Below are 59,624 nucleotides of genomic sequence, written 5' to 3' on the forward strand. Positions count from 1 at the left end.
AATACATTCTTTTATGAAAAACCGGATGCCTGAAATGAAAACAATATTTAAATTGAGTTCATGTGATTTTGTGGAAAAAAGTACCATGAATTTGCCTACCTTTGTTTCTGCTAAATCTAACCACTTAGAAAGCTATAAAATCTGTATGCTCAAAGAGCCTCACTGTGTGCGTTTATGAGAACCTAGTCATTAAACCCGCAGAATAGTGAATCATCCAATAATGTTTGCAATCCTTCAGTACTTTTATAATTGGTTCTTTGGCTAAGATTCTTCTATTTACAAGCAAAAGAAACTGACTCTAGCTCATCCCAGTGAAATAGGGGACTGTGTGAAAAGGGCTGCTCACAGAATCAAAGGAAAAGCAGGGTACATAGTCCTTGAAGAGGATAAAAATGGGAGCAGATCCAGGGAAATCATCAGGGTTGGTTGCCCATGAATCCTCTCTGTAGGACTCACATCGGATGACTCAGCTCTCAGAAACTTCCATTTCTGCAAACCTCAAGTTATTTTCAAATGCCTGGGGAGGGAGTATCCTGTTGGCCCAGCTGGACTTAGAATTTCTGCTTTTGGATTAATAGCCAATGCAAAGGATATGGAGTGAGCATAAAAGGAAGCTTGATACTGACAGGGTCACTCAGAGAATCCTGTACTGAGTAGCAACCCGATTTGGGAATGCTGTTATTGGTGAGCTCATAATCAGGTTCGAGATGAACGTAGTAACAAATAGAACTTTGGTTTTTCCCATATTTCCTTTGATATATTAATAATTTCAATACTTTATTAAATATCTACAAGGTACCAGGAAGAAGATGACTCTCCAAGTATAAAAAAAATAAGCTGTTGCTCAAGTCAAAAATTCAGATATGTGACTAAAGTGATTAGCATCGTAGCAGATGTAATGCAGGCTAGCACCTATTTAGGTAGTTGTTAGAAGCATTGAAGAAAAGCATCAATCTACATAGACCTGATGATGTCAGGGAAAACTTTACAGAGGAAAGAATGTTTGGGTTGAGTTTCAGAGGATAAGTGGGAATTTGCTATGAAATGGGAAGAGAGAAAAACTATAGAAAAACTGCATTTCAAAGCATGCCATATCTACAAAGAGCATGGCTAATGTGGGAGCTGCTAATGGTTCAGTATTGTTGGAGGTTTGGAATCTGAAGAGGTTACTGAAAATGAGTCTGAAGAGAGAAGCAGCCCCTGAAATTTCTATTATGCAATATTAAGGTGAATGAACTTGATGCTTTGGACAATGAAGGGTCATTAAGATTTTTTATTTGGGAAAGTATCATGATTGGGGTTGGTTTTAGAAAGACAACTTTGGCCAGGCAAAGTGGTTCATGTCTGTAATCCAGCATTTTGGGAGGCTGAAGCACATGGATCTCTTGAGCCCAGGAGTTTAAGACCAGCCTAGGCAAGTTGGCAAAACCTTGTCTCTATAAAGTACAAAAATTATCCATGCATTGTGGTGCATCCCTGTAGTCCCAGATACTCTGGTGGCTTAAGTGGGAAGATCACCTGAGCCCAAGGGGTTGAATCTGAAGTGAGCCATGATCTCGCTACTGCACTCAAGTCTGGACAACTGAGTGAGACACTGCCTCAAAAAAAAAAAAAAAAAAAAAGACAACTTTGGCAGCAATGTGGAAGAGAATTTAAATAGAGAAGACCAGTTATAAGACTGCTACCACAGACCATTTAGGGAGGACCAGAGAAATTCAGTCTTCTTTCTCAAGCAGCAGTTCAGATAGGGCGAGTCATTAACTGACACAAGAAACCTAAGAGAATGTTAAAACGTTAAAAATCATTTGGCGGCTAAGTGCACACGAGGGTCTGCAGTCAGGAGAAGAGGGAAAGACTAGAAACTTGTATTTCTGAGTCAATAACATAATATAGCAATTCAAAATGTGAGAAGTGATGAGGTTTCACATGTTTCACATGTTTCACATGTATAATACTTAGAATATTCACAGATCACCAGATAGAACGCTGGAGACAAGGGATGGATCAAGGAAAAGATGTCTGAGTTAGAAAATCTGGAATAGAAGGAAGAAGACTGGGAGGGAGCAGAGTTACAGAGAGTAAGCAGAGGGAAGGGAAGGGAGTTTCAAAAAAAAGTATGTATCTGTTAGGATTGTACTTAGCTACAGGTTACGGTTCTTTCTCACATAGACTATACAGTTAGGCAGCACATACTAGTATGGGGCCTTCATTATCATCCAGTTATTTATACATTCTGCTCTGCATCTTGATTGTTCAAGATTCATCTCAGAAGGAAGAAAGACAGCCTGAAGAAGAGCACACTACTCCCTTGAAAGACACTCTGCATTTTACACAAGACTTCTAATTCTAACCCGTTGGCAGAATTCAGCCACATCGCCACATTTGACTTCAAAGGAGGCTGGGAAATGTAAATCTTATTCTAGACAGCCATAATTCCAGGTGAAAATAGGTTACATTTTACTAAGAAAAATGGGGAAAATGGATTCTGGGCAGCAATTGGAAGTCTTTGTCACATAGGAGTTAGTGAACAATGACATAAATTGAAGAGAGCTGTTGTAAGATAAAGACTGCAGAGTGTTTATTGAACTAACTAGTGACAATCTTGGCAAAAGTAGTTTCTTGTAGTAGTGAGAATGTAAGTCAAATTACAATAGATGAAGGATGCACTTTAAGATAAAGAAAATGAATATGAGTTGAAAATAAGCTGGGTTGTGAAAAGGAAGATGAGAAGGAAGACTGCAGTTAGCTCAGCACCTTCATGAGAACAGAGCTCATGGAGTCAGGGCTAAGACTTTGATGGACCATGCGCAAACTGAAGCAGAGGAAACCAGCCATCAGGAAGATGAGGATGAGCAACCTGCTTCTCCTGGAAACTTCTTCCAATGTCCTCCAAAGCAGTTCCACCTACATGGTATAGAAGGATGAGAGATATCATGTTTCTTGTTTTGTTTTTGTTTTTGTTTTTGTTTTGAAATGGAGTCTTACTCTGTCGCCCAGGCTCGAGTGCAGTACAATCTCAGCTCACTGCAACCTCCACCTCCCAGGTTGAAGCAATTCTCCTACCTCAGCCTTCTGAGTAGCTGGGACTACAGGTGCCTGCCATCACACTAGGCTAATTTTTGTAGTTTTCGTAGAGATTGGGGTTTCACCGTCTTGGCCAGGCTGTTCTCAAGCTCCTGACCTCAAGCAATCTTCCCACCTCAGCCTCCCAAAGTGCTGGGATTACAGGCGTGAGCCACAGAGTCCGGTCAAGAGATACCATGTTTCTTATATGATCCACTTCCTTGTCAGAATTAATTCGTAGTTAATCTAATCCAAATTGGTCCAAAGAATCTATTCCAATGAACCAGCTGAATGAATGAGGATTGGCTAATTTACTCAAATGAGCCAGTTTCCTCACTATGGGATTTTTAGATTTTATACTGGAGAAATACTAAATCAATTTCATTTCGGTAATTGAAACTATAAGCTATAAAATTGGCTGGCAGCCATGTTTTCCTTCATGTTTTGAAAAGCAACCTGCAATGAGAAAGACAAATAAAAATGCAGAGAAATGCTAAGATGAAAGACTAAGACAAATAAAAATGTGGAGAAATGCAAAGATGAAAGACTAACAGGGGTGGGGAGAAAAAAAGAAAGAAAGACTAACAGAGAGAAAGAAAGATAAGAGTACTAGCAATATTTAGATCCTTGCTTCTGGTTGTTCCTGAGACCCAGAAATATTCTCTCAAGATCTGAGATCGTAAGTATTTCTATAATAAAATTTCTATTTCTGCTTAAATAAATTGTAGCTGAGTTTCTGTCATTTACCATCAAAAATATCCGATTAAAACTGACAGGAACATGTTTATATGTTTAGGAAAAAGTCAGAAGAAAGGTTGAAAATACAAAAAAGACTGAGAATTTGAGAGTATATGTATCCAGGACGGCAATCCTGTTTCTGCTTCCTTCTGAGGTAACAGTGCCTGCCCCAAATCACTACTCTCTTTAGAACCTCAATCCCTAGACATAGCTGCTTGAATCATGAGAGGATACCTGCCTTCCTCCTACAACCTACATGAACTGATCTGAACATGTTCCTCTGTGAGGTTTAGAATTGAGTTGTGTGGAGACTGAGCTCATAAAAAATCAGGGCTAAGACTATAAGGGACCGTATGCAAGCTGATGCTGAGAAAGCGAGCCGTAAGAATGGAGAATGGAGCATTCTGCAGAGAGCAGAGGTGACTGGCCCTCTGAGAGGGAGGGTGATAGAGGAAGTAGACACTTCTTTTATTAAAGCGACAGGGTCTCACTCCGTCACCAGGTTGGAGTGCAGTGGTATGATCATAGCTCACTGCAGCCTTGACCTCCTAGGATCAAGTGATCCCCCGATCTGAGCCTCCCAAGTAGCTAGGACCACAGGCATGTGCCCCCATGCCCAGATAACTTATTTCATTTTATTTTTGTTTTAGAGACAGGGTTTTGCTATGTTGCCCAGGCTGGTCTCAAACTTTTGGCCTTAAGTGATCCTCCTGCCTTGGTCTCCAAAAACACTAGGATTACAGGTGTCAGGCCACCATGTCTGGACACTGGGAGTAGATGGCTTGATTCATGCCAATCTGTATATTGTTCAAAAGTATGAGCTTTGGAATCACTTAAACCTAGCTCTGTGCCTTGGTTCCCCTATCAACTTGTGTGACCTTGAACAAGTTACTTAACCTCTTTAAAATTCCTTTTTCTCCTCTGTAAAATAAAGCTAATAGTAGTATCGTTCTCACAGGATTGTTAGCATCAAAAGAAAGATGCATGTGAAGTGCAGAGCAGTGTCTAACAGTAAACTTACAGTTAATGATAATAACATAGCATAATTATACACAATGCTATATATATTAATTATAATCAAATACAACAATAAAAGGTAAGTTCTTTCCAGTTCCAATTCTCATTAATCTCAGATACTGTCTTCATTTTTCAATGAAATCTGTGTATCCTTGAAGTATCTTTTCTTTCTGTTTGCTCTGGTTAGACTAAGAATTTGTTCTTGACAAACACAGTGAGAATGCTTGCATCCCAATCCCCAGGGTGAGCTTGCACAAGTTACTTCCTTACCCGACATTCAGCAACATTGCCCCCCTCCATCCATCCTGAGCACTCTCTTCTCTTGGCTCCCATGACCAAAGGAAAACAAGGCGCCTCCTGGCTTTCCTCCTACCCCACTGGCCATGGTGTCCCTCTTTTCCTGGCTCAGCCTCTTCTGCTTGTCTTTAAATGCTGCAAATTCTCAAGAATTGTTCCTGACTGTCCTCATTTTTCTCACTCTGTATTTTCTCCCTAGGCTATAATATTAGTGCATGGTATCAATTGTCATCTAATTGAAACTTTGACTCCCAATAGGTTATCTTCAGCCCAAACCTCTCCTAATCTCCAAATCTGCATATCTCAGTGCCCACTCAACATTTTACCTGGAGATCTAAAAGAAAGACTCATCAAAATCCACAAATTCAAAACTGATCTCATGATCTTTTTCCCTAAAACCTGTTTATCCCCGACAGAATGGTTTTCTATCTTGATACCACCACCATCTACCCTTCCAGTTTTGCAAGCCAGAGATCGTAGACATCATCCTCTGCCTTGTGTCTTAGTCCATCACTAAGACCTGTAGATTTTACCATCAAATTTTTTCTTGAGTTTGTCAGCTGCTTGCTCTCTATTGCCATCATCTTATTCTAGCCATCATTGTCTTTCTCTTGGATCCTCACACTATCCTCAGAAATTGTCTCATTGCATCCTATTTTAATCCATGTTATAGTCAAAGTTACATTTTAAAAATAAAAATGTGTTCAATGCAAATTTCTCTTGCACTTTAAGATAATAATCCAACTCTTTATGAGATATAAGGCCCTCCATGATCTAGCCTCTGGGGAAGAAAAGGAGTGTGTTGGACCTGGCTCATACTGGCTGGCGTCTGCATGCACATGGTTAAATATTCTGGAATTTTGCAAGCTGATTGATGGACCTGGCTCATACTGGCTGGCGTCTGCATGCACATGGTTAAATATTCTGGAATTTTGCAAGCTGATTGATGAATCATTGGATATGGAGAGAGTATGTACCCTGTGGAAACTGGTAAATGCTACAGAGGGTTTTCTCCACCCTTACTCTCTCTTCTCCACCCAGGAGAACCAGTTTAACAGCACTCATTTCTCTCTCCAGGCTTAACCATTCTTCAATTTTGTATTTTAACCACACTGACCGACTTTAAGTTTCTCTAACGTGTCATAGCTCCTTATATTTAAGAACTGTCAAATATATTGGCTATCTTTCCTATAAACTCCAAGAAGTCAGTGACTCTCTGCCCAACATTAAATCCTCAGTGCGTTTCAAAGCCTGGCACATCGTTGGTGCTCAGTCAGCACCTATTGAATAAGTGCCTGCTTTCACATGAATTTTACAGATCTCAAAACAATGTGATGTCTGCGATAATGCCCTGAAAATGATAAAATAATACATAGGGATGATTATGTCTATTAAAATGTTTCCTGAACAAATAGATTTTTTTCTATTTGTATTAGTTTTTTTTATTTTCCACTTAAGGTTGTATAACAATTTATTTTCAACATGATGAAATGTTTGTTTCTGTAAAGCAGTTGTAATTGAACCATGATATTAACACTTATTTAACTTGAATTAGATATGACTTTTATTATCATAATAAAATTATGTTCCCTAGCAAGAAGACTCAGGCAAAAAAATGTTTTTAATTATATCAGAATAAATGAGGGTGATATTTTCAATGGAGTCTTTGAAAGTTCTTCTTTTCTATTTTAAAAGTCAGCTTTCCAGAAACACACACTCTTCTTTACATGCTGACATAGCTAAAACATAATAGTAAACTATTTTCTCACAAAGAGATTTGTTTAAGTTATCAGAACTCTCTTGGAAAACACCTCCAGTAACTTATTTAACTTGAAATCTAATGAAGTGAAAATTGCATCATCATCTTAATTATTAAGATTATATCCACTGGCAAAATTTTCATTTATATGGAAAAAATATTTTCATTGCTATATTGATATTTTTAACCATTCATATACTTTTCATGCTGCTCTCTTCCCCTCCAATGAATATTTTTTTTTGGTCTTTATGGTACTAAAGACAAATCATGTTCTGTTTAGCATGTGAACTAATTAGTAAAGGCAATACTTTTTGCAAACATCATATTTTACTTGATATATCTATTTCTCCCACATTACTGCATCTTAATTTGGGGATACTAAAATTCTCCATCATGGGATAATGGGGTAAGAGTTTCTACTATTTTCCATAATAGTGGTTGTTGTTTTCTAAATTTTTATACAAGGTGTAATTTAGTAAATATGTTCTAGATTGACGTTGAAGATCTAGTCAATCTCCCATGGTTTCAAGTCCAAATTATGTCCATATTAGGCATAGCAGAAATAAAAATTCTACATAGAATAATCAGACTAAGTGGTCATTTCTCAGTTTATGAGTTGGCCTCTCCCACTGGTTTCCTTATTCTTGTATCTGGATATCATCCAGTGATGCAATGTCCCTTGGTTGTAAAATTGCACATTTATGCATCGCTTTATTAAATTTGCCTGTGCGTCTGTCATTCTGAAAGTGCTCCTTGTTCTTTAGTGAAGCATTGTTCTTGTTGTGTTTTGTCTTTTTCTGTCAGTTCACACTATTGGTTGTAATTAGTCTTTGGCTTCAAGTCTGCATAAAATGAACAGACATTTGCACAGTCTTTGAGTTGCATCTGATCATTGTGGACAATAAGCCAGCAATTTAGACAAAAAATAACTTCATTCTACTCCTTAATAAAAGAAATGGCTTGTGATTTTTGCTTGGATTTTATTCGTATTTCATCTGTCCTCATGTTTGTCTAGATGGATTTACCTTATATAAACATTTTTCTCTGCAATTTATTTATTTATTTATTTGAGACAGGGTCTCACTCTGTCACCCAGGCTGGAGTGCAGTGGCACGATCTCAGCTCACTGCAACTTCTGCCTCCTGGGTTCAAGCAATCCTCCTGCCTCAGCCTCCCAAGCAGCTGGGATTACTACCACCACACCTAGCTAATTTTTGTATTTTCAGTAGAGATGGGGTTTCACCACGTTGTCCAGGCTGGTGTCAAACTCCTGATCTTGAACTCCACTTGCCTCAGCCTCCCAAAGTGCTGGGATTACAGGTGTGAGCCACTGTGCCTGGCCTCTGCCTTTTATTGTTAAACCAAGCATTATAATACAAATACTAGTAATGTTGTTCTGTTCAGAATTTAGTATTTTTCCTTTTTTATATTACTTATGACTTGTACATCTTATTAGACACTACTATTCAATAATTTGCCCTAATTCAGCATTTTATAAGATGGTAAATATTTTTCATTTTATTGTATTATTTCTTGATTATTCTGTTTTGAGACATTTATAATTTCTCCCTCAAGCTCACAGACTACACCAGGCAGAGAAATTTATAAAAATAAAGATTTAGGTAATGACCCTCAAAAAACTGGCTTAATGTAAAATCATCGCTTTTTAAATTATCACTAGGTACATGGTTCACACTTTTAATCCCAGCACTTTGGGAAACTGAGGTAGAAGTATTACTCGAGCCCAGGATTTCAAGAATAGCCTGGAAAATATGACAAGACCTTGTCTTTAAAAAAAAATTAAAAAATTACCCTGGCATGATAGCACGCACCTGTAGTCCTAGCTACTCAGGTGGCTGAGGGGAGAGGATTGCTTGAGCCCAGGAGGCTGAGGCTTCAGTGAGCCATGACTGCACCACTGCACTCCAGCCTGGGTGATAAGGTGAGACCCCATCTCTAAAAATAAAAACAAAAACAAATAAACAAGTACTATATTTTCAAAGACTATGCCCAACACACCTGTAGTATTTTCTCCAATATTCCCCAAGCCCCTCAGACTAGGCCAAATCTCCTCATTAAATGCTCTTATAATACCATTTTCTTTTCTTCTTTTTTGAGATGGAGTCTCACCCTGTCATACAGGCTAGATTGCAGTGATGCAATCTTGACTCACTGCAACCTCCACCTCCCAGGTTCATGTGATTCTCCTGCCTTAGCCCCCTGAGTAGCTGGGATTACAGGTGTGCGCCACCATGCTCAGCTAAATTCTGTATTTTTAGTAGAGACAGGATTTCGCCATGTTGGCCAGGCTAGTCTCAAACTCCTGGCCTCAAGCAATCTGCCTGCCTTGGCCTCCAAAGTGTGGGAATTACAGGCATGAGCCACCGAGCCTGGCCCTTACATACAGAACTTTTAACTCAGTTTGTAATTATAAGTGTATTTTGAGATCAGTTGATTACTAAGTTTCCCTGTAGACTGTAGACTCAAGGAAGGCAAGGTTTGCATTAATTAAGGTACAGGTTAAAATGCTTTAACAAATAGAACTCCAAATAATTTCACTTATACAAGCTTCAAGTTTATTTCTTTTTCATGTAACCTTCTACTACTGGTGGGATGCTCTCCTGCCCTCAATACATAACTTTCATGTCTCAGTCAAAAGGGCTGCCAAGTTCTTGCTACCTCTTTATCAGTCAGAAGAGGAAAAGGATGAGAGGTACACACGTTGAATACTTTAAAAGCTGAGCTCTCTAAAGTAGCACACTGCTTCCACTCACATTACATTAGCCACAACTTTGTCACCTGAGTACACCTAATAGCAAAAGAACCTTCAAACTGTAGGCATAGCTGGCAACTATCAATACTAGGGAAGGAGAGGAGGTTAAATATAGGGAGTCAGGCCAGGTACGGTGGTTCACACCTGTAATTCCAGCATTTTGGGAGACTGAGGAGGGCAGATCACCTGAAGTCAGGAGTTCGAGACCAGTCTGGCCAACATGGTAGAGGTTGCACTCTGGCCTGGGTGACAGAGTAAGACCCTGACCCAAAAAACAAATATAGGGAGACATAAATATAGCTGTCTGCCACAGATCTATGTCTTATTCATGAACACAGTGCCTCTGGAGCCTACCACAGTGCCTGCTCCAGAGAACGTGCTCAACAAATATTCATAAGATAGATTGATGAATGGACCTCACATCTTCACACCATCTCTAACATCACCCATATCTTATTCTCACCCCTTCCCTCTCCTCTACCAGAGGCAGCTGTGGATCCAGGAGAGCAGGAGGCCCGGGAGATTTCCAGAAGCACGAGAGTAACTTTATGTACAAGTTAGGAAGTGGCTTTCTTGCAATGGTGAAGCTGGTGGGATTAACTGGTATCTGTGCTGTGAGAATCTTTAATTCCTAAGATGAAGTGAAGACTTTTCAGAAGATGTCCAGGTGGATGGGTCTTCCAGGTCCAGAGTCATCTTTACCATATCACCCACCACTCTAAGTTGAAAGTGTGGTAGTTTCTTCTTCCAGTTGAACAGAGAGGGTTGCTGAAGTGAATACATACACATACCACACACACCTCCAAAAACTCAAGATTAATTCTGAGTGATGATTCTATGCAAATCCAAAAAAAGAGCAAAAAAAATCCTTTTTCATAACTAATCTACTACTTCTCATTATCAATGAAAATGGATGGCAAGTAAGACCATGACTCTTCAAGGCAAACTTAGTTGCAACTGTCTCTGTGCCACCTAGCACTTTCCACAGCACTCTTCACATGGTATTATAGTTAATGACATTGTGAGATATTTGTGGACTAAAAGCATATCTTGTTTTTAATTATGTTTTCCCAAGCATTGAATAGCACATATTAGTACTCAACAAAAGTTTGTTGAATGAATCAGTGAATGAATGAAAAATTAGTGAATCTCCTGAGTTCTTGTGTTAAAAATGTAACTGCAAGAATAAGAGTAACTAGAAGAATAAAACTTCCTCCTCCCTCCTCTTGAGAGAAACTGATCTCAGCACCTCGGCAGGGCCTTTATGAAGAAAAGGGGTTGGCCATTGAAAGAAATATTTGGAAACAAGGGAAGAAGGCAAAACTATTTTTTGCTTAGCCTAAAAATTGTGAAATAATAATTCAGTTATGGATGAGAAAGATATCTCCCAACTGTCTTATAGAACTGGAATTTACTGTCTCTCAGGATTAACATATAGCTTTGGAGGCTGGTGATTTTGTCTGCATCTCCCTTCCTTTTACACCATGCCTTCTGCCAGAGCTTCCTCCAGTAAGCATCAACAATTGGTCTGAGGGCCCTGCCTGCCACTCCTCAGCTGCTATTGGGAGTGGAGGAGCCACCTACAGCAGTTGCTTCAGGCCTCCTCTTCCTCCCAACAGACCCTGCACAGGAGCACCTTGCCAACCTCCTCCAACATCCATGAGAAACAGCTTTCAAGACTTGCTGTGGAGGTGACATGTGACCCTAGCTCCTCAGAATGTTCTCTGGCTCCTGAAGTGATTAGGACAATAAATTAATGCAGTGCCAACATTGATTACCAATGAAAGGAATTGCAAACCAGGTTGCCCACGGGAATTGGCATTTTAATACCTGACCTGGTCTGCATGTCCATCAATCACTTGTGGCAAGAAGTCAGTTGTGAGAAGTTTCACAATCAAAATAACATCTTTTGGGAATTCCCAGAGCATAATTTATTTCATTCCCTAAAAATTGGTGTTAAGTTTTATTGATCATTAAAATTAAGTATATCTTGGGTAAACTAATTAAAACCAGGTAAGTTGGGTTTGCCTACTCTTGGGAACTAGACAAATTCCTAAATAGGACTACTAAAATTGTTCTAAAGTTGAAGAACTGACAAGCTAAGAATTCATTAAGTGGCCTAAAATGTAGTTGAAAATGTAACAAATGTTCTCGTAGGAGTTAACTAATTGTGGCTTTTTTCATATTTCTAGTTTGTTTTATATTTTCTAAATAACAGTAGTAGTACTTATTCAATGGTTTATTGTTTTCTAGTAAAGATTCACATTCTTGGCATTTTATGGTAAGTGAAGATGGGCAATATAAGGAAAATTGTTAAAAACTTGAGATAGCCAGCAGAGACTACTTACTGTCCTTTCAGTGAAATCCTGGGAGTTAGCAGAGAGACCCTCTGGAATTATGTGATTCTGTAGGGATGTGACCTCTGATTCTTTTAGGTTGGCTGCGCTTTTGGCAAATCTGGGAGGATAGAAGTTAAGTTGTAGAAAACTGATAACAATATAAATCATTTCTGTTCATCATGATGCATATTAATTTTGTCCCATGAGGAAAATAAATCTCTGTAAGTCAAATTCTCATTTCAACCAGTTTTAGCATCATACCAGTTCTCTCACTAATAAATGACATAGTCTTTGATACATATTTATTTTACATTTGTATGAGTCACGATTTTACCATTTTGAAGCTTACACCTTAGATAAAATATATTCCTGCCTCTTAGAAGTCTGTAATCTGAAATGAGGAAATACATATTCATCATTTCTATAATACATATTAGAATTTGCTAAATTCTCTGTAGGAACCTGAGAGTTCATTAGAGAGAAGATTCCTACTGCTTGGAGAACAGAGATTTCAAGGAAAGATTCAGGCTGGTGTCTTTTGATAACAAAGACAGACACAAAGGAAAGCATTCCAGGTGAGAATATTATACACAAATAGATTGAAAAGAAGTAAATTGAATGTTGAAGGAACAATTAATCAGTTTGGGTTAGTTTAGTCAGAATGTATAAGGGAAGTTGTAAAATTTAAGGCCAGAAATGAGGAGATGGTTCTTTATCAGAAGAAGAGATAGGAAAAGAAGGAGCAATTGTTTCCCTTGGGCACTTTCTCTATAGCCAATATTTTTGTTTTTAAAGTAACATGGCCACATGATGACTTTTAAGGCTATAATAAAAATATACTAGAGAAAAAAATATGAAGCAGCAGCTTGCGACACTTAAAAGTCAAAGATCTGTACCATTTTTATACACAACACACCCCTACCACCACTGTTGATTCCTCCCCACCAGCAACGCATGTCTCCCTCCATCTGGTTCAGGCTTTCTCTCCCTGATGGGAGACTTTGACTATCTCTAGGTAAAAGGTAATGTGATGGTGGAAATAGTATGAGTGTTGATCCAGACAGATTTAGGTTCAACTCTCAGCACTGCCACTTACTAACTTAGACTTGCCTAGGTGACGTTGCATGAGGTCTTAGAATAGGTATGTCTCAGCCGTGACTTACATGAAAGATTTGGGAAGTGTAAGTGCATAGTGGTGCCAAAACCACGAACAAAACTAGAATACTTAGAACAAGGGAAGTGATAGCTCTGCTCTGCCCTGCCATAGTCTGGAAAGACTGCATTGTTTATAACATTAAAAATTAAGAAACCTTTGCATTAAAATGGTCCTGGCAATGGGTGGAGGGTCTTCTTATGGAAAATAGTTGTATCTGGGTCTTATGGCCCTGACTTTTGGCTTTGGGGGTGGCAAGGTTTGGGTATAGGATGGCTGGGGAAGGAGAAGATGGGTAAGGAATTCAGTTCTTACAGAAAAAGTAAGAGTCTCAGGTACCTTTTATTGCATTGGCCCCTGGGGATGGTAAGGGGTTTCTATGAGCTCACAAGGGAAATTTCAAGCAAAGATTGAGAAGCCCTATCAAGATCTCAGTGATAATCCAAATAACACTGACTTAGGGAGAAGGGGAGCATTTTACCCTCTATTCTAGCTATATGAGAATATAGAGTTGGCCCAGTATTTGTCACAGATGAATGGATAAACAAAATGTGATATATGAACACAATGGAATATTATTCAGTCTTAAAAGGGAAAGAAATATAGACACAAGCTACAACATGGATGAACCTTGAAGACATTATGCTAAATAAAATAAGCCAGTCACAAAAAATACAAGTATTATGATCCCACTTATTTGAGGTACCTGGAAGAGTCAAATTCACAGAGACACAAATTAGAATGGTGGTTGCCAGGAAACAGCAGTGAGAGGGGATGGGAATTAAGTGTTTAAAGGGTACAGAGTTTCAGTGGGGGAAAATGAATAAATTCTGGAAATGGATAGAGGTGATGGTTGCACAAGAATGTGAAATATACTTAACGTAGCTGGGCACAGTTCCTGTAATCCCAGAACTTTGGGAGGCCAAAGTGGGCAGATCACTTGAAGTCAGGAGTTCAAGACCAGCCTGGCCAACATGGTGAAACCCCATCTCTACTAAAAATACAAAAATTAGCCAGGCGTGGTGGCATGCACCTGTAATACCAGCTACTCAGGAGGCTGAGGCAGGAGAATCTCTTGAACCCGAGAGGTGAAGGTTGCAGTGAGCCAAGATCACACCACTGCACTCCAGCCTGGGCAACAGAGTGAGACTCTGTCTTATGAAAAAAAAAAAGAAAGAAAAGAAAAAAATGAAATATACTCAGTGAGATGGAACTGTCTACTTAAAAATTGTTAAAATGGTAAATTTTATATTATGTGTATTTCATCACAATTAAAATTATATACATGCAATTGAACTACCCAAGTCTTCTGGGTATCCTCAAATGAATATTTCCTATGTCAACAGATTGTCCTGAATTGACACTCTCTATGTTCCTTATCCTCTTATCACATCTCCGCAAAGTTTCAACTTTCACCATCATGTTTTCCTTGTCCCTTCCCCACTCTGGATACTTCCATTCCCCCAGCAGCTAGAATTCTTCAGATTTCTTTAGTATCTGTGAAATATTGCTTGCTCCTAACATAAGGTTTGGTGTTTTGTTCCTAGCATTAAGTTTGGTGTATTTTTTCTTTTTTTTGATGGAGTCTCATTCTGTCACCCAGGCTGGAGTGCAAATGGTATGATCTCAGCTCACTGTACCCTCCACCTCCTGGGTTCAAATGATCACAGCCTTGGCCTCCTAAGTAGCTGGGATTACAGGCATACACTACCACACCCAGCTAATTGTTGTATTTTTAGTATAAACAGAGTTTCACCATGTTGACCAGGCTAGTCTCAAACTCCTGACCTCAAGGATTTGCCCACCTTGGCCTCCCAAAGCGTTGGGATTACAGGCGTGAGCCACCATGCCCCACCTCCCAGCATAAGTTTTGAATTACAGTCATTCTCCCCTTTCCCTGTATTCACTGCTGGGTGAGAAAGAAGAGGAAGATTCAAGTCTCAGGAAGGAGGAGAAGAGGAAAATCATTTTCCAATGCAGGTTGGAGTTCAGGTGTTTAGTTTGTTTTTCTTTGGTTATCCTTAAGAATATAAAACCAGTCCGATAGCCTCCCTCCATGAATCTACATAAGAGAGTCATATCTCCACTAGTAGCATAACTTCAGGTACTTATGTAAAATAACAGCTATCATCTTGTATTTCAAAACCCTCTTCCACTGAGTTAGCATGGGAGGGATCCTTGGTCACCAGCACCTTCTCAATAGCTAGAATGCACCCACCATCCACCCTGTCCCACCTTATTTCAAGGAGTGAAAAATAGGTGATAGAGTCTTACCACATTGGCCTAGCAATGAGAAATAAAGTTAATATGGGTGAAGTCTCTAACAGTTCCTGACACAGATGCCTAAAAAGTGATGGACATTTTAATTTTGTTTTAATAGAGACGGAGTCTCGCTCTGTTGCCCAGGTTGGTACAATCACAGTTCCCTGCAACCTTGACTGCCTGTACTCAAGCAATTCTGCCACTTCAACCTCCTGAGTAGCTGGGACCACAGGTGTGTGCCATTACCCGCGGCTAAAAATGATGGACATTTTGAAGATTAGAATGATATGTGAATATTGTGGAAGAACTTTAAATGCTACTCTAATCTTAGTGAGATAACACATTATAGGATTTTGAACAGGAGAATGACATGTTCATAGCTATGGTTCAGGAAGAAGAAACTAGCACCAATGAGAAAGATGGATTGGAAAAGAATGCAACTAAATGCAGGATGATTAATTAGGAAGAGATTGCAGTAATGCTAGAAAAACGTGTTAAGGACTTTTTCTAGAAAAGCAAATGTGGCAATAGAAAGAAGAGGAGCAGTGCAAGAAACCTGTCAAAGTAGAACAGATGGAATTTAGATCACCAACTGAATACGGGAGGTGGGAGAAGAGAGAGCTCAAAGATGACTGTTGCCTGAGTTTACATTGCTAGGAAGATATTGGCCACTGGCTGAGAGGTGAGAATAGGGGAGATTTGGGAAAAAGATGTTCAATTTTGTACATGCTGAGTTTGAAATTCCAGTGAAACATTCCAGCACACAGCTTGAGTAGGCAGATGAAAATGTCAGGGTTTGGTTCTCTAACAATTTTATACTGTATTGAAATAATTGCTTCTTGGGGATTAGATCAACCAACATAAAACTTAGGGACATGTTGACATTTTATTCTCTTCATCAGATAACTTTCAAAAGAAACTGAGACATTTGGAAATCATTTTCACTACCAAGAGACCAAGTTGAGAAAAACAGCTATTTCCAAGGTAAGAAGAAAATATAAATTATACATAAATCCCTGAAGGTCTTGCCTTTAGAAACTATATAGAAAATGTGCTATTATTGACCTCCAAGCCAGATAAAGCTTTTATCTATATAGTATGCTAATTAAATTTATGAGTCTGAAGATTGGTTTCTATTTCCTTTGCCACTTCATGTAGTTTTAAAAACCTTTCTTTTCTTTCTGATTTTTCTATATTCTAAAATGTATGCTTTCAAAATATGACAATAATACACAGCTTAGTAATTTCCTTTAATATGTATATTCAACTTTTTCACAAGTAGCTGACCATGTCTTATCCTTGTTTGAGATATTCAAAAGATGCAGTAGAAAATTGGCAAGAGGTAGTGAGAGAGGGAAGAGGTTATGAGGCAGGCAGGTTATTTCTGCGCTATCTTAGACACATAATTTGGCAAAAAGCTCTGATTCTGATAATCAGCATTATCATTTTCATTCAGCTTTACTGAACATTTTCCATTAATTTTTTGAAGAGCCTTGATACTTGTAGGATAAAAGATAATTCTCTCCTAAAATATCAGAAATTATTTCATCAATTCTATCTTGTTATACAAATAAGAATCAGTAAGGCATGGATGTCTCAGATTGAATGGCTGACTTGCTTATTTTGTGGTCACCTGATTTGGAGCAGCATCTGAGATCATCTATAGAGATATCATCTCTGTGCAATAGCTACCTTGTACAGCACATATAATGATACCCACTAACATTTGCTGAACCCTTACAATAGGCTAAATAATTGCTACATGTAATTTTATTTAAGCCTCATAACAATCCTAAGAGGATGACGTATTGTCATAGACAACGCCATCATCACTGGGAACCTGCAAACGAAAGCTCCATCTCCAGTGCAGAGAGTGGTGGTAATTGTCATTCCCAAACTTTTCATATACCCGAATTTAGAAATATTTTGGCTGGATATCCTCTCCAACTGGAATTTGAGCCTCCATTTTACTACTTTCACCAGAGCTGGAAATTTATTCAATGCAGTCAGGTTCTACCCAAACCAGCTACCCTTTCTCATCCATCATGATTGATTCATGAATTTGCAAATGAACGAGTGCCCGCATCAAACCACAAGCTAAGTCTTACACTGAACTTGAAGCCTACTCATCCCATGGGACTCAACAAGAGCCATTTTTTCAGCTCAGATCCAAGGTAAAGAAAGCATATGGTACTGTCTCATTAGTGGCTTTTTTCTCTCAACCACATGTGTGCCCATAATCTTTCAACAGCTTTTCAGAAGAACAACCAAAGAAGCTACAGCATTAATTCTTCAATGGCATTGGCTTTTTTAAACCATAGCTTTAAGATTCTGCCTTTGGGCTCATAAAATATTTAGAAATAAATCATTTACTTCTTTCCAGACGACTTTGCACAAATTTAATAATTGGTTTAAGTCACTTTCTTTATATTGACCTGAGGTCACTTGGATTCTGTTGAATCAGCATCAAAAACATCACAAAGTTTTGAGCTCTTGCTTTTTAAATGATGATTTCTACAGAACTTGGAATCAGGCTTTAAAAAGTTCCAAAACAAGAATGGGCTTTGAGTTCAGATGTGACGTCAAGAGGTATGTGAGCCAGAAATTTTCAATAACAAGCACAATGCATGTTTCCTGTGAGAAACAGAAAATAATATTATTTTTCAATGTTATGTATTTCTGTTAAAAATACAAACTGCCGTGATAAGATTGGGACCAACAGATGATGAAATTCTAGCTAGAATTCTGCATGGTGCCCAGAACGAGCCCAATAGTTCAGAAAAGAAAGAGAATTAGTCATAGAGGCCACAGGCTTTTATGAGGAACACCTTGTTCTGTAGAAACCTCTCCAGCACATTCCATTAGTCTGGTTGAGTCTTGTTTATGGCAAAATGCTATATGTGTATTGTATAAATTGAAACTTGATGCTACACAAACATATGAGATTCCCAGATAAAGTTCTAGATAGATAGAGTGAGAGACAAGGTCTGTCTTTAATACAGTTCAGAGCGATTTCCCATGAGGGGCTCCGGGATAATTTTCCATGGTACAATACACTACTTTATCTGTAGTAAGTGACATTGCACAATGCCCTATGCAGGGCTTATATTTTGCTATTTATCATGCTATCCTGTTTTCCAGAGGAACTATATCTATTATGTTTTCCACAGAATTTATTTGGACACCATGCTACTGTTTCTTCTAGCTATTTAAAGTAATCAAGTCACTAGAAACTGTTGACATTTATTAGTTCATTCACTTACCCACCTATTCTTTTATTTATTCACTTAGTAAAAACGTATTGCATAGCTACTATGTTTACTTGTTTTTAAAATTTTATGGAGTACTTACTGTGTGCCAGATATTGGACATGAAAAATAAGCTGTGTATGTATCTAATTTGCATACACTCATTAGGCCAAATCATGGGTGTTATTAAGACAGTTATTAAAATTAAAAAAAAAGATAGGAGTCTTAATTTAAAATAATTGTTAACTACCGTTTCTTTAGAGTGCCAGACACTGAGAAAACACTTCCTCTCTCTCTTTTTAAAATTTTTCCTTTTTTTAAGACAGAATCTCGCTTTGTCATCCAGACTGCAGTCACAGCTTACTGCAGCCTTGACCTCCCAGGCTCAAGTTATCCTCCTGCCTCAGCCTCCCCAGTAGCTAAGACTACAGTCACGTGCCACCATATCTGGCTAATTTTTGTATTTTTTGTAGAGATTGGGTTTCCCAAGTTGCCCAGGCTGGTCTTGAACTCCTGAGCTCAAACAATTTGCCCACCTCAGCCTTCCAAAGTGCTGGAATTACAGGTGTGAGCCACTGCACCCCACCCCTTTTCTCATTTTTAACATGTTATCTCATTTAGTTTTCATTTTTAAAAACCCTAAGTGCTAAATATTAACTCTAATTCGTAGAGGCTAAAACAGGTTTAAAGGCATTGACTAGCTAGGTGTGGTGTGCTTGCCTATAGTCCCAGTCACTCAGGAGGCTGAGGCCATCAGAGTTCAAGTCCAGCCTGGGCAACATAGCAAGATCCCATTGCAAAAACAAACAAATAAACAACACAAACTATTTTTGGCTTGAAGTAGAAAAAATGGGCAACAGTGTCTTAAACCATGGCCATGTTTAATTAAGTCACATAATAAAAAGTCTGGAAGCAGGCAGCTTCCGAGTTGTTTAAGTTTGCAGGTAAACAATATGAGGGCTTTCCTGTTTCTCCATGGTTCTCCTAAGGCGGCCAGCACAGCTTCAAGTATCACATTTTTACGTGACAAATTCCAAGAAAGGATAGAGAACTTTTTTGGGTTTTTGTCTTTTAATAGGGGAGGACAGTCTTTCTTATAAACTCTACATTAGACTCCTCCTTACATTTCATTGGCAAAAACTGGGTCCTGGGCCTACACCAAAGCCAGTCCCAGGCAAGGAGACTGGGCTTACAGTGACTGGCTAAGAACATTTATGGTACATCCCCTTAAGATAGGGGTGATTTTGCCTTTTATTTGTATAAAATCCATTTTCTCTTATTAAAGAAGAAAGAGGTAAACAATAAGGTCTCCCTCATCCACTAAAGGGCTCATAGATGCCATGTGGTAAAGGATTTTCTAGCTTGCTACAGACAGCCATCTTCCATAAGACTTTAACTCAGAAATTTTGAATGAGCCATTAACCTAAAAATCTGGGACCCACTAAAAGGGAAGAAAATATTGTACGATACCAGAAACCCCAATGGGGGAATGCATAATAATTATTATATTTTTGTTTTAGAACAATTTGGATCACTGAGACAGAGATTTACAAGTCAAATCTCTTTCAACATTTTTCCTTTAAACTTTATTGAGAGCAGTTAGTATTATCGATCCAGATTTCTTGACTGGCATTTTATTTGTTAAAAAACATATTTGCAGCCGGGCGCTGTGGCTCACGCCTATAACCCCAGCACTTTGGGAGGCCAAGGAGGGCAGATCACGAGGTCAGGAGTTCAAGACCAGCCTGACCAACATGGTGAAGCCCCATCTCTACTAAAAATACAAAAATTAGCTGGGCCTGATGGCACATGCCTTTAATCCCAGCTACTTGGGAGGCTGAGGCAGGGGAATCACTTGAACTGGGACTCAGGAGGCGGAGGTTGCACTGAGCCGAGATCTGCCACTGCACTCCAGCCGTGGCTACAGTCCATCTCAAAAAAAAAAAAAAAAAAAATTACAGCATTTTAAACTTTCTTAAATTTATTGAAACTTTTTAAGCATCTGCATTAAGACAGCAGACTGAAGAAACATCTGTTTTAGCCACCCTTCAAATTCCACAAAAATGGTAATGAAGAAACTTTTAAAATAAATAACCTCACAAAGAAGAGAACAAAGAAGAGAGCAAAAAAACATTGGAAACTAGAAAGTGAATGGATAAAGGTAACTGATTTAGCAGTCTCAAGACAGTGTGGATCCTTAAACTAAAAATAAAACAAGCTGAGAAACAAGCTGATTACACCACACAATTCTCAAATGCATTACGCACCTCGATATTAAGCATACCTGGGGAAGGCAGAGAGATTTCAGTTATTAAGAAGGATTGGGGCCAGGCACGATGGCTCACATGCCTATAATCCCACAATTTTGGGAGGCCAAGGCGACCAGATCACTTTGAGCTTAGGCTCAACACCAGCCTAGGCAACATAGTGAAAAAGGAAAGTAAATAATAGCAGTAATAGTAAAACAAAACCTTACAATTTGTAGTTGCTTTACAATAAAGTACATTTTGCTGTGTTGTATGCTGTTTAATATAATACTTCCCTAGCTCTGTTTAAGGCAGAATATTGAACTGTCTTCCTGCAAACCATTTAACACTTATCTAACCTCCCCACATTCTTAGCAAAGTTCTCAGTCATCTAGAAATTCCTGTTTTTCTTGCTGACCAGCTGCAAGGTCACAAAGCAGATAAAAAGTGTGGAATGTGTTTCTCAAGATGTTATTTTTCAAATGTAAAGTGCATCACAAGACATGTTACAAGTTAATTAACTGTTCCTTGTTCTGGCTTTTGTAAACCTGTTGTTGCTGCATCATCCTAGGTGCATAAAAGGTACTCCATTTTCTTTGTCCTTTGCTCAAAATTAGGAAGCGATTCCGCTGAGTCTGTGTCCACGTTAAATAAAATCCTCCTGCAACCCCATCGGTCTCTCCAGATCCCTAAATTCCAGCTACAAGAGCAAAACCCCATCTCTACAATGGTGGTTTGTGCCTGTAGCCCCAGCTGTTTGGGGGGCTTATGTGTACTGATTGCTAAATGCCAAGACTGCCCTCTCTAGCCCCATTCCTCAGCCCAGCTCCCAGCAGCCAGCAGTCAGAGCTTTGTCCTTCAGGGAGAAGATTGGAAAGCTTCTCTGGGCAGCATGACCAGGCAAGATAAAAGATTTACAGTTCCTGACTTTGAGGGTTTCTTAACAATCAATCCACCCAGATCACCCTAGAGTCCATTTTAAAGCCCATAAGCCTAATGCATATATTCAGAGTTTCTCATCAACTTTTTGGTCCCTTACTAGTACTCATGAGCAGATCATTAAGGATTATAAGACAACCGAGGAAAGCCTCTACTCCAACATGGAAAACAGAAACACAGCCGTTTAAAAGCACATTTGCATGCTATTAAACCACGCATTTTTAAAAATTGAAAAAAATTAATTTTATCCTCAAAGATAAGGGAAGATACTGCATCCAAGAGCCGAAAACAACATGCTGTTAAAAAGTAATACACACAAGACTTTGGAAATTAGAAGTATAATTAAAATGGGAGAGAAAGGAACCGTGAAGAAATATGAAGAGAGTAAGAAAAAAAGGGAGGAACAAAGGAAGGAAGGAAGAGAGGGAGGGAGGGAGGGAGATGGTTTGGGTGTTTTGTCCCCTCCAAGTCTCAGGCTAAAATGTGATTCACAATGTTGGAGGTCAGGGCCTGGTGGGAGATGTTAGGGTCAGGAGGGCAAATACCTCATGAATGCTTGATGGTGTCCTAGCAGTAATGAGTTCTCTCTGTGAGTTCACATGAGATATGTTTGTTTAAAAGAGGCTGGCACTTCTTCCTCACTCTTTTGCCATGTGATGCACTTATTTCCATTTCACCTTCTACCATGATTGGAAGCTTCCTGAAGCCATCACCAGAAGCAGATGCTGGCATCACACTTTCTGTACAGGCTGCTGCACCATAGTCAGAATACAACTCTTTTTCTTATAAATTATTCAGACTCAGGTATTCCTGGATTGCAATGCAAATTGACTAATATAGGAAGGAAGGAGGGGAGGGAAGGTAAAGGGATGAGGAGGGAAGGGGAGGGCAGGGGAGGGGAGGGAAAGGGAGAGGGGAGGAGGGGAAGGGGAAGGGAGGGGAGGGAGGAAGGAGGGGAGAAAGAGAGGGAGATTAAAAAGAAGAGAAGAAAGATAAGAATATCAGATCAGTCCAGGAGATCCAACATAAAAGTAATAAAAAATTAAGAAAAAGAGAGCAACACAAATAAGGAGGAGGAATTTATCAAGGAAATGACTCAAGAAAATTTTCCCAAACCAAAAGAGAATATTTTCCATTTTGAAAGGACCCACTGAAGGTCCAACACACTAGGTGAAAATAGAGTCACAGGAAGTTGCTATTAAATTTCAAAATACTGAAGACAAAAAAAGTTTTAATCCTGAGTTTTAAGAACAGGTGGAAAAAAGAAATTACAGGCCATCTACAAAAGAATAGGAATCAGAATGTACCAGAAGGTATAATTAGAGCAATTAGACAAGAAAAGTAAATTTAAAAATTAGAATAATTTTGATTTTCTCAAAAATTTAGATGTCAGTGGAGTAACGCCTTTAAAATTCTGAAGAAAAATTGTTTCCAAAGAATTCTATACATAGCTCAAGTGGCAAGATAAAATAGACACTTTTATATATGGACTATCTGATAAAATTTGCTTCTCATTACCCTTTTTTCATGATATTACAAAAGAATAAGCCCTTTCAAAACAAAAGAGTACAGCAAAAAAGAGAACTGCTTGGGACAAAGGAAATAAGAGAAGCAAAGGGAATTCCCAGAATCCTGGCAAAGGTAGAACCCAAGATAATTGCTGTGCTTGAAGCATTCAGAGTAATCAGTTCAGATGGTATTATGTTAGAAAAAAAAATTTATTTGTGAGACAGAGTCTCACTCTGTCACCCAGGCTGGAGTGCAGTGGCGTGATCACAACTTACCGCATCCTTAACCTCCCAGGTTCAGGTGATCTTCCAGCCTCAGCCTCCCAAGTAGCAGGATTACAGGTGTATGCCATCATGCCTGGCTAATTTTTCTATTTTTTGCTAAGATGGGGTTTCACCATATTGTCCAGAATGGTCTTGAACTTCTGACCTCAAGTGATCCACCTGCTTCAGCCTCCCAAAGTGCTAGGATTACAGGCATGAACACTGTAATCCTGGCCTGCCTTATTAAAATAATAATAATAATAAGATAACAATAAGATTGAGTGGTTCACCTCAGACCTATTAAATTATATTTTCCAGGGGCCTCAAATCTATGCTCTTCAAAGTCTTCCTTCATGATTCTAACAATAGGTTGGGTTCTGGAGTCACAAAGTTTGGAGACTGTTTCAGCAATATGGATGAGAAATGATGGTTGTCCAGTCAATACTATGTCAGTAAAAGTGGAAATAAATGAGGAGATTTAAAAAATTTTTATTTTACGAAAGTGGAAAGAAGTGCTTATTAACACATCCATTAAGTAAACACTAACTTAATATCTGGCATCAATAATGAATGGTATGAATGAGCATAATATCAGGCTCTTATATGGCCTATAAGAACTAAACTTTTTTGATATCACATTTAGCAATCCAGGTTCAGGAACACAGAATGCTTTATAACACCTACAATGCAGGCTCAAGAATGCTTATCTTCAAACCATACATCGGGCTATAGTAACCAAAACAGTACAGTACTAGTACAAAAGCAGGCACATAGTCCGACTGATGGAACAGAACAGAGAACCCAGAAATAACCCTGCACGTGTATAACTATCTGATGGTCTTCAACAATATTGACAAAAAAGCAATGGAGAAAAAACTCCCTATTCAATGAATGGTGCTGGGATAACTCACTAGCTGTATGCAGAAGAATAAAGTACACCCCTACCTCTCATCATATATAAAAATTAACATGAGATGAATTAAAGATTTAAATGTAAGTCCTCAAAGTCTAGAAATTTTAGTAGAAAACCTAGGAAATACCATTCACAGTATCAGCTTTGGGAAAAAAATTATGGCTGAATTCCCCAAAACAACTGCAACAAAAACAAAACAAAACAGCAAAAATGACAAGTGGGACCTAATTACACTAAAGAGCTTCTGCACAGCAAAAGAAACTATCAATATAGTGAACAGACAATCTACAGAATGGGAGAAAATATTGACAAACTATGCATCTGACAAATGTCTAATATCCAGAATCCACAAATAAACAAATGAACCAGAAACAAAAATCCAATTAAAAAAACAGGCAAAGGACACGAACAGACACCTCTCAAAGGAATAGGTCGAAGTGGCTCATGCCTGTAATCCCAGCGCTTTGAGAGGCTGAGGCGGATGGATCACCTGAGGTTGGGAGTTTGAGACCAGACCGACCAACATAGTGAAACACTGTCTCTACTAAAAATACAAAAATTAGCCAGGTGTGGTGGCACATGCCTATAATCCCAGCTACTTGGGAGGCTGATGCAGGAGAATTGCTTGAACCCAGCAGGTGGAGGTTGCAGTGAGCTGAAATCTGCCATTGTACTCCAGCCTGGGCAACGAGGGTGAAACTTCATCTCAAAAAAAAAAAAAAAGAAGAAGATGTACAAGCAGCCAAGGAACATGAAAAAAGTGCTCAACAACACGAATCATTAGAAAAATGCAAATCAAAACCGCAATGAGATACCATCTCACCCCAGTCAGAATGGTGGTTATTAACAGATGCTGGCAGGCCTGTGGAGAAAGGGGACCCGTTATACACTGTTGGTGGAAAGGCAAACTAGTTAAGCCATGGGGGAAAACAGTTTGGAGATTTCTCAAAGAACTTAAAAGAGAACTACTATTCAACTCAGCAATTTCACTACTTGGTATATAGCCAAAGTAAAATTACTCATTCTATCCAAAAGACACATGCATTTATGTGTTCTTCACAGCACTATTCACAATAACAAAGACATAGAATCAACCTAAATGCCCATCCATGGTGGACTAGATAAAGAAAATGTGGTACATATACATCATAGAATACTATGCAGTCCTAAAAAAGAACAAAATTACGTTCTTTGCAGCAACATGGATGAAGCTAGAAGTCATTATCCTAAGCAAATTTATGCAGGAAAGCAAAACCAAATGCCTTATGTTCTCACTTATAAGTGGGAGCTAAACAACTAGTACACATAGACTTAAAGAGAGGAACAAGAGACACTGGGAACTGCTAGATGAGAGGGAGAGAGGGGATCATGGACTGAAAAAGCACCTGCTGAATGCTACACTCACTACCAGCATGATAGGATCATTTGCAGCCTAAACCCCAGCATTATGCCATGTACCCATGTAACAAACCTACACATGTACCTCTTAATCTAAAATACAATTTGAAATTAAAAAAAAGAAGAAGAAGAATGCTTGTCATTTGTTACACCTGGGAAAGATCTGAGAAATAACCCACTTTTGCTTTACATCTAAATAAAGGGATGCTGATTTTTTCCTTCACCTTAAAGTAACAGAAGTCCATTACTTAGAATTACAATTCTGAAACTCTGTTCTCTATAAAGTTACGGTGAATTCTGTACATTTAGGTAGTTTGTTTCTCATGCTCGAAAATAAGCACATATGCTGTATTCTGGGAAGTCCTCCAGCATTCCTAACCCTCTGGCACAGAGCTGACACTTAAGCAAAGTGACTTTTTTTCTTCCTACCGGCTTCATATACAAGGTACTGAACAAGCAGCAACTCAGAGAGAAGTCATCTCAGAGAGGCCTAGGCCTAATGGAAAGATGTGAACAGATTCACTGAAGCACAATTATTTCCTTCTCAACCACATCATTAGTCAATATAACAGAACATGATGTAAATAGCAACATCCAGGTTCCTGATTGTCAAGAATTCCTAATAATCTTTGTCCACTGGGACGCCCTGGCATCAAGATCAGAATAATCCAGCCCTGGAGATTACCTGGCTATTTCTCAAGTCTAGTTTAAAGTTTCTTTTGAAATATTGATCCTGCCGTTTTTGGAGACATTGTTAATATGGAAGATCACAGTACTACTTTGGATGAAGTTTGAGGCTTTTCCAGATTTCATATTTTAGTTCCAACTCCAACATGCAGATGAGTTACAACCTACAGAGGGAAGCAAAATCAGGGTGGCCTTTTTGAACCAGCCTCTATGGCTGAATAAGGCCACCACATGATCTGGGAATGGAACTGGATAACTAGGAAGACCTAGTTTTGTGGGTTGAATAATGGCCTTCTTAAAAACAGATCTACAGGGAACATTAGAATATGACCTTACTTGGAATAAGGATCCTTGCAGATGTAAGTTCAAGACCTTGAGACAGGAACATCCTAGATTTGGAGTGGACCCTAAATCCTATGACTGGTATCCTTATGAGAGAAAGGAGAAGGAGATTTTTTTTTTTAATTTTATCTGTTTATTTTGCAACTTTTATTTTAGATTTAGGGGTACATGTGCAGGTTGGTTGCCTGGGTACATTGCATGGTGCTGAGGTTTAGGGTATAAATGACCCCATTGCCCAGGTACTGAGCATAGTACCCAGTAGTTAGTTTTTCAACCCTTGCCCTTCTCCCTGCTCCCCCTTCTAATAGTCCCCAGTGCCAATTGTTGCCATCTTTCTGTCCACAAGTACCCAATGTTTAGCTCCCATTTATAAGTGAGAACATACGGTATTTGGTTTTCTGTTCTTGCGTTAATTTGCTTAGGATGATTTTGGACTTCTGACCTTCTGCGAAAGAACAGATTTCTGCTATTTTAAGCCATTTGAACTTGTGATAATTTCTTATGGCAGCTCCAGGAAATTAATACAACCTCAAGAAGCTATTTAAACCTGTTCCGGGCTGGGCTCAATGGCTCATGCCTGTAATCCTAGCACTTTGGGAGGTGAAGGCAGGCTGATGGCTTGAGCTCAGGAATTCAAGATCAGCCTGGGCAACATGGCAAAACCCACTCTGTACCAAAAATACAAAAAAATTAGCCAGGTTTAGTGGCATCCATCTGTAGTCCCAGCTACTTGGGGGCTGAAGTCAGAGGATCACTTGAGCCTGGGAGGCAGAGGTTGCAGTGAGCAAAAATTGTGCCAATGGGCTCCAGCCTGGATGACAGAGTTAGGTTATGTCTCAATAAAAAAAATAGAATAATAAAAATAAACCTGTTCTGAATAGAGAGGAGGTAGAAGCTTTTCAGGTAGTGTCTGCTTTGCAAATTTCATGATACAAACAAGAGATAACACCTTGGAGGCCCTATCTATACAATAAGAAAGTGATTACTTTCAACTTCAAAGTATGTCACACACAAGTCACTAATCTTCACAGCCCACCTGTGTCAAATAGATAAGTACCATTAGCCTCAGTTCAGAGAGTGTAGCAAGTAAGTCCTTGCCTGACGTCATCAAAGAAATTATTGATGGATGCTACATTCTAGAAGGGAAAAGCCAACTGGAAAAAATTGAATTTTTCTGTTCATCTTCAAATCAGCATTTTCCCTGACCCCTGCCCACCGCAAAAAAAAAAAGGACGCAGGAAAGATGAAGAGAAGGAATGCTTTTAAAATTTTTCATCATTCACTTTTATTATAGGATCCCCACAAATTCAGTAGAAAAGGGATGGGATACAGAAAAAAAAAATGAGAGAATAGGAGATATATAATCCGTCTATCAAGCTATCCAAACCAGGACTTAGGTTTTTTGCCACACAAAGCAGAGCTTTAGTTATGCATAATTTCCTAGTGACTTTGAAGCCAGATACTGTCTTAGGCACTTTAATATATATTATTTATTTCATTTGAGAAAAAAGTAATTACCATAGGAATTTCATCATGTATGTTCTATCCTATGTTTAACCTTGATTTGGAATCTGATACATGTTTTTTAGAAGGCTATTTTTTTTAACAGTTTGCACTTCAGACATCTGTTCTTCAGATACATCAGGCAGGCAAATATTAAATAGTAATTGTAATCCCAACTTCTCAAACCAATCCAACCTTATTTTAAAGTGTATTAAATGTATGTAAAATAGTAATCCATTGAGAATTAACAGAAGCACATAGACATAATACACATTTGGAGACTTTACCAATGGTCTCACAACCAAACCCATGTCGATGACTATTGCTACCAATGGAAACGGCAAAAACACCTGAAAAGAGCAAAGTTAAAAAAAAAATAGATATAAAATTCTATGAATGATACCTGCATATTTATATAAATAAAAATGCAAAGATGCAAGCTAATGAAAGAAAACAGGCTAAATTAGCTGTAAAGTTGAAATAACCTGGCTTACAACTCAGATAAAAGCCTGAGTGAAGAGAGATGTTGAAGATTCTCATTGTCAGGTTGGAGAGAATGGGCATCCAGCATTTGACTGTTCATGAATGGAAATAACTAGAACCATTTGCTGTTAAGATCATTATTTGCTGATCTGGGTATCATGAATTTGTTAAGAGGTCATTTCTTTTCTTTTTTTTTTTCTTGAGACAGAGTTTTGCTCTTGTTGCCCAGGCTGAAATGCAATGGCACAATCTTGGCTCACTGCCACCTCCACCTCCCAGGTTCAAGCAATTCTTCTGCCTCAGCCTCCAAGTTGCTGAAATTACAGGCACCTGCCACTATGCCCAGCTAATTTTTGTATTTTTAGTAGAGATGAGGTTTCGTCATGTTTTCCAGGTTGGTCTCGAACTCCTGACCTCTTGATCCACCTGCCTTGGCCTCTCAAAGTGATAGGATTACAGGCTTGAGCTGCCACACCTGGCTTAAGAGGGAGTGTCTAAGGCCCAATGGAAGTAACAACAATCTTCTTTGGAAAATATCTCAAAGCAGTAAGAAATACATGACAGAACAGAAAGACTATCCTCAGATCCTCTGTTATGCAGGTAGATACTGACAGGTAAATATTATAAATTTATAGAACTCAGCATATTAACAAACAAAACAAATCAAGACAAAAATTTTAGCTAGAACAATTTCCCTGTTTTATGTTTCGTTTTTGTTTTGCCAAAAGCCTTAAAGACCAGTCCTCGGTACCTGCTTTGTGTTAGAATTGTATGAGTTCTCTACAATGTTACTCAACCTAGGGAGAAAATCAATATGAATCTATACCCCAAAGATATAACTGATATGAATCCATATTTTTCAAAGATATAACACAGCTTGTCACAATTTATGGAAAAAAAACCCTTTAATTAGAGGATCATTTGTTGGGGTTTAATCATTAAGAATCTCTTCTTGACTGGGCGCAGTGGTTCATGTCTGTAATTCTAGCACTTTGGGAGGCCGAGGCAGGCGGATCACATGGGGCCAGGAGTTCAAGACCAGCCTGGGCTACATGGTGAAACCCTATCTCTACTAAAAATACAAAAATTCGCTGGGTGTGGTTGTGGATGCCTATAATACCAACTACTTGGAAGGCTAAGGTAGGAGAATCTCTTGAACCCAGGAGGTGGAGGTCACAGTGAGCTGAGATCACTCCATTGCGTTCCAGCCTCTCCTGGCTGGGCAACAAGAGCAAGACTCCGTCTCCAAAAAGAAAAAAAAAAAAAAAAAGAATCTCTTCTTAGTTTATAAAGCATCCCTGAAAAAGATACTTTATTTTCTCCTGGCTCAGTATCAGTTATCAAATAATTGAGAGAGAAGAAAAAAGCATTCCTGTGGTCATTCAAGACAAATTTCAGCCGCTTATACTTAGGGCTGACCTTGCATTCCTTTCTGATGCAAACCTATGTTGAATAATAATATAAGCAATAATAGCCATCAATGTCAGACCCTGGATTGTTTGAGTGCCTTAGCTTATTTAGTACATCCAACATTAATAGGAGGCAGGTATTATTCATTCCCATTTTAGATATGGAGAAACTGAGGTTCAGAGGTTCAATAACAAGACTAAACTCAGCTGCTAGCCAAGTAACTGGACTTGAGCCCGAAGCTCTTAATGATTAGCTTATACTGTTATTTGTTTATAACAAATTTATCCTCCAGTTTATAACTTCTTTATAATTGTATCTATTAGGGTCAGCAATCTAACAAAAGCGTGGATTGAAAAACAGCAAAGACACATTTAAAAGATGCAGCATGTGAAACTGTACAGAGAGCAGACATTGGGGAGGCACCTCCAAAGGGGACCATGGCCATCAGCCCTGCTCTAGATTAGATCCCTCTTCCTTGTGTGTTCTCTGAGCATCCTCTGCAGACCACTAGGTAGCAATCATCACACCATGATTTTTGGTTTACATGACTGTCCAAATAGATTATAACCTGCCCAAAGGCAGGAGCCACTTCTTAATTCTTTTTCTACTCAGAGTACCCAGCAAGGTGCTTAAAATATAGTTGGTTCTTGACAACTAATACTCAAACACACAACAATTAAGAGATGACTGGATGGAAGAAGTTGAAAAGAAGACTGGAAAGAAAGGATGAACATAAATCAACCATAGTTGGTGATGGGAAGAACATTGCTTTCTTTCTCTCAGCAGTTCTTTTTTATATTTTGTTTTCTGCGAGAGTCAACCACTCCAAAGAGACTGCCTAAATTTGAATCTTGGCTCTAATTCATGCTGTGTGAATATGGGTAAGTGAGCTAACTTTCCTAAATCTGTAAAATTGGAATAACAATAGAATCCACCTTTTTTTAAAATCACTGAGCAGATTAAAGGTGATCATCCAAGCAAAGCTTTGAACATCCTACCTAGTCAGCCAAGATTATTTTATTATTCTGATAACCAGGGTATCATCTTTCTCCAATAACATTCTTATGCCACCAAGTTTTTGCTGCTTATTTCCTTTTCTACAATTAAGTGGTGGTCTCCTCTCCTGTGAAATTTTTTTTCATCCAGATTGAAAATCAGTTCAAAATAAGTAAAGTTGAAAAGATGAAATTTGCCAACCAAGTAAGTTGGTATTTCAGAATAGCAGATGTTTCCACTTGTGACCTCTCCTTGCCCCTTCTGTTTCCCATCGGCTAAATCTGACTCCGACTGTGGAGGACATTCATATGCATAACTAGTGACATAAGTAGACAAAATGATATCTGGTCAAAATACTCATAATGATCTGTCCAACCACCCAAAGAACTACTTTTCTCTCTAACAAATCATTAATTGGAATCTAAGAGAGTTTATATTGAGTCACCTAGCCAATAAAAATTAAAATTAAAACCAAGAGCAGATTATTCTTATATGTTTTACAATAACTGAGTATTCAAAAGATCTGCTTATAGATGTTCTGATTATAATCTTAAATACAGTTATGCACAATGTCTTTTATTTCTCACAGAAAAGAATTAGAAAATCCAATTTTACCTTTTAATATAGATAGGTTGGGTTCCTGGTATCTCCACTTTAGTGTTCCTATCATTACTAATAGAGACCAAAAAGAACTCATGAAAAAAAGGGAGTTTATCAAATCAATTAGACTTGTTAAGATAATTGCAAGGGATCCCAAAATGACAAGTAGTAGCACAGCTGTAAATGGAGAGGAGTGTCTGTTAAGTGTGTTAAATAGCAAAGGCAGCTGGCCCTCTTGGCTCGCAACATATATTGGTCTTGATGATTCAGATATAGAAATCAGAAGGCTGCTAAATAATGAAGTAGGAATAGCAAAAGGCAAAATCCATGGTAATGAGGGAAAAACTCGATCAGCCCATGAGATAGCTACAGCATCTGCAGAAAAACAAAAGTACACAAAAGAAAATGTGTTAAAAGAGAGATACTAATGATAAACTTTTAAATATTATTTCAAAATAAAAGCAGAAACAAGTAATTAAAACATTTAATTTTGCTTGTTTATTTCCTCCTTAGTTACACCTACATAACACCTTATAAAGGTGTCTATTTGACCCCTATCACACTGTATAATAAATGGTTATCATTTTATATGTCTTCCCCAGTAGACCAAGAACGTTTTTGAGGACAAGGATAATCCATTTCTTTTCTATAAAACTAGTGAATCACTCTGTGACAGACATATAGTAGGCTTTCAGAAAATACTCGTGAAATGAATTGATTTTGTTGAATAGATGATTGAATCCATGCTTATTTTCTAAAGCTAGTTTATTGAGTCTGGATAGTTAGATTCAGAGTCCAAAAAGCACAGTGCAACATTACTGACACCGGAATGAGCCTTTCCCACATCATGGTGCAATTTGAAATGCTTAACAGAAAAAGGAACCAGGTAGATGAAGAAAATAAATTACACACCATTAAAAATATGTATGACATTTGGGACTTGTCTACAGACCAGTAGTTCTCAATTGGAAGTGAATTTACTCCTCAGGGTCATTTGGCAATGTCTGGAGACTTTTTTGGCTGTCACAAGTGGGGAGGTAGGAGGTTGCTGCTGGTATCTAATGAGGAGAGGCCAAGGATGTTGCTAGACATCCTATAATGCATGGGACAGCTCTCTACAACAAAAAATTATATAGTATAAAATGTTAATGATACTGAAGAAGGATCAGGTGCAGTTCTGCCAGTGCTGGCTGGCAAGAACTATACCTCTTTCTACATAATCTTTAGCTCTATGCCACAGGTGACTTTTTTTCTTTGTTACTCTTTTCCACATGTTGTTTCTTTTCTTTTAAAAATGATCTCATGTATGTTTTGGGTGAAAAGTACAATAAATAGCACTGAAGCACATAAAGTGAAAAGTAAACGTCCCTCTCCTCACCAACCCTCCATTCACGCGCGGCAAATGTAATTACTATTAACAGCTGTTTGGATCCTCTTCCAGAAATGTTGTATAAATGTATAAGCATCTGTTAGGGTTGTATATGAGTGTACATGTATGTGACGCTCACTTAGGCATCTTGCTCTTATTAGTACATTTGCATGCATCTAATTATTTTAGCAAATTCTCAGTATTCCATTATATAACTGTCAATTAGTTTATCTACCCATTTCATGTTGTTTTATTTTGTTTGTTTTCAATTTTTTTTTTGCTAATATAAAATGTGTTTTAATGAAAACATGCATGCCTTCCATTCTTGATAGTTGGTCAAGTCTCCTTAGAGTAAATTTTTAGAAGTGAGACTAGCGAGTTCAAAGGTACATATATTTTTAAATAAGGGTGATATTACAAAATTGCCCTCTGAAAATAATTGCATCAATTTACCAATAAAAGATTCTAAAATTATCACTTTCTCTTCAAAATCCTTTTATCATTATTATTATTATTTTGTCTATCATTAGCTATCTTCAAAATTCTTAACCATACCTGGGTACTTGATACCAGCTACTTTTAGGCTGCATCTGGACAGGGAACCCTTCTCAGCTTCTGGTTCCATAAAAAGTATTTACTGTTTTAGATTATCTTGTCCTATGCCAACTTTCTCCAGTTTTAAGTATAGCATGGAACTCTCAAGAAATACAAATGGAAACACCCCTGTCAGCAGCGTGTGGCAGGACTTCAGGAACAACGTAGTCCTCGGTTTTCAAAGCTGGAACCAGGGTTTCTCACTAAGGCATTTCCACACACCTTGTTCTAGAGAACACCCTTCCCTTCTCAGTTGTGGAACTTATTCACAATAAAGGCTATTTTTTTTCCTAAGAGAAAAATAGGTGAAGAAACAAGTCAGAGCTCTGACACTGACACAGACAAAAACATTACATAATTAATACTACTGTTTCTTTTTCTATGTAAACCACAAATATTAGAATCTAAAATTTATCACAGCCTGGTGTAATTCTTTCAATATTTCTTAAATAAAATGTAGCATCCAATACATGCCACATACTAGATGCTCTATATTCGTCTGGAAACGTTTCACATTTTTGTAACATATACCTGTTTTATTTAAAAAATGCATTCCTTAATCTTTAAAATTTCTTAATTTAAGAACCTATATTTGGGCCTTGTGGCTCACACCTGTAATCCTAGCACCTTGAGAGGCCAGCAGGGAGAACCACTTGAGGTCAGGAGTTCAAGACCCGCTAGGCCAACATGACAAAACCATGTCTCTATTAAAAATAGAAAAACTAGCCAGGCGTGGTGGCCCATGCCTGTAATCCCAGCTACTTGAGAGGCTGAGGCACAAGAAACGCTTGAACCACGGAGGCGGAGATTGCAGTGAGAGAGATTGTGCCACTGCACTCCAGTCTGGGCAACAGAACAAGACTGTCTCAAAAAAAAAAAAAAAACTATTTCTTTTGCTTATAACTTTCCCCCTTATTTTACAAATTTTGCAATTCATTAAAGAAAATTTGGAAAAGTTAGTGCAAACAGTAAAGTAAAAATCACCTACAATATCATCCCCATTGATCACCATCGTTAACTACTTATTTATTGTTTTATATCATCATATACATCTTGACTTTTTCCTTGTTATTGAATTATAAACATTGTCCCTTTTCTTCAAGTATCTATCAACGATATCATCTTTTACAAATCACAGAAAGTTCTATCGTGTAGATTTCCCATACGTTTTTATGTGTTTCAAGCTTATTGGATATTTTTATGATTTTTAGTTTTTTGCTCTCATACATAATGCTATAATGACTGGCCATATACATACATTTTTTTCACATATGGCTCTGATTATTTTCTTAATTTAAATTTCTTGTACAATAAACATGCAGATATTTGGACTCAAAAATATTAATTCAGAATTCAAACAAAAACTCTAAAGACTATATATGCCTGAAATAGTAAGCATTGTAGCCAAATTGCAAGTGATGATGGTCAAAACACTTCATAAGTCTTCCACACATGGCAAAACTATTGTACCACCTACAAAACTGCTATAACCATTATGACACCAAAGGAGATATTCATGACTTTTTAACAACCTGTATGGCCGGAACACTGTCAGTCATAACAGATGCCAGCTTCAATGAACTATAACACTGTACTAGCTGACCAGCAGCCCGACCACACCCACAATTAACTTTGTAAATTTGTTCTTTACATAATCAAGGCAGTTAGTGAATCACTGCTTGTCCTGATCCGGTTTTGCATTTGGTTTGTTCCCACAGACACTCAGAAGCTTGACTACATGTAGTTCATAGGTCCCTAAGACACCTAGACCATTATGAATCAACACTAATGCCATATGGCAGCGTCCTGCAGGGCAGTAACATAAGAATTGAAGCAAAGTTTACCAGAAGTTTATAGCAAAGTCTCCCTTAGGTTTACTTCTGTGCCTCAAAGATTCACCAAAACAATAACAGCTGCTCAAAAGAGATTAGTCCTAAAGGTACTGGGTGATAGATTTACCTCACGAGGTGGTTTAATGCTGGCTTGAGAAAATTACTAGTCTTCAACTTTCCCTGTTTCTCATTTTTTTCCAAATTTTCTTTTATTCTTTGAATCCATTACTCATTTTTAAATATGTATTTCTTTAAGATTTTCTCATTCTTTTATTCTTTATTCTACAATTTGGTCTCTAAGATAGCTATTTTTTGTCAGATTTCCACTATGTTCAGGCCACTTTGCCACCATAAATTTTAGAGTTGTTCAAGGTAAACAACCATATTATTTTACACATCAGTATTAATCATATGCATCAGTTGAACATTAGCATCTACTCTTCTAACTGCCAATGTGCTACATTTCAAATTGATCATTCTTTGTGACACCTAGAAGAACACTGAGACTTAAACATTTTGAAAGTTTAAAAATAGATGTAAACACTGATTACACGGTATCACTCTGCTGAGATGAGATCATGAAAGGAATACTGATATTTTGAATCTGATCTATACCATGCATCAACATTATATACATCTTCCCATATTATCAGAAAAGGCATAACCATGCTTAAAGATGAATCTCCTTTCTAAGACAAATCATTCCCTTTGGCCCTCTGTTATTTTAGAAAATTATAAATTGGTTCTATATGTACAATAATGAACAGTAAAGAGTGGTTTTGGCTGTTGAAATGATAGTTAAGATATGTTGAAAGGACCAGCACTTTATTTATTGGTTTAGCCATTTGCATACAAATCTGAAGAGAGGATCTCCCAGGGTGTCAGAACAGTCAGGTAGGAAATGTTAACCAGTAAATAAACTACAGTCACCAGAGGTAACGCAGTAAATATGCATTTGGGAATTGTTGTTCTGGGTTTCTTCAGCTCCCCTATAACACATAAGAGGACAAAATCATAATTGGTAAACATTATTTCTAAAATTCATTATTTTTATATTAATATTTTTGTATTTGTATAAATTTATGCGGTACAAGCATGATTTTATTATATGCATAGATTGTATGGTGGTCAAGTCAGGGTTTTAGGTATCTGTCACCTGAATAATGTATATTGTACCCATTAAGTAATTTTCCATTGTCCACCTCCCCACTCCCTCTTCCTTCCAAGTCTCTATGGCTCATCATTTCACTCTCTACATTCATAAATACACATTTTGTAGTTAATTATGAGTGAGAAGGTATATTTGTCTTTCTATTTTTGAGTTATTTCACTTAGGATGGTGGTCTCCAGCTGCATTCATTTTGCCAAAAAAGACTTGATTTTATTCCTTTTTATGGCTGTGTAGTATTCTGTGGTATATATACTACATTTTCTTTATCCAATTATTTATTAATGGACACTTAAGTTGATTCCATATCTCTGCTACTGCAAATAGTGTTGTAATAAACATGAGTGCAGGTATCCTTTTGATATATTGATTTATTTTCCTTTAGGTAGATACTCAGTAGTGGAATTGCTGGATCAAATGGTAGTTCCATTTTCAGTTCTTTGAGAAATCTCCATACTGTTTTCCATAGACATTATACTAATTTACATTCCCACCAGCATTTCTTCATGTGTCAAGAATTGGGCTAGGCTCTTTGTATTCATTCAGCTGCCACCACTATGCATACCCTAACACACACACACACACACACACACACACACACTCTGTTTGGACTGCTGCACACCCACACTCCTAATACAGCTAAATGAAGAAAAAGATGAAATATGCTTCATTATCTCCATAGATGGTAACACTTCTGAATAAAGACTTAAGAATGAAAAATGAAATCTGAGCCCATAAGTCCTGTACCATTTGAAGCCTACTTACGTGTTTAGCCTCATCTATTAAGTCGTAGGCACTAAGTTTTGATAGTGGGAATACAATGGTGAGCAGAAACCACATGAAGTTTAACCTCAAGAACAAGAGCTACACATGAGTTAAATAATTGCATAAATAAAAGTTAAAATAATAGTAACTATGGTAAGTGTCTATATGAAAAGAAACAAGGTGCTAGGAGATATGTGACAATGTGATAGTTCCTCTTGCCATCTGTGTTTTATATACAGACAGACAGGCGTTTGCAGTTCCTCAACAATGTCATATCCCTTTTTGCGATAGGGTCTATTCTCTTAAGTGAAATGCTCTTTCTATTTGCCTAGTTGGCCCCTACCCTTCCTTCAGATCTCAGAAAAACAATTACTTCCTCTGGGAAAATAGGAAAGGAAACTCTCTTCCTGGCTAGCAAAATTTTCCTAGTTTACATTTCTCATACCATATATTGAAAGGAGTTAAAGAACCAGTCATAAATTTATCTCTCCCTGTAGACTCTTAACCATTCCTTTATGCCAATATTAAGTGCAAAAAAGGCCAAAACATTGTAATTTACCATCATATAGAGTGGATTTTCTGGGACAGTCTTATTTTCCAATATTGTCCTATTTGTCCCACCACTTCCCCAAATTTTGTCCTACTCTGAGAATTGCTCTGCGGAGCGAAGAAATTATCATCTATAACCATAATATACAATGACACCCTGTGCCCTGCCCAGTGGCAAGGAACAAAGAACAGACTCTGATCCACTGGAAGCCAATGATTTTCAGTATACAAGAAAATTTATCTCAAGAATTTGAATCAAAGGTCAAGAGAAAAGCAATGTAATGGTGTTAAAAAAGAAAGGAGGATAAGAAATTTTATTTTTTAACTTATAGAACTTCCCTATTTTCTTTCATATTTATGTTTTTTTTCAATAGAGATGGGGGTCTTGCTTTGTTGCCATGGATGGTCTTGAACTTCTGGCCTCAAGTGATCCTCCAGTCTAGGCCTCCCAAAGTGCAGATTAAAAATGTGAGCCACCACGCCCAGTCTGCTGCCCTATTTTTTGTTTCTCCTGAAGATTGGTTGCTCAAATCTTCCCTGAAATACAGCATTATTCTTCCAGTAAGTTCCCCTTTCATTGTTTAAGTTAATGTGTGTGGGTTTCTGCTACTTAAAACCAAATCCCCCTTACTAATAAATATCTATCATTTGACTACATCAAATTTCTTTCATCTCTGTCTGCCCAGGGGTTGGATCTAATGCCCATGGGGTATGCTAATCTGAGCTGATTAAGAACTTGAATACTAAAAAATTAGAAGGTTCTAATTTTAACCCTGCCTGCACCACTTACTAGTTGTGGGACTTCTAGACAAGGTATTGACTGTCAAGGTTCCAATTTCCTTATAGTGAAAACTATAGAGACAACAAAATTCCAATCCTAGTCTTTAGCATATAATAAGTGCTGAATAAATGGTTGTTGTTAGTTACTATAGTTATTAAAGCCCTGGGACAAACAAAAGGGCAATTTTTTGGATTAACTGTACTATCTTCTGAACCTTTTACTTGTTCTCATTACATACTTGATTAGTAAAGAGGAGATAGAGATAAATTTAATTTATAATAAAAGGTTACAATAGCCAGACCGGTGACGAATATCTTTGGCTCTTGAACTTAAAAGATAGGTTTTCCGGCCAGGTATGGTGGCTCACATCTGTAATCCCAGAACTTTGGGAGGTCTAGGCAGGTGGATGACTGAAGCTCAGGAGTTCAAGGCCAGTCTGAGCAACATGGCAAAACCCCATCTCTACTAAAAATGCACACATACACACAAAATAGCTGAGCATGATGGCAAGTGCCTGTAGTCGCAGCTATGCAGGAGGCTGAGGTGGGAGGATCGATTGAGCCCAGGAGGTCAAGGCTGAAGTGAGCTGTGATTGCACAGCCACACTCCAGCCTGGGTGATAAAAAATAATTTTTTTTAAAAAAAGTTGCGTATTCCTACACCTTGCAAAGTCACCTGCCTAGAAATCATTATTTTGCAGGTAAAAGTGTGATTTAAAGCTTAGATATACTTAAGACTTATTTTATAAATTAACAACTCCAGGACACACTGAAATTCCTCCAGCTTTTGTTCACCACCAGCAGTTTGTGAGGAATTCCATAGTAGTTTATAGGTTAGTATGAATAACTTCTGTAAATATATTTTCAGCTGACAATAATTATCTAACAATGAAACATCTCTGGCAATGGGATACATTGAAACTGGCTCAAGTAAAAATCCAGAAATATGCTTCTAGCCTTGAAAGAGAGAAATAATGAGAGGAACTTTTGCTCGTTATGCCAGCTGCTGAAATTGGCCCATTTAATCACAAGCCACGTAAAACACTAATCTCCTCATAGCTTTCTTTTCTCAATAACTTATTTTTAACTCAATGCAAACTGACTTCCTCTCATGTTCAAAATTCACCAATGACTTACATTATCAATGATGGTGGTCTAACCAGTTCTCATGTTCCTTGACTTCTGAAGCACTTAACCAGATACATTATCCCCCCGCTTTTGGAAACATATTGTGATTTTTCTCTTAACACTCTGAGCCTCCTCTGGCTTCCTCACTGAATCTTCTTTCTCTACCTCCTGCCTAAAAGTTGACATTGTCCAGTCATCTGTCTCCCTCCAACCCTATGCCATTTTGTCCTTCGTCTCTCTATGTGCTTGCATTAGTAATCATATCTAATACCAAGACTCTCAGATGGAAACCATTTTGCAGGCACTCGAGGTTTCATGCCGTGTCTTGTCTCTATGCTGCATGCTTCTGTTCTCCACAGCTTCACTCACATTTTTCTGGAATTTTGTGGATTCGATTCAAATTGCCATCTTTTCCACTCAGTGACAGCAAAAAGGGCCCTTTCTCCTGATTTCCAAAGTAATTATATTGTTCCATTATGGCTACCTATTAAATACTGTATCAAATTATTTGTTTATAAGTCACAGAATTATAGTGATTTTAAACCATGAGGTACATTTTGCAGATTAAAAAAAAAAAATGAGGCTGGAAAGGAGAAAATATTTGCTACAGTTGGTAATGGCAGACTGAAATCTAGGTATTGCCTCTCCTACTAGACTATAAGCCTCTTTGATAATGACTATATCTTACTCATCATGAGGCACTAGTACAGGGTTTTAAAAACAGTCTTTGAAAAGATAGTGGCTACTCAAATGATTTCAAGAATGATAGATAAATTAGAGGCTGGGGATTAAAGAAAATAGTTTTTAATACTTAAGAATCAAATGCATATTTAAATAACAAGGAAAATAACTGGTTTTTTAAAGAAGATTGAAGATGAGAAAAAATGAAATAAAAGAATGTGAAAAGTCCTTAAGGGCATGGGAGGAAAAACATAAGGAGTTCAGGGAAAAGACTGACTTTGAAAATGAAAAAATAAAAACTTCTGTTCTGACATTGAAGGGAAGGGTATTAAATATAGCCTCAGAGGAATCTAGAATATCTATACTTCTCTACTCTTTAAAGATACTTAAGAACCTACAAAGGACATTCCAGGGCAAGATGATGGCCTAATAGGAACAGCTTCGATCTGCAGCCCCCAGAGAGATCAACGCAGAAGGCTGGCGATCTCTGCATTTTCAACTGAGGTAACTGGCTCATCTCGTTAGGACTGATTAGACAGTGGGTGCAGCTCTTGGAGGGCAAGCAGACGCAGGATGGGGCATCACCTCACCCAGGAAGCCAAGGAGTTGGGGAATTCCCTCCCCTAGCCAAGGGAAGCTGTGAGGGACTGTGTGGTGAGGAACAGTGTATTCTGGCCCAGATCCTAAGCTCTTCCCAAGGTCTTTGCAACCTACAGACCAGGAGATTCCCTCAGGTGCCTGTACCCGCAGGGCCCTGGGTTTTAAGCACAAAACTGGGTGATCATTTGGGAAGACACCAAGCTAACTGTAGGAGTTTTTTTCCATACCCCAGAGGCGCCTGGAATGCTAGTGGGACAGAACCGTTCACTCCCCTGAAAAGGGGACTGAAGCAGATAGGGTTTCAGCATGTTGGCCAGGCTGGTCTCAGACTCCTGATCTCAGGTGATCACTTGCCTCCACCTCCCAAATGCTGGGATTACAGGTGTGAGCCACTGTGCCTGGCCTAGTAAAGTATTTCTTAATTGTCTCCTAAGAGTAAGTGAAAGTGAAATTACTTGGTTTTGCTTTGGTTTGAGAAAACTGACTATTTTCTGGCAGATTGCATCCAAGAAAATTCACTGTTAATTTTTATAAATATCTAAATAGATGATAGAGACAAGATTCGGATATAGATATAGAAAGACACAGATGTAGATTTAGAGGCTCTGCTTCTCCGATTGATTCCTAATATAAGGAGCAAAAGGGCATGTTATGCATCCCTGGTGCACTACAGTATTCAGGGAGGTCCATGACTCTGAAAATGAATAGGCTGGGAGATCAATCCCCATTTCTGTTCACCTTCAAGAATACCAGAGATTCTCCAAACTCAGGAGATATATTCCTTGAAGCAGTGCCCTCTAGTCTGAGGATATTCTTGGACATTCTGTGTGGGGCTACTATTATACATCAAAGAGGAAGATGTGTAAGTTATTCAATATTAGGCTCAGCTGTATAGCTCCTTCAGGGCCCAGATGAATATCTTTCACACAACATGTAGGTATGTTCGGCTTTCAGACAAGAGCTTTAGGAAGCTAACCGAAAAACTGTCATGTTTGTATCATCTTATAAGTGACTCGTGAAATAGGAGACTGAAAACAACAGAGAGGAGACGTACTGAAGGACGTTAAATGTTGCAGCCTGAAAGTTTGTAATGATGTTTCTTTCTAACTTTATTTTTCTTTTTCTGTAATTACACTACTAAGAGAAGAGCTGTCATGATGACAGGCCTGAAAGTGTCAATCTTACAGAGTATATATTATTAACTCAATTGTACACCTAGGCAAAAAAATGTTTAAAGGTTTTAGGAAACTTGTCCATTTCATCTCTCTTAGAAGAGCCAGGATTTACATCTAGTCCTGGGTTATCCAAAGCTCATGATCTTTATGGGCATACCTCAAACATTTACAGATTCAGTTCCAGACCACCACAACAAAGTGAATATTATAATAAAGCAAATCACAGAAATATTTTGGTTTCCCAATGCATATGAAAGTTATGTTTATTCTATATTATAGTCCTTTAAGTGTGTAATAGAATTTGTCTTTAAAAATGTACATTCCTTACTTTTAAAATCCTTTATTGCTAAAAACAAAAAAATGCTGATGATTTTCTGAGGCTTCAGCAAGTTGTAATTTTTTGCTGGTAGATGGTCTTGCCTCAATGTTGATGGCTGCTGACTGACTGACCAGGGTGATGGTTGCCAAAGGCATGTGCCAATTTCTTTTTCTTTTTTCTTTTTTTTTGAGACAGAGTCTCACTCTGTCTGGAGTTGCCCAGGATGAAGTACAGTGGCGTGGTCTTAGCTCACTGCAACTTCTGCCTCCCGAGTTCAAGCAATTCTCTTGCTATAGCAGAGATTACAGGCACACTCCACCACACCCAGCTAATTTTTGCATTTTTAGTAGAGATGGGGTTTCATCATGTTGGCCAGGCTGGTCTCAAGCACCTGACCTGAGGTGACCTAACCACTTTAGCCTCCCAGAGTGCTGGAATTACAGGAGTATGCTACCGCACCTGGCCAGTTATGACAATTTCGTAAAATAAGACAACTATTAAGTTTGCCTCATTGACTTTTCCTTTCATGAAAGATTTCTCTGTAGCATGCTATGCTGTTTGATAGCATTTTGCACACAGCAGAACTTCTTTCAAAATTGGAGTTGATCCTTTCAAACATTGCTGTTGTTTTATCAGCTAAGTTTACGTAATATTCTAAATCCTTTTTCATTATTTCAACAATGTTCACAGCATCTTCACCAGTTATAGATCTCAAGAAACCACTTTCTTTGCTCATTCATAAGAAGCAGCTCCTCATCTGTACATATTTTATCACGAGCTTGTAGTTCCAATTCTAGTTCTCTTGCTATTTCCACCACATCTTCAATTTCTTTTTCCACTGAACCCATCAAAGTCATCCATGAGGGCTAAAATCACCTTCTTCCAAATTCCTGTTAATGCTGATATTTTGGTCTCCTACTATGAATCACAATGTTCTTTTTTTTTTGAGATGGAGTTTTGCTCTTGTTACCCAGGCTGGAGTGCAATGGCACAATCTCGGCTCACCACAACCTCCGCCTCCTGGGTTCAGGCAATTCTCCTGCCTCAGCCTCCTGAGTAGCTGGGATTACAGGCACGTGCCACCGTGCCCAGCTAATTTTTTGTATTTTTAGTAGAGACGGGGTTTCACCATGTTCACCAGGATGGTCTCGATCTCTTGACCTCGTGATCCACCCGCCTTGGCCTCCCAAAGTGCTGGGATTACAGGCATGAGCCACCGCGCCTGGCCCACAATGTTCTTAATGCCATCTAGAATGATGAATCCTTTCCAGAAGACTTTCAATTTACTTTTCCCAGATCCATTAGAGGAATCACTATCTATGGGAACTATAGCCTTATGAAATGTATTTCTTAAATAAGAGGGCTTGAAAGTCAAAATTCTCTTTGATCCATATGCTGCAGAATAAATATTGTGTTAGCAGGTAGGAAAACATTAATTTCCTTGTATATCTCCATCAAAGTTATTGTGTGACCAAGTGTATGATCAAAGATCAGTAATCTTTTGAAAGAAATCTTTTTTTCTGAGCAGTAGGTCTGAAGAGTGAGTTTAAAATATCCAGAAAAACCATGCTGTAAACAGATATGCTGTCATCCAAAGTGTAGTGTTTCATTTGAAAAGCACAGGCAGAGTAGAGCTAGCATAATTCTTGAGGGTCCTAGATTTTGGAATGGTACATGAATATTGGTTTCAACTTAAAGTCATCAGCTAAATTAGCCCCTAACAAGAGTCAGCTGTTCTTTGAAACTTTGAAGCCAGATCTTGACTTCTCCTCTCTAGCTATGAAAGTCCCACATGACGTCTTTTTCCAATAGAAAGATGTTTCATCTCCACTGAAAATATGCTATTTAGTATAACTACCTTCATCAATGATCTCAGCTAAATCTTCCAGAAAACTTGCTGCAGGTTCTATACCAGAATTTACTGCTATACCTTGCACTTTTATGTTATGGAGGTGGCTTCTTTCCTTAAACCTCACGAACCAGCTTTGGTTAGGTTCAAATTTTCTTCTGAAGCTTCTTCACAACTCTCACCCTTCATGGAATTGAAGAGATTTATGTCCTTGCTCTGGATTAGGCTTTGGCTTAAGCGAATGCTGTAACTGGCTTGATCTTCTATCCAGACCACTTAAACGTTTTTTATATCAGTAATAAGGCTGTTTTGCTTTGTTTTCACTCATGTGTTCACTGGAATAGCACTTTTAATTTCCTTCAAGAACTTTATTTTTGTATGCATAACATAGCTAACTGTTTGGCTCAAGAGGCCTAGCTTTCAACCTATCTCAGCTTTCAACATGCTTTTGTCACTAAGCTTCATCACGTCTAGCTTTTGATTTAAAGTGAAAGACATGCGACTCTGCTATTCATTTGAACACTTAGAGCCATTGTAGGATTATTAATTGGCCTAATGTTAGTATTATTGTGTCTCAGGGAACATGGAGACCTGAGGAAAAGGAAAAAGACAGGAAAACAGCCAGTTGGTGGAGCAGTCGGATCACTCACATTTATCAATTATATTCACTGTCTTATATGGGCGCAGATCCTGGTGTAAGATGTAGGTGTAGCTAAATTATAACCAGCCATTGTTCTGAAGGTCACAAGATTTGTAACTTCTCCAATTACTCCTGTAAATAGCATCACGATTAGAACCTAAGATTGGCCTTTTGAGGTGTCTTTTCAGATTTTCATATTTCTGATGACTGAATGACTCCACCTGGAGCTGGGTCTCATGATTCAACTGGTCCTGTGGCCCTGATCCAGAAGTGGATTTAGTACACGAGGACCATTTTCCACACTGCAGGGTCTGTCCTGCAGACCCTGGCCGATGGAAGAAATGAGTACTCAGACACAGCTATGCAGTGTCAGAGCAGCTAGGTGACTGCCTGGCTCTACTGGCCAGAGAGTAGCCCCAAGAAGCTGGAGCTGCTTGCTTTTATTCATTGCAGCCACAATGCCAAAAACCTGCAGCAAACACAATCTGTAGGTAATTAACATTTACTGTTCCCCTTTCAAAGAACATCATGAGTGCCAATGATCAAAGGTCAGTTCCTGGTCAATATAAGTAAACGAGACTGTTTAAGATAAATTCCCCTACGCTTCCTTTTACCTACTCCTTGCCCTCTGCCTCAGAGTTTTAGAACAGCTACCTTCAGCTATTCTCTCCCAGGGCTCTACAAAACCTTCTGACCTTTCCAAAGGTTTGCATCCTTTCCCTATAGTTTTTCCCCACTCTGACCAATCCCCCACACCACACCCCTATAATTGCATGCTCAACCAATCAACAGCACCTATTCCTTAACCCCTTGCCAACCAAACTATCTTTTTGAAACCCTAGCCTCCAAATTTTCAGGAAGGCTGACTTGAGTAATAATAAAACTTCAGTCTTCTGTTTAGTTGACTCTACATGTACTAAATTCTCTACTGCAATTCCCCTGTCTTGATAAATTGGTTCTATCTGGGCAGCAGGTAAGATGAACCCATTGGACTGTTAGAAAACCAGCAGTCTCTCAGCCACTAGAAAGGGGCAAACCAGGAGCTTCTCACAAGATCCCACTCCCAGAGCTTTTTTTTTTTTTTTAAAGCAGGGCCTCATTCTGTCACCCAAGCTGAATTATAGCGGTGCAATCTTGGCTCACTGCAGCCTAGACCTCCAGGGCTCAGGTTATCCTCTCACCTCAGCTTCATAAGTAGCTGGGACTACAGGCATACTCTACCAGACCTGGCTAGTTTTTTTGTAGAGACAGGGCTTTCCCATGTTACCCAGACTGGCCTTAAACTCTTAAGTTCAAGTGATCTTCCCACCTCAGCCTCCCAAAGTGCTAGGATTATAGGTGTGAGGCACTGCATATAGCCAATAGCATTGTTTTTATTTAATATATCTCTTAGCTCTTTGAAGAAGTCTCATTTGCAAGGCACTGTTGTCATTTGACATGAATCAGATATTGCTCTGTGTGAAAAATCCCTATATGAAGAGCATTTGTCTAAAACAATCAACTGTGATTATCTAACACAGCAGTTGCCTAAGGCAACAATACCAGTGCAGGAAAATAAAATCCTAGCCTGGAATATCTGAAGGGAGAGATCTTTATAGGGTCTTTGAAAGGCCCTGGCATATCCCTGAAGATCTAGAAGGTCAGGCGCATGTTCAGGGCTGTGCAAATGCTCAGGAAAGAACTGAAAGGGCCCCAATCTCTCACCCCTGGTTCACCTTGAGACCCTGTGAAAACAGGAAGTGAAGCCTAAGGCTGACTGGAAAATTGCCTGAGCATCAGAATGCCTCAACACAAACACAGAGATCTCTTTGGCAAACAATGGAAGACTTATTGGTTCAAAGTATTTATGGAAATCCCTAATCAGTCGATGACTGAATGCTAGTCCCTTTCAGTAGAGAATTCAGAGGCTGAACACCACAGCAAATATAGATTGTATTAGTTCAACATGCCAAAAGCTATATGGCTTTAAACAAAAGAAATGTATTGTCTCACGGTTCTCGAGACTAGAAGTCCAAAATCAAGATGTTGGCGGGGCCATGCTCTCACTGGCAACTCTAGGTGAGGACTTTTTTGGCCTCTTCTAGTGATTTCCAGCAATCCTTAGCCTTCTGTAGTTTATAGATAAACTACTACGGTCACATTCTGTCTTCTCTCTGTGGCTAGTCATATTATCTTCCTACCGTGCCTATATGTCTCTGTGTCTAAATTTCCTTTTTATAAGAACAACACTCGTATTGAATTAGGGTCCACCCTAATGGCCATGGATTAATCTGATAACCTCTGTGAAGTCCCTATTTCCAAATAAGGACACATTCTGAGGCACTGAGGATTAGAACCTAAACATATCTTTTTGAAGAGACATAATTCAAGCCATAATATAGACTTTACAAATTAGTCCAAGAAAGTGATTAAACACATGCATGCACACACACACACACACACCCCACCAGCAGCAGCAGCAGCAGCAATAAAATAATAGCAACAACAAACTCGGGAGAGAAGGAACCTGATTTTGAGAGTCACCATGTTATATTACCTAAAATGTCCAGTTTTCAATAAAAATGTATGTGGCTCATTTAAAAAAAGAAAAGAAAGAAAGTATGGCCCAAACACAGGGAAAATGTAGTCAATAGAAACTCTCCCTAGGGAAGCCAAGATGTTGGACATATCAGATAAATCAGTTCAAAGAATTAAAGAAAACAAAGTAAAAAATTAAAATATGACAGTAGCATCTCACCAAATAGAGAATATTAATAAAGCCAAATCATTATAAAAAAGAACCAAATATGATTTGTGTAGTTGAAAAGTATAATAACTTAAATGAAAAACTCACTAGAGGAGCTTGATAACAGATTAGAGCTGGCAGGAATAAAAGAATCATTGAACTTGAAAATAGATCAAGTAAAATTATCTACTCTGAGAAATAGAAAAAAGAATGAAGAAAAATGAAAAGAGCCACAGAGACCTGTGTAATACCATCAAGCAGATCTAAATAAATAAAAAGACATTTCATGTTTGTTCATTAGAAGAATCAATATTGTGAAGATGGCAATTGCCTCCCAAATACATTTATGGATTCAACACAATCCCTATCAAAAATTCCAGTAGGTCTTTGTTTGTGTGGAAATTGATAAATCCTAAAAATTATGTGAAAATGAAAAACACCCAAAGTAGTCAAAATAATTTAGAAAAATAAGAACAAATTTGGAGGATATTCGCTTCTCAATTTCAAAGCTTATTATAAAAGCTATAATCTGTACATAGACATATAGACATATGGATTTTTTTATTAATTTTGTTTTATTTTTTCTTTTTAATTTTTGTGGGTACATAGTAGGTGTATATATGGATACATGAGATTTTTCGGTACAGACATGCAATGTGAAACAAGCACATTATAAAGAATGGGGAATTCATCCCCTCAAGCATTTATCCATTGAGTTGCAAACAATCCAATTACATTCTTTAAGTTATTTTAAAATGTACAGTTGTTATAATAGACTATTGACTATAGTCACCCTGTTGTGCTATCAAATAGTAAGCCTTATCCATTTTTTTTAACTATTTTGTTTTGTACCCATTAACCATCCCCACCTCTGCACCCATCCTCCATCACCCTTCCCAGCCTCTGATCATTATCTTTCTACTTTCTATGTCCATGAGTTCAATTGTTTTCATTTTTAGATCTCACAAATAAGTGAGAACATGCAATGTCCATGTTTCTGTGCCTGGCTTACTTCAGTGAACATAATGATCTCCAGTTCCATCCATCTTGATGCAAATGACTAGATCTCATTCTTTATCATGACTGAATAGCATTCTGTTGTGTATATGTACACTTTCTTTATTCATTCATCTGTTGACGAACACTTACGTTGCTTCCAAATATTAGCTACTGTAAACAGTGATGTAACAAATATAAGAATGAAATATCTTTTCAATTTATGGATTTTCTTTCTTTTGGATTTATACCTATCGGGGGATTGCTGGATCATATGGTAGCCCAATTTTTAGTCTGTTAAGTAAACTCCAACTGTTCTCCTTAGTGGTTGTACTAATTTACATTTCCACCAACAGTGTAGGAGGGTTCCTTTTTTCCACATCCTCACCAGCATTTGTTATTGCCTGTCTTTTGGATATAAGCCATTTTGATTGGGGTGAAATGATATCTCATTGTAGTTTTGATTTGCATTTCTCTGATGATCAGTGATGTTGAGCACCTTTTCATATGCCTGTTTGCCATTTGTATGTCTTCTTTTTAAAAATGTCAACTTAAATCTTTTGTCCATTTTTAACTGAATTATATTCTCAAACACACAGACCCTCTCTGTGTTTTGAACCACATAAAATTGGGAGTGGAGTGACACAAGCATCCCTTTACCTACTACCACTGTGACTGTGCTGAGTCAGACCTAAAACCAGCCCAGGACTTGGTCTTGCCCAAGGCCTGCTGTAACCATGCCCTGGCTACTGCCTATGTCTACTCAAGGCCCAGGGCTCTACAATCAGCAAGTGGCAAAGCCATCCAGGCCTCTGTTTTGTTTTGTTTTGTTTTGTTTTTTTCATGATGGTGAGGTCCGCTAGGCCCCAGGTGGATTCAGAAGTGCCATTCAGAAGTCAGAGACTAGAGTCAAAATCTTAAAAGTCTACCTGGTATTCTACTGTACTATAGCTCAGCTCAAGATGTAGTCCTTCCCACTCTGATCTCCCTTTTCCAAAGGCAGAGGAGCTTCAGCCTGTAGCCACCACCACCTCTGACCATAGGAGTACTTAGACACATAGATTAATGGAACAAAATTGAGAGCTCCAAAATAAAGCCTATATTTTATTCAACTGATTTTTTTATAAAGTTACCAAGGCAATTCACTGGGGAAAGTATAGTTTGTTTAGCAAATGGTGCTAGGACCACTGGATGTCCACATGCAGAAAGATGACAATCTAGCCTTCTTCAATTGTTAAATAAAAATTATACAAGGCCATTGTTTTAGATTAAGGTCCTTAACTATGCCTTAACAGACCAGACTAAAAATCAAAATGGCATCACCTACGCTAAAGTTTAAGATCACCAAACAAAAACTAAGTTTTTATCTGAACTTCCAAGAAATCAGGAAAGAGATAGCCAATTTCCCAAATAGGCTAGTTTCAATCTCAATCAGCATGATAATGAAGTTCCCTCTGTTTTAATCTTTACAACAAAAAGTAACCTGAAGTAACCTGATGTTAACCAATCAGTCATTTTTCTATTGTTTGGTCTCCCTGTTCTGTTCTTATAAGGAAAGTATTTTTGAAATGACCATCTGTTTTTTGTCTTTGTTTCTGCTTTCTTCAGCCCTTTTCTGTCTAGAGAACCAATGCCTTATGCTCAATTCATTGGATACTTATTCTGTTTTATGAAGTGAAGTGCTGTCTGACTCTAGTATTGCAATAGAAGCCAATTAAGATCTTTAAGCTAAACTTGTAATTTTGTCTTTTGACATTAGCCTCCTCTTCCAAATTCTTCCTGCCTTTACCCACTACCCATTTCCAAAACTGCTCCTACATTTTTAGGTATTTGTTACAGCAACAGCCACACTTCTCAAACCAATGTTCTGTCTTGGTTCATTTTCTGCTGCTATAACAGAATACCTGAGACTGGGTAATATATAAAAAACAGAGATTTATTTCTTACACTTCTAATGGCTAGGAAGTCCAAGATTGAGGGTCTGCAGCTAGTGAGAGTCTTCCTGCTGTGTTATGACATGGAAGAAATCATTACATGGAGAGAGAGCACATGTGAGAGAAGAAGAGAAAGACAGTGATTGAACCTATAGCCATAACCTCTTTTATCATTGACATTGTAAACCAAATGTAAAATTCTAAGTGCCCCCAACTGACTAAATGGATGCCCCACTTTGGGCAAGGGTATCCCAAAGAAACCTGAAAAACTAATTCAGACCAGGATAGGAAGGGTGCAGTGGGGAGGCAGTGTCAGTCATGCCTCATTATACCCTTCGCCTTTTGGAGTTTAGGGATGGTTAGGAAGTCCAAGCCATTTATTATTATTAAAATAGAGATCATGGACTGACAAAACAGATTCTTTATACCAATAAGACACCCAACTCCAACCTGACTCTCGTATAACATCGCCACAGTGGCAGTTACATGTGCCCCTAAAATTTAAAACTCCAACCCCCAAAAGAAGAGCTCAACAAAAGACTGAAAGGCGGAAAGTCCTGAATATGATTAAATTTCAAAATTAAATGACTGAAAAATAACTGAATTGACTTTTACTTAAAAATGAATAAACTAAATATCCTGCCTCATGACAAAGAAGGCCTAGAGATAAAAATCAAAGTGAACTATATAGAAAATAAAGAAAGGAACACTTGAGAAACTTCTAGACTAAGAACTCTACCCTTTACTGAGGTTCTCAAACTTTAATTCTGAGAATGTGGCAGGAATAGCTAACCTGAAATTTGCATGAGAACATGCTGGTGGGCACGTAATCCCCATGTATCCTTTGCAAATCTAAAAATGCCTGGACTGTCACTAGTAATGAACTACCAAAGAGTGAGTGAGGCATCTAAACAAAACATTGCATGTGGAAGACCTCACGAGGAAACCTGGAAATTCATTATTTACTTATTTCAATAATTTACAGATTGGGCACAAAGGTTTACTTATACAAACATTGATTTTAAAGTCAGAGATCTTTCAACTATGTTGTTTGTGAACTTTGGAGCCTGGTTAAATAATGTCTATTTAGATTCTCAGACTAACACAGGCATAATACATTGTTCCAATAGATTCTTTTAAATTTCCTTGAATTTAGTAAAAACTGGAAAGCATGTTCTGTTTTGTTCCTCTCATTTAGATATCTTCTAAGTGGCCTTTTCGTGCAAGGAAATCACATAGGTTTGCTTTAAATACGTGTTACTTAACATTAAGCATTTTGTTTTTGATCCTGTTCAGTTTAAAACATTCATGACAGGCCAGGTGCGGTGGCTCACATCTGTAATCTCAGCACTTTGGGAGGCCAAGCTGGGTGGATCACAAAGTCAGGAGTTCAAGACCATCCTGGTCAAGATGGTGAAACCCGTCTCTACTAAAAACTATGACACTTAACCAGGCAAGGTGGCAGGCGTCTGTAATCCCAACTACTCGGGAGGCTGAGGCAGGAGAATCACTTGAACCTGGGTGGCAGAGGTTGCAGTGAGCCAAGATCACACCACTACACTCCAGCCAGGGCAACAGAGTGAGACTCCATTGCAAAACAAAACAAAACAAAACAACAACAACAAAAATTTATAACATACCAATCTGTGTTCTTTAGCCTTGCCTTATTTGTCACACACTACTGCACTTGTGTCATTTAGCTGTACCATTAAAATATGCAATATTTCTCTACATGTAAATAGAAAAACATTGGTAAATAATCAAATGTTAACTATTACTTGTGACCTCATATTTTGACTTGGATCAAAAATTCACAATTGTGACATAAGGCATGTACCTCAGACAAAGATGTTATTTCTACAGAAAACAATGTGGGGAAATTACTTGAAACTGAAAATTTGGATAACTTTTTCATTACCAGTTCTGTTACATAACATGTTATATAACATGCTGGCAAAGGGAAAAAAACCCTACAAAATCATAAGGAAAATGTCTGTCATGCTTTTACTTATAACTTAATACTTAGTTATAAATACTAAGAAAAAATCTCTAGATTCTTCGTGAGAGGATGTATCTCATTGCACTGTGAAACGCAATAAAGAACAAGCTATGGGAAAGAAAAAAATGGAGAGTGGGAGGACTAAAGAGAAACATTGAAAGAAGAAAGAGTTGGAGAAAGAGAGATGAAGAAAGGAAGCAAAGAGATCTGATTTATCCTTTTGCTATTAATTAAATGAAATGCTTCAAATCCTTAGTTCTTCCAAAGCAGAAATTTTTATATTGACATATAACATTCTGGGGAAATGACCAACTTGTAAAAGCCTCTGTTTGTAAGCAACACAGTTTGCCCAGCATGTGAGGTGACACTTAAAGGCTAATAAATAGAGAAACCTGGCAAATGGAAAGGGGCTGTCAAGGGGGAGCACACTAGTAAGTGCACTTTTCAATGTTGGAATTGGTCTTGAAATTCTTCATTGCATTAAAAAATGGGGCAATCTACATTTTGGCTTCAATATCATCAGTTCTCTAAGTATTTGGAATAATCATACTTTGGTATAACCATATTTGATATAACTATATTTCATTGTATTAGTTAAGACTATGGGCAAATAAAGATATTGGAAATCTGAGTGAATTTTTAAACATAGGATCTTTTTTTCTTGCATCAGAGGAAGCCTAGGGATGACATCAGTTCAATGGCTCTCTTTTGTCATAGGAACTCCCTGACCATCATAAATGGCTGCTAGAGCTTCAGACACAGAATCTAAGCCAAAGCAAGAGGAAGGGGAGGGCGGTCTTTGCTGCCTCACATGTTTCTTTTACCAGAATATCAAGAAAATTCACAAAAATTCTTCAGCTTGAGAGGTAAGAAGAACTGTTGGATCAGCTAATCAACCATCCCAGTAAGTTTTCAAAAGCTGTTTTTAATTATTTGTCCTAAGATCTTTATTATGAAATAAATCAAGTTCAAGAGCTCCATAATAAATAGTAAGGAATTTACCTCAAAAGAACTAAATATTCAAGGAACTAGGATAACCTTTAGGTTATTACCTTGTATTATACCCAATAATAATATTCCAGTAGTGCCCAGCATTGTACACCTTTCTCCTTGAGAACCTGTTTACCTTCGGCCTGTGTGTCCACCAGGCATACGCACTCAGCCCAAATGCATACATAGATCAGTGACTTACAGATGTTCTCTGTGACCTGATCAAAATGATTAGCTAGGTTGGTATATTTCTGTAGCAAAATCAAAATTGAAATAAAAGAGACAGAAATGGTCACAATCATTAATGTGAAAGAGCTCCACACAATTGAAATAGACCCACAGTAAATAATACTGATGTGCAAGAAAAGTTATGATGAAACGAAAGGCTTAGTGCACCTAAGTTAAAGTAGTGGGAAAAGAATAATGCAGAATTTTCAGAAATGACTATTTATTTTATATCTAAGGAAAATAAAATGCTATTTATTCCATTCTTTGAATAAATGTTAACTTACAATCTTGGATCAGCAAAATAAACAGTGTTAAATTGCAACTAACTCATCTAGAAAATCAAAACAAATTCTTTGCTGATTAGCAATGGTAACAGAAGTTCATGACTTTGTATTTCATACAAATAAGTTCTGCTAGCTAGGAACTTAGAAATCTCTTTTTAGAGACGAACACTGAAACATATTTTTTTCTGGACTATGGTAACAGATTTTTTTAAACTGGCGAATAGTGCCAAAATTTGGCTCCCTAAGTACTTCAAATGTTTATTCTCTAGTCTTGCTTAGTTTATTTTTCATGTTTCATAACATTTCCACATGATCAGCATTCTAGACAATCTCTCCACATGGACATAATTTTTCTTCCTCCCCACTGACTTCACATAATGAATGTTCATCAGAACTCTTCTTAAGGAAAAAGTTCGTGAAAAGGATTTAGAAATGTTTGAACCTATCTTCTAGGCCAACGAAAAGTAGTGAGCCGAGCCATCAGATAGATCATAGTAATGCTTCTTCCTATAAATTATTGGGCGAGTCAACAATGTTAAAGAGTCGCAAATTGTCTATAGAAGAATCTCCAGGCTTCTCTTTATTTATAGCTGTTTTGGTTTCTGGCTGAACATTCTGATGAAAGTAGGACACAGCTACCAAGGCTCCATTTCCCATCCCCTGTCTTAAAGGTATCTGATAGAGAGAGATTCCTTTGAATTCAGAGAAACTCATGGACCTCACAGGACTCTATACAGGCACAATGTTAGAGATTATTTAAGCTTTTAAATTATAGTTTATATTTGAGAATGCCTTCAGTTTTCTTTTGCCTCCAGACAAGAGACAAGCAAAGTCAGAGTGGCCTTCATGGCTCAGCATCTGTAGTCAGAAAAGGTCACACATACAAATTAGGAAACTATTTTTGATAACTTGGACATGGAAAGACCAGCTTAGCTCTCGGTGAGCTATTTAAAACCTTGCTCTGGATTCTCAGGCAGCACCAGCTCTTCTGATTACATGTTTACAAGCCAACCTTTGAAAATCTGTGCAGCCCTCCACACTAAAGCCAGGACACCCAATGCTATTCACCTTTAAAGTGACATCCAGATATAACAGAATTATATCCACAAATATCTATGCCTATAGGTGAGTATAATTATCTCCATTTAAGAGACAAGCCAATAAGCTCCTTGCCTAGTATCATCTTAAGAATACATGTTAAATCTGCTTGCATACCTTATACTTTTCCAGGTTAGTCGCAGCTCCCAGGACAAACCTGATATACCGGAAAAAAAATTTGAAGAACTATCAGACGCAACTTGAGAAGCATGAGAAGGTAGCAGTTAAGTTCATATATCTCAGAGCCTGACTAGCTATGACCTTTGGCACTTTGCTTAACCTTTCTGTGCCTCAGTTTCACTATTTTAAAGTGAGGGCTGATGGTAATAAGTATACCATAAATTTGTTGTGAGAATGGAAAGAGCTTAATATTTGTAAAATAGAATCATTTTCTGGAGCATTGTGAGTGCATCAGGAGCATTAGCCATCATTAGTGCAATTCCAAAGATACTCCACAAAAACGTATTTCCCAATACCAAAAATAATTCAAAGTCATATATTCCCTCTAAATAAAGACAATCAACACTGATTTTTTTTTTTTATGGCACCATTGATCTATTTCCTTTATCTTGCTCTGGAATAAAGAGGTCGCTATCAATCATGAAACAGTGAGTGTGAAGATTTTTAACTGCAAACGTTGAGTGAGCAAAAGGCCGTAAGTAACTTATGTTTCTCTGTACCTGAAATTAATTTTACTCTGAAGCCCCAATTTTCATCTGAGGAAGAAAATTCATTCTCACCAATTCAAAGTAGCTTAGTTACTTTCAGTTTAAAACTCAGTTTCTTATGACTATCCCACTTCTCCTTCCTCCTTTGCCCCTTTTCTCCTGAGTAAAGTTCCTAGAATTGTATGAGTTCCTGGGTGATTTGTGTTGTGCCGGTGAGAGAGGGAGAGACAGAGGTCCTGAGCATCGACCTCTGTGACCAGTGCCTCCCATATATATCCTCAGCTGGTCTGACAGTCTGTTGCCTTGGCATGGGTGGTCCACCCTACAGACCCCACTACAGGGCTCTAAAACCTTATCCCTGGACTTCCCTGGTAGATCTTAATTCTTAGCCAAAAAGACATGAAGGGGAAGGTGGTCTAGCTTGTGCTTTCTTTGCTCAAATATGCCACACAACAAAATGATTTTGAGGCTGTCTTTTGTTTGTGCTAGACTATGTGTTGCTATGCTGCCTGTCACCCCAACATTTAATGGCTTAAAACAACAAACGTGTTTCTGTTGGTCAAGAATTAAGGAGTGACTTACCTGGGTGGTTCTAGCTCAGGTCTCTTATAAGTCTGCAATCACGATATCAGTTAATGCTACAGTTTGCCGTGCTGGACCCTTGTTAACTTCAGGAGGAATGGTACTATAGTCAAAAGGATGAAGAAGACACGTGGAACCAGCAAATGAGACATAGGGATTATTGAGGGAACTTATACACAGGGACGTCCAAGGGCAGTGGGCAGCACGGAACGTAAACTGCTTGCAAAAAGCATATCATTTATACAGCATTTTCAGTTAGCACTCTCTCCCATCAACCTCCACCTGGCAATCTTCATTTAACCCAAACAAAGGGCCTCACTCCCTTGTACAGCCTGCATTCTACGGGATGAATGGGGATTCAGATGTTTCTCGCAAATAAGGAATGAATCTCTAGGTTGGCCACCCCCAGATTCCTTTGCTTGGAACTCTAAATGCACATCGTTCTTAAACCATAAGGTCATTCAGGTCTTTTTGCAGAAGTTCTGAATGCTCCCCAGGACATGGCAGCTAGCATCCCTCAGAGCCAGTGATCAGAGAGAGAGAACAAGGCAGAAGCCATGCTGTCTTTTTTGGCCTGGCCTCAGAAGTTGTATCCCATCACTGCTGCCATCTTCTACTGGTTACATGATGCAGTGTAGAAGGGGACTACACAATAATCAGCGCCAGGAAGTGGAGATCAGGGTGGCATCCTGGGGCCACTCTCACTTGATTATTCTGCCAAGTTTCTCTCCTCCTCAAATTCCACATGATCTGCAAGCACAAGTCATCCTTCTTTATAATCCCCAAACCCACTGAAGACGGTACAGGCTCTGGCATTTATCTGGGTTCTAATTTGTTTCAATACTTGTTAACTGTCTGACTCTGGGCAATTTACTTGCCATTTCTCCCTCAAACTTCTCATGTACCGATGGTGAAAATAATTCCTACCACAAAGTTTTGTTGGGAGAACTAGAGCAAAGCCTCACATTTTATCTAAGATCTCTGGCTCTTTTTTCCAAATTCTCCCCAAATATCTTACTCCAGCCAAGGAGGAACATTTTTGGTGGTTGGGTTTCTGTCTTGGGTTTTGTTTTTTAATTTCCTTACCTTGTAACTTAAAACTACCCTTTTATCTGTAACCTAACACTTTCATATTCCGTAATGGTTATAGTATACTCTTTGCTTTAAGCCTACCAACTTTGGCTCTTGGTGATTAAAGCCAAGAATTTGGAATTCTGAGAGCACTTTCCTCTCCCAAGCACCTGGCTTTTGGAAACTTCTTGTGTTTTTTTTTTTTTTTTGAGACAGGGTCTCGCTCTGTCACCCAAGCTGGAGTGCAGTGATGTAATCTCAGTTCACTGCAACCTCTGCCTCCCGGGCTCAAGTGATCTTCCTGCCTCAGCATCCTGAGTAGCTCAGACTACAGGCATGCACCACCACATCTGGCTAATTTTGGTAGAGACAGGGTCTTGCCATGTTGCCTAAGCTGGTTTTGGAAACTTCAATACCCTATTTTGGAACTCAAAGCCAATAACAACAGTAATAGCTAATGCTCACTATGGCCAGTCACCAACACAGTGCTTTATATAATTTTTTTTTTTTTTTTTTTTGAGATGGAGTTTTTTTTTTTTTGAGACGGAGTTTCGCTCTTGTTACCCAGGCTGGAGTGCAATGGCGCGATCTCGGCTCACCACAACCTCCACCTCCTGGGTTCAGGCAATTCTCCTGCCTCAGCCTCCTGAGTAGCTGGGACTACAGGCATGCACCACCACGCCCAGCTAATTTTTTGTATTTTTAGTAGAGACGGGGTTTCACCATGTTAACCAGGATGGTCTCGATCTCTTGACCTCGTGATCCACCCTCCGCCTCGGCCTCCCAAAGTGCTGGGATTACGGGTGTGAGCCACTGCGCCCAGCCCTAGTGCTTTATAGATTAACTCATTCAATCTTCACAACTGCATAGCATAATGTGATACAATATGAAACATATATTTGGTCTCTGACCCAGGTCCTGGCACAAAGCTACCAAAACCTTTGTAATTTCCTAAGTGAGAGGGTGATAGGAGTATCTTTTGTTTGATATTTGATCTTAGTTCCTGATTCTTGATACAAGAGCTTCCAAAACCTTTGAAATTTTCTGAGTGACAGATGTGAGCAGAGCATCTTTTGTTATTCATAATAAACTCCTTTCTGTGTACCTGAGTTTATGCTGATGAGGTGACTCTTGAACAACGGTGACTGGTTGCCAACGGAACCACCCAGGTGATTAGAGCATTGGAACTTTTAGCACTACCCCCAAACCTCTAGGGAGGGGAGAAGGATGGGGTGTCAAGTTAATCACTACTGGCCAATGATTTAATCAATCATGCCTATGTAATGGAACCTCCATAAAAACTCTAAACAACAGGGTTTGAAGAGCTTCCTGGCTGGTAAACAGATTCATATACAGTGGCATATCCTGACACTATAGAACAGAAACTCTTGGGCTCAGACTTTCCAGACCTCACCCCATGTACCTCTTCATCTGGCTGTTCATTGTATCCTTCATAATACCTTTAATAATAAACTGCTAATAGTAAACCAAGTGTTTCCCTCAGTTCTGTGAGCTATCATGGCAAATTAACAAACCTGAGCAGGGAGTTGTCAGAAGCCAGGATTTGTAGCCATGTCAGAGAGAAGTGCGAGTAACTTGAGGATCCACTACGTGTGTTGGGCATCTGAAATGGGAAGCAGTCTTGTGGAATGGAACCCTTAA

General features: G+C 38.4%; 1 protein-coding gene across 1 annotated transcript; it reads right to left on the bottom strand.

The window, feature by feature from the left end:
- Positions 1-28,499: 28,499 nt before the first annotated feature.
- Positions 28,500-40,598, bottom strand: SLC7A13 (solute carrier family 7 member 13). The gene is made up of 4 exons (XM_021667004.2): positions 40,493-40,598; positions 36,594-36,722; positions 31,962-32,316; positions 28,500-28,809 (listed from the first exon to the last, which is right to left on the bottom strand). The coding sequence occupies exons 1-4, from the start codon at positions 40,596-40,598 to the stop codon at positions 28,500-28,502; spliced, it is 900 nt and encodes a 299-aa protein (XP_021522679.2).
- Positions 40,599-59,624: the final 19,026 nt, after the last annotated feature.

This window comes from Aotus nancymaae, unplaced genomic scaffold (genome assembly GCF_030222135.1).
Source record: "Aotus nancymaae isolate 86718 unplaced genomic scaffold, 86718_ANA_hifiasm-v0.15.2.pri h1tg000036l, whole genome shotgun sequence".
NCBI classification, from domain to species: Eukaryota; Metazoa; Chordata; class Mammalia; order Primates; family Aotidae; genus Aotus; species Aotus nancymaae.

What these genes read in the sequence shown, in the direction of transcription:
- SLC7A13 (XM_021667004.2), bottom strand. Translation starts at nt 40,598, where the DNA reads ATGGAACAATATAATTACTTTGGAAATCAGGAGAAAGGGCCCTTTTTG. An exon ending in ACCCTGGGAGATCCTCTCTT is followed by an intron (nt 32,317 to 36,593) that starts CAGATTTGTATG and finishes TTTGTTTTTCTG; the next exon opens with CAGATGCTGTAGCTATCTCA. An exon ending in CAGGAACCCAACCTATCTAT is followed by an intron (nt 28,810 to 31,961) that starts ATTAAAAGGTAA and finishes TTTTTAACTTTG; the next exon opens with CTCTTTTCAGGTGTTTTTGC.